Raw genomic sequence first — 72,089 nt, 5'->3', positions numbered from 1 at the left:
ACACGCATACGACCATCATTGGCACCAAGGCAGAAGTGACTCTCATCGCTGAAGACGACACGTCTCCATTCGACCCTCCATTCACTCCTGTCGCGACACCACTGGAGGCGGGCTGCACGATGTTGGGGCGTGAGCGAAAGACGGCCTAACGGTGTGCGGGACCGTAGCCCAGCTTCATGGAGACGGTTGCGAATGGTCCTCGCCGATACCCCAGGAGCAACAGTGTCCCTAATTTGCTGGGAAGTGGCGGTGCGGTCCCCTACGGCACTGCGTAGGATCCTATGGTCTTGGCGTGCATCCGTGCGTCGCTGCGGTCCGGTCCCAGGTCGACGGGCACGTGCACCTTCCGACGACCACTGGCGACAACATCGATTTACTGTGGAGACCTCACGCCCCATGTGTTGAGCAATTCAGCGGTACGTCCACCCGCCCTCCCGCATGCCCACTATACGCCCTCGCTCAAAGTCCGTCAACTGCACATACGGTTCACGTCCACGCTGTCGCGGCATGCTACCAGTATTAAAGACTGCGATGGAGCTCCGTATGCCACGGCAAACTGGCTGACACTGACGGCGGCGGTGCACAAATGCTGCGCAACTAGCGCCATTCGACGGCCAACACCGCGGTTCCTGGTGTGTCCGCTGTGCCGTGCGTGTGATCATTGCTTGTACAGCCCTCTCGCAGTGTCCGGAGCAAGTATGGTGGGTCTGGCACACCGGTGTCAATGTGTTCTCTTTTCCATTTCAGGGAGTGTAGTCATGCCTGTCCGCAGCTCGTGGTCGTGCGGTAGCGTTCTCGCTTCCCACGCCCGGGTTGCCGGTTTCGATTCCCGGCGGGGTCTGGGATTTTCTCTGCCTCGTGATGACAGGGTGTTGTGTGATGTCCTTAAGTTAGTTAGGTTTAAGTAGTTCTAAGTTCTAGGGGACTGATGACCATAGACGTTACGTCCCATAGTGCTCTGAGCCGTTTGAACCAACCTAGTCATGCCCTACATATCTTTTCAGTATGAATCAAATCGGTGGGCGGGAGTTTGTATGGTACCTTGTAGCATGCAAAAGAACAAAAACAGTTGTCTGGTGCTGTGAGAAACCGAATCTGCTACAATCTCTATTGCATCTTCAAAGGGATGCCCTCGGATGAGATATGCGTATATCTGTATTGTGCACTCATGATTTTTTTTGTTTGGTCCTGCTTTAAAACGCACATCTGAGATTATGTAACATCTGTCTAACATGTTAAAAATACTTAAGAAACGACAGATGTCTTCCTAAAACAAGTTGTTGTAACAAGTTGCTGTGAGACTTACAGAACAATGTAAAGGTTCCTTCGACGTGTAATTACTTGTGTAATTAAAACGGTTACGAAACGGGAATACAAATTTAAAAATAAACTAACAAACTGCAAATTCTCCTCCTTAACAGAAAAGTTGTTAATTGTGGAAATGCGTGTAAGGTTTAAATAGAACTGCAATCAAATGGTTCAAATGGCTCTGCGCACTATGGGACTTAACATATATGGTCATCAGTCCCCTAGAACTTAGAACTACTTAAACCTAACTAATCTAAGGACATCACACAACACCCAGCCATCACGAGGCAGAGAAAATCACTGACCCCACCGGGAATCGAACCCGGGAACCCGGGCGTGGGAAGCGAGAACGCTACCGCACGAGAACTGCAATCTAAGTACCGTGCTGCTAGTACAAGAAAGTAGTATAAGAAACCTCCACTTTCAGTGTTTGATCAGTGAATGTAATAGAGATGAGCACGCTGAAATCCCTTAGGTCTTCCTGAATCTGGCGTGTGACTAGTGTCGCACATCACATTCCGACCTACCTCCGCAGTGCCTCTTGTAGCGAGGGCGTGTGCCGCTCTTTGCGCCGATGCGTCCGTCGAAGGGGACTTCAGGATCGTCATGAGTTGGCCACGTAGAGGCATTGGCATTTGCTGTCTCCTGTGTCTCAGAATTGTAGTACACAAGTATGATGTCACATAATACGCTTATTCGTTGTAGTCAGCTAGTATCAACAGACACACCGAAGACACAATTCTCGTACACTGCGAGGACAAAGAAAACATTTTTCGACTGAACATTTGAACCTGTATCTATGGTTCTCCCAGCCAGCAATGTCATACGTTTCTTTCTTCACTCCACTCGTTATTCTGTGTGAAAAATATCTTCACCTACCAGTAATTCATCCGTCAGAATACCACAAAGCGGACAGGCAGACTAAATATCGTTCACGAAGAGTGAGTCTAGGTCAGTTGTGCCTCTCTAAACTAGCGAAATGACGGTTTAAAAGGACTGTCGATAACCATTCTTTTCAAACTTATTTTTGTCTTTGTGGCTGTTATGTTGGATTAAGTTTGATGATGGTTGTGGAGAATTTCAAGAACTACATGATCGTCACGGTCTTACAACACAAATCTATTACAGAAACGAAGGGATATTTTTGGGAATGTATGATCTTACCTGTTGATCCACCATACACGAATGCTAAGAATGCCCCTTCCTTGGTCTAGTCGGTTCTTGTAAGTTGAGATAATATTGAGCAAATTGAAGGTATAAGTGGTTTGGAAATCAGCAGATGTGATGTACGTGTACAGACAAACAAATGATTACAATTTCAGAAAAACTGAATGGTTTATTCAAGAGAAAGAGCTTTACAAATTTAGCAAGTCAGCAAGCAGAGTTGATAAATACATACAAACATACATTAATCCTTGTTCCACAGATCATGAATACAACATTTCGTAATGATGTGGAATGTGTCACTTTAACATAAGTTTTCTTTATACAAAATAATCAATTAATTATTTTTTTACAATTACTATTTCATATCTAAGAATTCATCTATTGAGTAGAAGGAGTTTTCATTTAGAAATTCTTTTAATTTGCTTTTAAATGTTGGTTGGCTATCTGTCAGACTATTTGGCAAATCACCAAAGATTTTTGGGGCAGCATAATTCACCCCTTCATGTGCCAAAATGAGATTTCATCCAGAATAGTGAATATCATCCTTTCTTCTAGCGTTGTAGCTTTGCACTTCGCTGTTATTTTTTAATTGGGATGGATTATTAATGAAAAATTTCATAAGCGAATATATGTATTGGGAAGGTACTGTGAATATCCCGAGTTCTTTAAACAAATGTCTGCAAGGTGATCTTGGGTGGGCTCCAGATATTATTCTGACTACACGCTTCTGTCCAATGAACACTTTCTCTCTTAATGACGAATCGCACCAAAATATGATGCCATATGAAAGCAGTGAATGGAAACAGGCATAGTAGGCTAATTTACTGATATGTTTATCAGCAAAATTTGCAATAACCCTAATAGCGTAAGTAGCTGAACCTAACCGTTTCAGCAGATCATTGATGTGTTTCTTCCAATTCAATTTCTCATCATTGCACATGCCCAGAAATTTTGAGTATTCTACCTTAGCAACAGACTTCCGTTCAATGTCTATATTTATCAATAGTGTTATGCCACTTACTGTACAGAATTGTATAAAACTGTGTTTCTTAAAATTTAGTGAGAGTCATTAACAGGGAACCATTTAATAATTTTTGAAAGACATTATTTGAACTTTCCTCAGCTGATTCTTGCTTTTTGGGTGTGATTACTATACTTGTATCATCAGCAAAAGGAACTAACTTTGCATCTTCATGAATATAGATTAGCAGTTCGTTAATATGTATTAAGAACAATAAGGGATCCAAGACTGAACCCTGTGGGACGCCTTTCTTGATACCTCCCCAGTTAGAGGACTCTGCTGGTTTTTGTAGACTATCTGTATTGTAAATTTCAACCTTTTGCGTTCTTCCAGTTAAGTATGAATTAAACCATTTGTACACTGTCCCACTCATACCACAATACTTAAGCTTATCTAGAAGAATTTTATGATTCACACAATCAAAAGCCTTTGAGAGATCACAAAATATCCCAATGGGCGATGTGCGGTTATTCATTTCATTTAATATGATCCACCTCTTGTCCTTATGCAAAAAGATATTCGGCTTTTCATTGATTGATAGAGTGGTTAGATGTTCTCCTAAGAGATGCCGTGCCAAATTCGGTCCAACTGGCGCGTTAAATTGTCAAAATACCGAGGTGGCTGGAAGTCCTGCACACAGTGTCGAAGTACCGCTTTGCCGTGAGAATATTGCGGATGATAACCAAAGCGGACCGACTGTGAAAGGAAATGACGCCCCAGACCATTTCTCCCAGTTAACCGGCCGTATGTGGATGGCACTCATTTTGCTATCTCAACACTGTCTGTGGCGTCTCGAGACACGCCTCTTCTGGTCATCGGGGCCTGGAATCTCATAGAATGGAGTAGAATTGTCTTCAGTGATGAGTCCCATTTCAAAATGAGCCCCGATGACCATGGAAGAGGTGTCTGAGGATGCCCCGGACAGTGGTGGGACACCAGCGTTACTGTCACCTACTACACAGCCCAACAACAAGGAGTGATGGTCTAGTGTGCTATTCCATACCATAGCAAGATCCCTTTCCTTGTCATCCACTGCACCCTTACAGCACATCAGTAGGGCAATGACGTTCCATGCCCCCTTTTATTGCTTTTCATTGGGAGCCATCCTGGATTTACATTTCAACAAGATAATGCCCTGCTGCTCACAGCGAGAATTCCTGCTACTTGTCTTCTCTGAAGACGAGAAATTTGTTAACATAGAGTATAGATTTAAGTGTCAGGAATTCGTTTCTGAAAGTATTTGTATGGAGCATAGCCATGTATGGAAGTGAAACGTGGACGATGAACAGTTTAGACAAGGAGAGAATAGAAGCTTTCGAAATGTGGTGCTACAGATGAATGCTGAAGATTAGATGGGTAGGTCACATAACTAATGAGGAGGTATTGAATAGAATTGGAGAGAAGAGAAATTTGTGGTACAACTTGGCTAGAAGAAGGGATCGGTTGGTAGGGCATATTCTGAGGCATTCAGGGATCAACAATTTAGTATTGGAGGGAGCCTGGAGGGTAAAAATCGTAGAGGGAGACCAAGAGATGAATAGACTAAACAGATTCAGAACCGCGCGAGGTTAGTCGAGCGGTCTATGACGCTGCAGTCATGGACTGTGCGGCTGGTCCCAGCGGAGGTTCCAGTCTTCCCTCGGGCATGTGTGTGTGTTTGTCCTTAGGATAATTTAGGTTAAGTAGTGTGTAAGCATAGGGACTGATGACCTTAGCAGTTAAGTCCCTTAAGATTTCACACACATTTTGAGCAGATTCCGAAGGATGTAGGTTGCAGTAGGTACTGGGTGATGAAGAACCTTGCATAGGATATAGTAGCATGGAGAGCTGCATTAACCAGTCTCTGGAGTGAAGGCCACAACAACAACAACAACAACAACAAACCCTACTTAGACCAGCATGGTAGCTGGATGTATCTCCAATTAGGAATGTTTGCAGAACGGGATTTTAACGATCTGACGCACAAATTGGTCAGAATTCTGTACAATATCCCTCAGGAAGACATCAAAATACTCCGGTCAATCAACGTCAAGTTAAATAATTGCTTGGACAAGGGCCAGAGGTGGACCAACCTGCTAATGACTTGCTCAATTCGTGAGACTCTTTCTCTTGGATAAATGATTCAATTTTTCTGAAATTGTAATCATTTGTCGTTTCCATCCCATTGGGATAGTTCGTTCGTGGTGCATCGTTTTCGTTTTTCCTTTCTTTTTTCTTAGAATTCATATCCCACGACATCTGTAATGTGAGTATGCATGTATCTTTGGAACTGATTTTCAAAGAAGCTGATACTGCTGAAGACTGTTTAAACTGCGATATGATCAGAATGGGACTGATGATGCTACCAGTTACTTCCTGTTTAACGTCGATCTGCCGCGCGCCAGTTGTGACAGTCAGGCTGTGATAAGGCGATACGCGCAGCGAATGGAGCTAAACGGTCGTGAGAAAGACCTCTGCCGCATCGGCTGAAGTCCGGACCGTATCTCCCACTCGCGGAAAGCACAGTAGGAGAGCGGTGGAGGGGAGCAGCGAACAGAACATCTGGGAGCGCGATATCGCCTGGACGCACAGTGGAGCCAGCCTGATAGCCAGCTCTACATCTCTCCTGGCTCAGTCTGGTTTACCGAGTGCGGCTGCAACCTTTCAGTTTCAGTAAGTGCAACAGTGTTATGTGTACATCTACATCTACAACTACATGATTACTCTGCAATTCACATTTAAGTGCTTGGCAGAGGGATCATCGAACCACAATCATACCATCTCTCTATCATTCCACTCCCGAACAGCTCGCGGGAAAAACGAACACCTAAGTCTTTCTGTTCGAGCTCTGATTTCTCTTATTTTATTTTGATGATCATTCCTACCTATGTAGGTGGGGCTCCACAAAATATTTTCGCATTCGGAAGAGAAAGTTGGTGACTGAAATTTCGTAAATAGATCTCGCCGCAACGAAAACCGACTTAGCTTTAATGACTTCCATCCCAACTCGCGTATCATATCTGCCACACTCTCTCCTCTTTTACGCGATAATACAAAACGAGCTGCCCTTTTTTGCACCCTTTCGATGTCCTCCGTCAATCCCACCTGGTAAGGATCCCACACCGTGCAGCAATATTCTAACAGAGGACGAACGAGTGCAGTGTAAGCTGTCTCTTTGGTGGATTTGCTGCATTTTCTAAGTGTCCTGCCAATGTAACGCAACCTATGGCTCGCCTTCCCCACAATATTATCTATGTGGTCTTTCCAACTGAAGTTGTTCGTAATTTTAACACTCAGTTCCTTAGTTGAATTGGCAGCCTTGAGAATTGTACTATTTATCGAGTAATCGAATTCCAACGGACTTCTTTTGGAACTCATGTGGATCACCTCACACTTTTCGTTAGTTAGAGTCAATTGCCACCTTCCACACCATACAGCAATCTTTTCTAAATCGCTTTGCAACTGACACTGGTCTTCGGATGACCTTACTAGACGGTAAATTACAGCATCATCTTCGAACAGAACTGCTCAGATTGTCACCCAGGTCATTAACATAGATCAGGAACAGCAGAGGTTCCAGACGCTTCCCTGGGGAACACCTGATAACGTTGCTTTCTGATCTGACCATGAACATGAACGACGCATGAGATCAGTTAAACAGTCATTTTTATTTCGCTTTTCTCAGGGTCGTTGGGAATATGTCAGCCAAAGACAATCGGCTATAGAATCACAACATAACTGATAAGAATTGAAACAATAAATAAGAATTGAAACAATAATTTAAAAAATAGATTTGTGCAGTAATGTAAAGAAGCAACACCTTGTAGAGCACGGCTGTAATCAACATCAAAGAACTTATGCAAGAAATAAAAGGAGTGAGAATGAGATTTTCACTCTGCAGCGGAGTGTGCGCTGATATGAAACTTCCTGGCAGATTAAAACTTTGTGCCTGACCGAGACTCGAACTCAGGTTCTTTGCCTTTCGCGGAAAAGTGCTCTATCAACTGAGCTACCGAAGCACGACTCACGCCCCCTCCTCACAGCTTTACTTTTGCCAGGTAGCTCAGTTGGTAGAGCACTTGCCCGCGAAAAGCAAAGGTCCCGAGTTCGAGTCTCGGTCCGGAACACAGTTTAAATCTGCCAGGAACTTTCAATACAAGGAATGTCCACAAGAAGCCTCACAAATCTGACAATCTGCCATCGACACAAATTTTTCGCTCCCATTGGAAATTATTGTAAATTAAATAGAGCACACCATTCAATGAAATGATTAAGCGTAGATCACTTTATGATTTACTGAGTGAATGCTAACGCTACTCTCTTTTTAAAAGAATCCCTAGTATTAACGACAGATAATAGTTTGTTGTCACTAAGCAGTAGTTTTAAGAATCCGATGGTTCTCTTTACTAGCGATGTTAACTGTTGAAAACTGTAAAAACCGCTACGGTCGCAGGTTCAAATCCTACCTCGGCCATGGATGTGTGTGATGTCCTTAGGTTAGTTAGGTTTCAGTAGTTCTAAGTTCTAGGGGACTGATGACCACAGCAGTTAAGTCCCGTAGTGCTGAGAGCCATTTGAACCATGTGAACTGCAAAAGAAAATTAAGCCCGTTTAAAATAATAGTCAGCGCTGCGGAGATATCATCTCAGTCGAGTTGTAATTTATCTCCACCGTGTCAAAACTTCTTTGTCTAGTGGGACCTTCTTCCGCCGTAGGTATATAAATATTCGTTCTATACATTGAAACGCCTTTTTCTTTGCTGTGTTTGAATTTGTGAAGATGGAAATATTATACACTGGCGCGCAAAGCTTAACGATGAAAGGAACTCCCGCACGAAAGTTACTCCAGTGAACCATACATAGTAGGAACTGCTAGGTAACAGAAAGAAGCATGTGATGAGATGAACAGAAGTCATACTTCTGTTCAAAGACAATAACTACTCCGAAGCCTCTGCGATTTATAATGTTGCCCGGACATTACAAAAGACGGTATGTGGTTCTTAACACTGTACGTGATCATCACCAATGGCAATGCAAGCTCTTCAGCGAGCCCCCATGCCCCATATCTTGTATGGCTGGAGTGGGAGCACGCGATGCTGTCAGCAACATTGTCGAGCATGAGCGTTTTGATAGTCCAAATGTTGTGGTGTGAAGAGGAATAATGTTGCTTGGGACTACTGACCGAATCTTTGAAGATGGAACGCTCACTTGTTAACGTTATTGTAACACTGTGCGTCCTTTCACGGCCTACTTGAATATGTGAGCGGGATGACCTGATTGGCTAACTTCAATTTTAAGTAAGAGGAAAATGGCTCAATGTATTGAATTTTTTTCTTAAAATTACATCTCAACACAACTTCTCCTGCAACACCCTTGCAAGCTTTTCACTCTGTTTCTGAGCATCCTCTTTTTCAAGATATTTATTTAGCACTTTAGAGTTTCACATAATAACATCACATAATAGGACTTAACAGAAAACAAATTCATTTTATTAGGTTGGTGCATAAGTTCATAGCGCTTTTGTTTTGCATGTTGATATTCCGGTTGCTATACGCTTATTTATCGATTTTCAGTTTTTGTTTGTAGTTCACTGTTGCTATTTGAGTTTACATACTGTCGTTTTGTCATTAGGAGATAGTGAATGGATATGCGGACGCTATAAAATGGATTGCCAAGTAAAGAAATTGGAAAGTTCCCGACACATTCTTTTATTTATTTATTTATTTAGTACAATAAATGACAGTAGGAGAAGCAGCCAGAAACATTTGCGGCGAGTGTGGGCATAATGCCATTGGAAAGAACACGGCAAGAAAATGATTTTCTCATTTCAGCGAGGATTGTTTTGACATTAGTCACTCGCTAGATTCAGGAAGACCTCCGGGATTCAATAAATATCGTTTAAACGCGTTAATCCACAGTGATACATCAGTGTACTCGTGAAAAAAGCTGGAGACCATATGTACTTCTCTGCTTGCACTTCATCAATTGGCTCGTGACCAACACCCGCCGTTCCTATGCTGTATAGTTACTGATGAAGATAAGCGGTGTCTTTATGTTAACGTAAGGAAGAGAAAGGAATGTTTGTGCCCAAACACAGCAGTAGCTCGCCGTACAAAGCCCTGCGAGCACCTGCAAAACAAAAGGTTATTCGTCTTGTGGAACAGCGGCGGTATGGTGTACTACGAATTGCTTCCCGAATTAAGCATCGCTGCTCACATTTATTGTCAGCAACGGAGATGTCTTGCATACGTGTTAAAAGACAATGACCAGAAATGCTGTATGAAGTGATGCTACGCCATCATAAGGCCTCCCCGCATTCTGTTAGACTGACAAAAAACACTGTGCGGTAGTTCGATTGCGAAGTCATTCTACACGCAGCCTATTGACCTAATCTTGCGCACTCAGATTTTCACCTATTCCGCTCTCTATCGAACAAGCTTCAAGGAACTTCCATTGTCGGCTGAAAATGAGCTTCGAACATGGTTCGACCAGTCCTTCGCTTCAAAAACCCACGTGTGTTGTGCAGTCGTGGAATCGAAAAGTTTCTCTAACGTTGACCGACTTACAAGCTGTGAACCAAAACGTATTACTGCTGACTAAAGTCTCTGTTACGTGTATCTGTTGTGTTTATTACATTTATGAAGAAACTCTACGAGGCAGCCGGGGTGGTCGAGCGGTTCTAGGCGCTACACTCTGGAACCGCAAAACCGCTATAGTCGCAGGTTCGAATTCTGCCTCGGGCATGGATGTGTGACGTCCTTAGGTTAGTTAGGTTTAAGTACTTCTAAGTTCTAGGGGACTGATGAGCTGACGGCCGCAGTGGCCGTGCGGTTCTAGGCGCTACAGTCTGGAACCGCACAACCGCTATAGTCGCAGGTTCGAATTCTGCCTCGGGCATGGATGTGTGACGTTCTTAGGTTAGTTAGGTTTAAGTACTTCTAAGTTCTAGGGGACTGATGAGCTGACGGCCGCAGTGGCCGTGCGGTTCTAGGCGCTACAGTCTGGAACCGAGCGACCGCTACGGTCGCAGGTTCGAATCCTGCTTCGGGCATGGATGTGTGTGATGTCCTTAGGTTAGTTAGGTTTAATTAGTTCTAAGTTATAGGCTACTGATGACCTCAGAAGTTAAGTCGCATAGGCTCAGAGCCACTTGAACCATTGATGACAGCAGTTAAGTCCCATAGTTCTCAGAGCCATTTGAACCATTTTTTGAAACGCGACGAGATTATGCACAAACCCAATATAAATAATTAAACTTGTGACCAACACTGGTGCACGCTGCAGAACGCACACAGCCATCCGCGGTGATCACACGCCCTATTATGAACAATGTACAGTTTTTTTTAATGCCTAGGGGACCAACACAAGTCCCAGTGTTATTATTCTTTGCATAAAAATGTCATTTCTGTGCGTTTCATTCCGTATTTTCCTGATTTATCTTCTGTGCTACATTGTAGAATTTCTTTCAACGTATATTTTATGGTACTTGGCAATGACACGTTGTGCGAAAGTTACACTAGTACTCAGTTTTGCACACCACTGTATTCGTAAAGTGAACACTTAGTTCAAATAATAGCTATACGTGTCACCTACAGCTCGGTCGTCAAACTGATGGTCCTACTGATTGCACAAAAGAGTGGATATTTTGCAGTTTCCAAAATTCGTTTTTGTTCTCAGGCCAATTACAAGGACACAATAAGAGCGTCCTCACCTTATCTTGTCTGCGGATGTGCATCGTAATTGACAAACCTAGTGTCTTACGTGAGTCGTAATTCAGAATCATGAATCATATTTATTCATTATTTTCAGATTATCACAATTTCATACTTCTTGCTAACACAATATGCACTACTTGTTACGTAACTACGACTGATAGAGGCAGCGAATATAATCTTATATTTTATGACTTTTAATCACGCGACAATTACTAATTTATCGTTTTATTCAAAGCGTTTCGTCTAAAGTTCTTTACTTAGCGTTTTTAATTCAGTTTCATATGTAAATAGACAAAAAACATTAAAACCAAACAGTGGACAAACAGAGTGTCAGTTATATGAATCTAACTCTAAACTGCACTTGTTGTGTTTCAGTGGCCTGGAATAGTTTCGAACCTGCATAATTATAATTATCTGCGACATTACAATTAATAGCTGCTTTTTGAATTCGTCTACTTTTAGTGCCTTAGCCTTTTTCGAGCTACTGCACATAGTCCGATGGCACGTTTTCATATTGTTTTCCACTTTTAGTTCTGCGCTTGTGGTGTTTTCTGTCCATATTATGTGTACATCATTTGTGTTACAGTTCACGTACGAAGGAAAGATAAATATATCGGCAATTTATGTGGTTCCCATTTTCGTGGAACTTCATTTTCTCCCCTCAAAGCAGACAGTTTAACTGAATAAACAGTACTATATGTGTCAAAATAGTCACCAACCACGTAGGCAAATGAAAAGTCTCCTAATAGGAAATCATTGACTTAATACATTTAATAAAAGCAACGATGAATAAATGCAAAGTAAAAGGTAGCAAATGAAATATTTAGTTCTTTCTAACACAGCTAACATTGTCTAAGTGCGCGTTTCACTGCACCTGACATAAACACGCCTAAGAAAGCAAGCACACGTTAACGACCATTAGAATGAAGCCCCTCTCTGTAATTGGGGATTACTGAAACAGTACGAAATGTTCACAGCCAAACCTATCAGTATCGTACGAAATACATTAACCCAACCAAACGATCCAATGCTGCACCGTATTCAGGAATGTTGCGAGAAAAGCCACGTTAGTTTCTTTACTGGATCTAGCTTCGACAAACCTGAATCTATATGGAAGGTATGAACTAAATGCCTTAAACCCATGTCGTACGACACTCGGGATGAGTGTTATTGTTATACAATTTTGGCTAATTTTCAATACACTGTGCACATGGAACTCGCGGCTCCACTGCGAGCGATATACATGTAGAATGCTCTATTTTCGAGATGTTGACAAGGGAGACAACATAAGACGAACGTATCGAAAACAAGAAGTCATTAAAAAGGAGAGAGTAACAGCACTTTTCCACTCACGGGGATTTATTACGGAAATGAATAGTATCAATTACATTACTCATCAGTTATGTAGTAGTTGTGCATAATACTAGTGTGGTGTAGGCAACTGACACCATTCCTTCTTTCCCATACCCAGAACGCATTTTTGACAATTCTTTTGGGAGGTGTATCGATCTGAAGGAATTAAATGTTTCTTGAGACACATGAGTCTCAACTTTATCCCCGATAATGATAGAAGCTGCTAACTAGCAGATGTGCTAACCATTATACAACAATGCAGTACAGGTAACACAGCTGAAACGACTTCACCAGTCCAAACCCCTCCAAAACACAAACTTCATTTCATGCCTTCAGCCGATTTTCCTTCTTAAATCGTCAGTATTGCCGATACTCTCCCTAGATATGTGCTAGCCATTGCACCACTATGGCAGCTGCACGGACCACCCTAGTCCAGTAACCTCCCTAACGCTTCAGCCAATTTTCGCCTGCTGACGATCTTAGAAATGATCAGGCCTCGTGTATCGACTCGTGCCCTACCCACCACAAAATTAAGAGCGGAAGACAAGTAAAACACTCGATTTTCACTGTGCTAAAAATCAGCAGAAGGGGAAAACGGGCTGAAGGAGTGAATTGAAGTTTGTGTTAGGGAGAGCACTGGTCTACAGTAGTTTGTGGCGCAAAGGTATGTGTAGTGCTACGGTGGTGTAATAGCTAGTGGTTCGGCCTCGTAAACAAAGGTTTAAGTCCTGGCCTCTGTACAAATTTTAATCCATTTCTTCAGCTTCCGTCGTTATAGGAGATAAAGTTGAGACTCGTATGTTTCACGGAAAATTTAATTCCATCACATCAATAGGTCACCTATGCCCGAGGTACAGGCAGGATTTCCCCATTACGTATATAGCTGGATTGGTATTCTAGTGCCGGAAAGCCTGGCCACGCTGACGAATTAAGAAGGGAAAGTAGGCTGAAGGTGTGACTGAAGTTTATGTTAGGGAGGGCACTGGAGGAGTGTAGTCGGTGCAGTTGTGTTACCTGTACTGCTACAATGGTTCAATGCCTAGCGAAAGTGCCTTGTCAGCAGGAAATCCGAGTTAAAGTTCCGGATGTGGCACAAATTTCAATTCATTACTTCAGTCTCTCTCTTTATCTTTTAGGAAAGCTGGGAGAGTCTCACAGGAGAGAAATTTGCCAGATAGTCGTAAGCTGTGAAAATATAAAAACTGAAATACGTGCAATTCACCTCGATCCCTCTTTCTAAATAGACGATTTAAGTGACGTCTAGAGACACTCAGCATTCTGTGTGTGCACAGACGGGTCGTCGGACGATAGAAATTCTTGTGAATTATTGACGAATTCATGACCCGTTCCTTCCGTTTTCGATGTTTTGTATGATTTCCAACCATTGCTGATCACTTCCGTACCTGGTTAGACGCAATATTTAATAATAGGAAGTAACGTTTTCTTTCATCTCGGATACACACGCAAAATGAAGCACTTTCTTGAGTCCCGCTCGATTCCGCCATAGACCCAGACGTAATCGTCCCATACCTGCGATTGCGATGTGAGAGTCCTCTACTTCAACAATTTTGTTTCGACCATCAATAGAAATACTGTCAGCCGTAACAATAACATAACACACCTCGCTACAAACACCGTAACAGTCAGAAACTGTATTCACTGAAACTTCTCATTTGGACGCAGTCTTTTCCAATGTAAAATTATGTTCCCACCACGTAACAAGTGTGTCCTCCTCGACAGCGTCACAGAAATTACAGAGCCATACTGATCGCCATTTCTCGCACCATGATTTGCAAGCAATCCATTTTGAAAACAGAATTTTAGGCTTTCTCAGTATCCCTCTAACCAGGAAACAACTGTTTCCAGGTAAGAGACTGCGACATGGACACTGTGCTACATTCAATCATGACTTCCAGTACACTCATGCGAAATTTCTCTACTCCCATGCGACGTTCTGTCATCAAAACAGAAAGTAATATCCGTATTTCCCGCCTCGAGAGTCAAGCGTTCGAAATACATCGCTCACAGGCAGGTCGCGACTGCGATGTGCGTTGCTTCTTGGAAATTACCCAGATTTGGAATGTACATAATACGGTCCAGACATCACACCGACAACTTTCAATTGCTACGGAAGGTGAAGGAGTACATGGACGACAAAACTGTAGCAGAGGATAATGCAGTAAAGTTTTAGAGGCGTCCATAAAATGGAGAAAACCGAAAATTTTTACAACGCTGTAACAAAAATACTCGTTCTCATGACAACAAAATAGGAAAGGAAAAGTAAGAATTGGTTCAAATGGCTCTAAGCACTGTGGGACTTAACATCTTAGGTCATCAGTCCCCTAGACTGAGAACTACGTAGGCCTAACTAACCTAAGGACATCACACACACCCATTCCCGAGGCAGGATTCGAACCTGCGACCGTAGCAGCATCGCGGTTCCAGACTGAAGCGCCTAGAACCGCTCGGTCACAGAGGCCGGCGGAAAATTAAATAATAAAATCTTCTAAGACAGATTAAGTTAATATGAAAACAAAGTGGTTTAGAAATATATATGTTTTGTGTCTTTAGTCTTCTAATACCCCATCATACTCACATGTCGTAGCTGACATACAGGTATACAAATTGTGTAAATTGGATAATATGTAGTGTGTTACAGGAAATATTTCTGAAAATGAAGATTTTAGGACCTGATGTACTTCCCTCGCCTCATTTAAGTGACACCATTTCCAAACAGACGTGGCGGAAATATGTTTTCTGCTATCTAAAGCCTGTTGGATGTGTTTACTGCCTGCGCGAAGGCAACGAAAAATAGGCCAAACACTGTTATCTAGTATGTTTCACGCAGCATTTCCCAACGCAAGCAAAACAAGTGTACCTTTAGTGTCTACTTTCAATTAATTTTCTTTAAAAAAAGTAGGAATGAAGCCATGAAGTTTACAGTTTAACATCCCGTCGACGACGATGTTTTTTGAGAAGCCTATATCTGCCGTTCTTCTTGAAAGTTCCGATGTAGTTTTATGTTTGAACGGGTGTAGCTTGTGGTTGCCTTACTGAGGAAGAATGAGACATTTGCCAATTGGAACTATGGTATCAGAACTCTATGAAAAGTTTACAGACTGTATCTTCTTTCCTTTTTGTCGTCAGCTACTAAATAATACTAATAATATGTGTTGAGGATTATGAATGTCTGTGGGTTCGTATGTGAGTTATGGTTGGTTCAAATGGCTCTGAGTACTATGGGACTTAACTTCTAAGGTTATCAGTCTCCTAGAACTTAGAAATACTTAGCCTAACTAACCTAAGGACATCACACACATCCATGCCCGAGGCAGCATTCGAACCTTCAACCGTAGCGGTCGCGCGGTTCCAGACTGTAGTGGCTAGAACCGCTCACCACCTCGGCCAGCTATGTGAGTTATGGAAGTAACATTGCAGCATATAATTTGAGGGTCCATTTTGCCTTACACCAAGCGGCTACAATCCTCTGATCACACGTGAACAAGAGTGTCAAGTGTACCTTAATAATATTTATTCATCGACATCACATTCAGCAGAAAAACCGTATCAAACATGACGCGTTTTCGAGAGATCTATAATCTAATGCCTGTACGAGTAAAACTAAAAAATGCTCAAATACGATAAACCTGCTTTGTAAACACTTAGACAACCATATTCAGTCATTAGTTGACCAAATGACAAAATTTCACCCAGTTTGGTCATCCAGTGGTAATCAATTATGAAGACCATTTCCGATTTAAAATTCTGGGGAGTGATTTGTGGAGAGTAGATGGGGTGTAATGAGGTATGTGATGACAGCGCACATTCTATAGTTCATTCATTTCTAAAACGTTTGTTCAGCGAATTACTTTAATTTGTCCAAGCCGACAGGGCCCTTAATCCCATCGCTCCCCTTTCGTCCAAAATCTGTTTACGCCCTTGTAGTACTGTAATAACTAAAGCCAGAAATTCCATGCACAATTTAATCTTAAAATATGCAAGTATTCTCTCACTATCAAATGAGCTAATATGCAAAATTACAGGAGAAACATGCAGTGTCATAATTCAATCTTTTCTTGTGACGCAATTTACTTTTTTTTGAGATAATGTACAAAACAAGTTTTTCCAAATTCTACACCCACTTGAAGTCGCTCCGCCTGTTAGGGCACTGAGCTAGCAATACTTGAATACGGAAGTGAAGGTGGTTTGTCTCCACCTACCGGCAACCTTTAAAATGGTTTTCTGTGGTTTCCCATTTTCAATTTAGGCAAATACTATGGTTTGTCCCTTGCCATAGGCTGCAGCCAGTTCCTGTCGAATTCCTTTCGTTCCTGACACATTCCAGTACCCTTAAAAATGCAGTACTTCTGCCTAAATTAAAAGAGCCGCATCGAAGGCGAGTCGAGAACCTCTTCCGAGACTCCCAGAAATAAAAGCAAAAGAATAAATAAATAATAGTTCCAATTCTCCTGATTTATGTTCATGCCTTTGTCTGCCGGGACATCATTAAACGCAGAGAATAATGTTTCTTACATTGCAAGAAGTGATAGATGCATAGCAAAATGAGGAAATTTGGGGAAGTGTAAGATTCAATAATTCCAGATCCTCTGAATTTCCTTCACCAAAAATTGTTCTAGTTTCTCTGTCGAACAGAGGCTTCTTTATTCCAAAATCCCTGTAGGTAATAATCAAGGTGTCCCAGAAAATTAGCCCTCGTCCATTCCTGATCGCTCCCTCAGCTCAAATCCAGACTGAAAGAAAAGGAGTGTAAAATAATAATGGAGGGTGAATAGAGACTGGAGTATGACAACTTCTTAGTGGTTTCCCAAACTACAGCGCTGTTAAGTAACGAGACCACACGCCCGATTGGGAAAACTCCGAGATCATTGTCGAATAAAATGGTGTATAGTTCTTAATGGAAATTTTCAGATACAATAAAAGACATGAGTTTTTTTAAGGTCCTCTTTAACAAATCGGAATGTTTAATTTTTTATAAGAGTGTGAGTACTGGACTACAAGAGCAGTGTGTGTGTGTGTGTGTGTGTGTGTGTGTGTGTGTGTGTGTGTGTGTGTGTGTGTGTGTGTTTCCTTAGAAGCTACTTGATTGGCCTATTTATGATCAAGGCAAAGGAGTAGCTGAAAAACTGTTTGGGAGAGCAAAATATGTGTGTTTCGACATAGAATCTCTCTGATTTTTCCTTTTTCCCAGAACGTTATGTGTGTCTTGAAGGGCTGAAGAGAAAGGAAAGGGAAAGGAAGAAAGAAAACGGGGGGGAGGGGAGGGGAGGAAGGAGAAGATCCCTTCGAACACTAGTCATGTGGCTATGACCGAGAATTGCAGCCGTCTCCTCAGTAGGGTGCTTTCTCAGTATTAAGGGACAGCCCATTTCCAGCAAAACAGTGAATCATTCTTTGAAAGAAATCACTAACAACTTCTTTTGCTTTCTGTCTTACGGGTTTTACTATAAACAGTATGCAAAAAGTACGAGTTGTGTTCGGACATATAGGGAGTCAACCCAATATTGAACCTTTAGGGACTCCCTTCACGAATTCTCTCCTTTCAACACTGTGCGACTTATTCAGCACATCTTATTTCATTTTTTTTAAACTATGACTCAACCAGTTGATATTAGTAGAGTCCACCATAATTTAACAGATTGTTATCTTTTGAAATGCCACTTACATTCTGCATTACATGGATTTGTACTTTTGTATAGGTACTTTCAGTGAAGTACACTCACACGGGAAACTGGGATAATACGATGAAAATTGTTGTGTAACATATGACTGTCCACCAGCCATCCTTCATATCAAAATATGCTTTATATGAAAGGTTCCAGGTCTTACACAGAATGACTTGGGAGAGGGAAGCACGATAGTCTGGCTGTAAAATGTGCATTCTGAATTTTCCAGAAACCAATTTAAACGCTTAGGAAGGGGAATTGTTCTGCGACAAAAGGATTCTATCGCGTCAACTACAATAACATTTCTTGGTAACTGCCTTTCTTAGCCTACTGGCAGGCTGGAGTAATTCTCTCTGTTATACTGTGCTCTTGATTAGGTAGTTCACGAATATAACGAACTCTTTTCCCCAGAAAACATAAATATGCCTTTTATGGCTGATTCGTGGGTGCGGAAGTACTTCACTCACGGGAACCGTCTTTGTTGCCATCCAATTTTTTTATCGGTTTCAGGATGATAGTTACTAAGATACTCAAAAGTCCTCTGTAGTAACAGACATGGACAAAACAGCTCTGAATGCCGTGGTTTGTGTGATCTGTTCTCTGTTCAAATAATTCGACACCAACTTTGCTGATACATCCCTGATGTCTAGGATATTGTTAATAATGAAACCAACACGCTCCTCAGAGTATGTCCAATATCTAAGCAATCATTATGGTGGATATGCGCTTCTTCTTAAGAAACATTTAAAGGACAGCGTCGGTTGTTGTAGGATCTGTTGATGTTGTGGGCTCCCCATTAAGGAAATACCCATTCTTGGAACGGCACAGCATTAGAAAGGAAGCGGCTCCCTGGTGCCTGTGACGTCTCAGCGTGACTGGCCTTTGCAGATTTTCTTTCGAGAAATCAAAACTTCATGTCGCCCAGTAACTCCAAAGTCTTGAATCTTTCTTGAGCCTCTCCAATCTCAAGTTCTATCGGAAATCAAAAATAGTTTCAAGAGCAGGAAATATGTTATATTTGCACAGATACGAAAGAAATAAGCTAACCAGAAAAAATATTAGTCACTTGCTTAAAACATCAGAATGATCACTGTGGCATGCTGAAGGTAATTCGTACTACTGACAAAATAATGGTAGTAAAGTGATGTGTACATGTCAGTCGGCTGTAAGGAATCATGACTATAATATGGGTCGACATGCAGACGTAACTGAATGCAGAGGGGAATTATCGCCTTTGAACGTATCCATGAACGTACTGTGAATGAAGTTGTCAACATTTTGTCCGTCAATACGTACGGTCCAATGTGCGTGCAAAGAACTGTATATCACTCGGCGCAATGAAAGTGGACGTCATAAAATTCTAACCAAATGGGCAAAGAGACGAGTACCCCATCTTATCAGTGACAATCAGTTTCAAATATGACACGAACTGACTTTGGACGTGATACTATGAACTTGAACTGGGGTGTTTATTTCAACTTCCCGCTGACCAAGCGTGGCTGTTTCTACTATGTCTTCTTGAAGAATATGCAGAGGCGACTCTCATCTTCGAAGATAACAACAGTTATAATTGACATAGTTGGACATATACGTTTCTGTTTTTATGAGCATTCGCCTCTCGAACATGATCCAGCCCACTAAATCACCCGATCTTAATGCACTGGAAAATAACTGGGATTATCTGGAACTGCGAGTGAAGCGTAGCGCTCGACATCGTCGAAATTTCGTAGTTCTGTAGGTTACAACCACACGTGAGTGGCTGCAGCAGGAAGTTGTCGAACGTGAAAAGACTCGCAGCCGCTCGACCTCGCTGGATTAAGGCCACTATCGAGGTGGTGTTACACAGTATCACAGTATCCTGGGGGACACTAATTTTTCGCCTCTTGTACTTATCTAGCTTTCGTATACTATTAACCTAATTTTTAAAATGGCTCTGAGCACTATGGGACTTATCATCTGTAGTCATCAGTCCCCTAGAACTCAGAACTACTTAAACCTAACTAACTTAAGGACATCATACACATCCATGTCCGAGGCCGGATTCGAACCTGCGACCGTAGCGGTGGCGCCTTTCCAGACTGAAGCGCTTTGAACCGCACGACCACGTCGGCCGGCAAATTAATTTTTCAGTCGACACTGTAATAGCGTTGTTGGATGTTAGACGTAGGACTTAATGGAGTTCTTCTATTTGTTCACAGATTTAAAGCGGCGCAAAATATGGCAGAAGTCGAGTCTCATAGACCACCGCCTCCATCGTGGATCGACAAAAAGTTCGTAGAGAGGGCTCTGAAAAATGAAGACAGTAAAAGTAAGGTGAGAGTGGACGCTGCGACTGTCGATTACGCCATCAAAGACGGCCTAGGCTACATGAGCTGCATCTTCAGAGTAGTAGCCACCATCAAATTGGACGAAAGGACCTCCAGCCATGAACTTCCGCTCATAGTGAAGTGCAGCAACGCAGAGGAAGGCAATCTGACCGAGATGGGAAAGGAATTCCGAGTATTCGAGAAGGAGGCATTCTTACTGTGCGAGTTGGTGCCAGAAGTTCATAAAGCGCTGAGAGTTGTGGAGGGAGAGAAATTGTCCCCGCTGGCGGCCCGTTGCTACCTGTTTGGGAGGCAGCCCGTGGAGTTCCTGGTGTTGGAAGACCTGTCAGCGGATGGCTTCCGCTTGGCCGAAGCTGGCCAACCACTCGACTACCAGCACTGTGTGCTAGCTTTGAGAGCGTACTCTCGCCTACACGCCGCCTCGGCCATGCTGCTCAAGGAGAAGCCAGAATTTCGGGAACGTTGTTTGCTCCCGGCATCGAGCGACCTTCAGCAAGAGTTCTTCGAGAGCATGGCTGACAAGATCTTCAAAGCAGTGGCGAGGGAATTCAGAGCGACTGCTGGCTACGAGCGATACGCCGAAAAGTATGAGAACCTTTCGAAACAAGTCGCGAAGGACAACAAGGCCTACTGGGAATCTAATAATCATATGTTAAATGTTGTAATGCATGGCGACTGTTGGAAAAATAACTTCATGTTTAAATACGTTGGAGGGAATCCTACAGACATTAGGATTCTCGACTTTCAGGTGAGTGAGTATCTGGGACTATATTTGTTTTTTTTATTTAGCGATTTTTATGTTTACTGATAAATTTCCATACCGCATCTATGACATACATCCTTTACTGGGCAGTGGCAATGCGTTTGTAATAGTTTCAATATTTTCATCTTTGGAATGCGGTCTATACTTGGTTCACATTACGACATTTCAAAACTTTCCCTTTACTTATCTTCATAAGCGTTGGTACATCACGTCTGTTGGGACATTGGGTTTGCTTTGTGCACTATTGTATGTACGATAGCGTCTTTCTTCGTTAATCACCTATGATAAGATCTGCTACAGTTGTGATTTTTTTATTTCCTAAAAGAAAAGCACAATCCAGTTTCAGGACCTGTGCCCCATCTTCAGGTGCATATAAAATGTGAGTCCATAAAAGTTATTCGATTTTTATGGACTCGTATTTACATGCAGCTCAAGATACGACACAGGTCCCGAAACCAAGTGGTGGTTTCCTTCCAGGAAATACAAAAATTCTACCGCTCTATCGGATCTTGTCGTTGAAGATGAATATCAATAGCTGTCGATGAATCTTTAAGAGAAACATACCTTTATCAGAATGAGATTTTCATTCTGCAGCGGAGTGTGCGCTGATGTGAAACTTCCTGGCAGATTAAAACTGTGTGCCGGACCGAGACTCCAACTCGGGACCTTTACCTTTCGCGGGCAAGTGCTCTACCAAATTTTATTATTATTATTATTATTACTATTATTTTACCACGAACATAGTAAATGAACAAAAGATCTTTATTGGTACAAAATTAAACACAACAGAAATGCCATCCTTCCGGCGAAAACAACACAAGGCATTACACTCGTTCAAGGCGAGCAATTTTTTTTATGAACAAGGTATAGGAAAAAAAAGAATAATAATACTGCTGTAAGCTAATAGGTGAGAAGCAATACACACTTGAGTGTGGGAAAAACCAGTGTGTTCAGGTATAGTGCATGAAAGAAAGGAGACGCGTGTAAATGCGCCAACTCCACTGTGGGTTACAATATAGAAAGTAGCGCTGGGAGTCTCATATGTCAGCAGGGGGGGGGGGGGGGGGGGGGGGCGAGAGTGCTGTCGGCGTGTGGTACCATCCAACTGAGCGGGGGTGATCGCATGTAGGTAAATGGCGAAGAAGGTGCGGTAGCGTGGTCGGTGTTCGACTTCACTGTGGGCGGTTTGTGAGTACTGCCAGAAATCAAGGCGTGATTTGACGCCATCATTCTACATGTAGGTGATCGTCCATCCCTTGACCCATACAATAGTATGGTTTTTGGTGGCGGGGAAATAAGTATTCTCAGGATGTATAAAAGTGCATGGGTCAATCAAGTCCGGCGGAACGCGGAGGTAACAGGCAACGAACTGTCGGGCAAGTTTCCATACGTCACTGGTGGCAGCACAAGTCAGTTGATGGACATTGTCATCCATGAGGTGGCAAAATGGAGAGTCCGTTAGTCCGATGGCGTGAAGACGATGATTTGTGGCGAATTTTTCATTTGCGACTTGGCACCATGTTGTCCGGACGTTGGAGGGAAGAAAAGGCTGGTGGATATGACGCCACACCGTGAGCCACCGCTTGGACGGATGTCTCGTTTGATATTGTTGTTGGATATCGAACGAAAAATCTTTAGGTCGAGGAGAACGATGGTCGGTAAGTGCGTGTGAGCATAACTGAAGTCGACGATGAAATCAGAAATGTTCGTCAGATAGTGCTTGATGTGTCCGACTGATACTAACTTAACAGGAACTCTCCTCGCAGGAGAGCTTCCGTAAAGTTTGGAAGGTAGGAGGCGAGGTACTGGCAGAAGTAAAGCTGTGAGAACGGGGCGTGAGCCTTGCCTGGGTAGCTCAGTTGGTAGAGCATTTGCCCGCGAAAGGCAAATGACCCGATTTCGGGTCTCGATCAGGCACACAGTTTTAATCTGCCAGGAAGTTTCATACCTTTATCAGATCGCAATCCACCTGGTTACAGCTGTTGCTTATTTTACGTTTAAGGCAACTACTTTTAATCTTGTATATAGAGAGGATTTCCTGTACCGCTCAAGTAAAATGAGCATAACTGTCACAGTTTAGCAGAATTCACGGGCCAGCCGGTGACCTGGTGTACTTCCTGTACGCGAATGCCAGTGAGGAGGTCCACAGGCATCACATGGAAGACCTGCTGCAAGAGTACCACAGCACGCTGGTGGGCCTGCTACGGCGCTTGGGCATGGACCAGCAGGCCGACGCCTACACCCTGCAGGTATTTAGGAATGAAATGGAGGCGGCGGCCACCCTCGGCGTGTTCTACAGTGCCTTGACCTGCCTTGTCATCACTTCGGAGAAGTATGGCGCCGACTTCAAGGAGTTCTTCCAAGGAGATGGCTCCTCAAATTCAGTCTTAGGAAACGCGTACAAAAATCCTACCATTATGTCCTATCTCAAATACGTTGCACCTATATTCGACAAGAAGGGCCTTCTGTGAGTAGATCTAAGGACGAACTCTGTGTTGTGCCTGTTTCCTTGTCTATTGCTGTGATAAATTTATCGTGTTGTAAATAATGTAAATGTTATTTTGGAATCTGCCAATGTTATTTGAACGTTCATCTCACTACAGATGTATCCTTGAGTAATGACATTAAACTGCCAAACTCTCTTTCGGCTTTCTTTTCTCGAAGAACCTGAAAAAGCTACTTGTTCTGCTTCGTAAGTAAAAGCAAACAGTTTCAGAGTTCAGAGATTATTAATAAATCGGCAATACACGAAGTGCTATTAACTGTAATCGAATTGGAAGACGTGACCTATGACACATCTGCGTAAGCAGAAGAAACTAACCATCGACGTCCAAAAACAATTTATTGGAGTGTTCAATTAACGAAAACAAATTCTCCAAGTATAGCACCAACACAAAACAATGATCCGTCTTCGAATCACAACTACATACAAGAAAAATATAGAAAAAAACTGAAATAATTTCCTACTAGACTCCGCCAGAGACATCTTTGATATACCAAGCCTAATCCAGGGATCAGCGAGAAGATCCAGGCAGGGCTGCTGGGGCGGCAGCCATCCACGTCTGTTGATGAACTGCCGATGTGCGTTTTTTTTTCCTTTATTGTTATTTTAAACCTGTTTACAAGCAGGCCTGCAGCAGCATACTACGCCGCTCTTCGGCCGCAGAGAAACATACAACGCAGAAATGATGACAATGTGAGATGAATAGATGGTGGACATATAAACGGAGACAAACACTTTTTAAAATACATGGAGCCGTTCACGGGCGTAGAGTCCAAGATAAAAGTTGTTCAGGCACCGGGACACATACATAGACGAAAGTTGTCACACGTGAACGTAGACGCACAAAACGAGTAACACTGAACCACTTAAGCACAAACGACGGCACACACAGAAACACGAGGCGTTGATCTCCGGCGCGCAAATGTTCACTAACTGTGTACGAGTCCGGGGACTGCCAAGAGAGGAGGAGAGGGGAGGGGTGGGAGAGGAAGAGGGAGAAGGAGAGGGGAGAAATGATGCCATGGGCAGGGGAGACAGAGGGAGAGGAGAAGGGGGGGAGCCCGGGGGAAGAGGGGTGGAGGAAGGGGACGGGGAAAAAGGAAAGAGAAGGGAGGGATGGTGCCAAGAGGAGAGGCCACAGGAAGTGGGGGCGTGGAGGATCAAAGTTGATAGGAGGAGGACATCATCAGGGAGGGGGAGCTGCCGGAAGCCACCTTGGGAGAGGGTAAGGAGGGTGGAGAGATGGAGATCGGGTGGAACGTGGGAATACAGGCGCGGCAGTGGGCGGGGGTGGGAGAGGATGGGCGAGACAAGTGGGTGAAGAGGGTCGAGTTTGCGGGAGGTGTACAGGATCCGTATCCTTTCAAGGAAAAGGAAAGGAATGAGATCGTACAGGATGCACATGTGGGAGGGGAGACGTATGCGATAGGTGAGGCGGAGAGCATGGCGTTCAAGGATTTGAAGGGATTTATAGAAGGTAGGGGGTGGGTGGGTGGAGATCCAGGCCGGATGGGCGTAGCAGAGTATAGGGCGGATGAGGGATTTATAGATATGGAGGATGGTGGAGGGGTCTAGACCCCACTTACGGCCCGAAAGGAGCTTGAGGAGACGGAGTCGGGAGTGTGCCTTGGCTTGGATTGTCCGGAGATGGGGGGTCCAGGAGAGTCGACGGTCGAGGGTGACGCCAAGGTACTTGAGGGTGGGAGTGAGAGCGATACGACGGCCATAGACAGTGAGATAGAAGCCGATGTGCGACCGAGCACCGGCCTTTATAGCGCTTCGGCGGATGAGTACCTTGGAACTATTTTCCACCACGTAGTTTGACGTGTGAAAATAGTTCCGCGATCTGCAGCTACCTCCTCCTTATGTTTATGTGGGCCAGTAGTGGCCCCTGGTGGCCGCTGGTGTCTTTGATGTGTTGTTGTTGTGGCCGTTCATCAATATTGCCTGTCGGTTGTGTAGTGCTTCGGTGTGTCTGCGAAGCGGGCAACCCGCGGCTGCTGACTGTCAGTTTGGTTGTTGACACTCTAGGCGCAATGATGTCTATTGGAGAAGGCCACAGCAACCTATACTTATAGAATAAATAAAGATGTCTCCAGTAAACAACCCGTTAAAAATTATATAATTTCTAAAGGATTTTGCTGCTCGCAGTTCTTCATTAGCATTGTAAGATTTACCTTTTTCATCTTGTTATGCTGTCACAATCTGTCAATAGGGACGGAGTAAATGTTTTCCGTCGATTCAGTCACCTAACGTAACCTGGTGCTGGCGTCATCTGGTGTTACTGTATTTAAGGTTTCATTGTTCTTCTCCACATGTATCATCTTCAGTTCTGAATAAATCAAACAGTTTTAAAAAACGATCTAACGCTTTTCTCCAATCACCTTATTTCTCAGCATTAAAGGCGCAAACCGCCTGACATCTTATCTTTGAGAGTAAAAATTCACACGACAGAGTTAAATAAAATAAAAATATATAAATACACTAATTAATCATTATCTGGCACCAGAAACTTCGCACATTGCCTTTTTCATCTCTCATTTACTGTACAATGAATGTATGTTGCAAGAAACTACTAAACATCATTAACATATTTCATGTAGCCTTAAAAATCCAAAATCTAGCCAATTTTGCAAATGATCGAAACTCTTCTCCACATAAAAACATAACGACACATTCACATGCCTGGGAAGGATTAGTGGAGATGAAAATCCATTCAGAAACGTACAGTCCCTACAAGTGTAATGTACCGAGCTGTAGTTTACAATATTGGAGCAACAGAAGTCTCACAAAACTTTTTAGCACATCATAAATCAGGGAGTTCTTCTTGAAAACTTAGTTCCATCGCATTCTCTATCACCAATTTCTCTTCTTCTTCTGATCGCCAGTTAACGTAACAACGTGTATAGAAAATAGTCACATCCATCCATCGAGAGATTTACCTTAGTGACCTTAGTGTTTGTCTACCCCTATCTTCTGTATGGACCAAGTGTGGAAAGCCGTTGGTAAACGTTTCTTTTGCATCATACATTTCGAAGCTGCTATTTGGGGAAATCTTAGAGCAATATTTCACAATAAGTCTAAGCATGACGTTTAATCTCGCTTACTTTGAAATTATGGCTGCAATGTGGACTTCAATAACTATTCGTATATACAACCAGTTAGAATATTTCAGGACCATGATCGCGGATGATTTCTTCGTTTCAAGAGAAAGAAATCTTAAAAAGCAAGGTATATGTGGCAAGTTGTTTCAAAACGCTAAGTATGGGCCGCAAGAAGCTACTGAAATACCAGGTATCCAGGAGCCTCAAGAAGTGCTAGAATTTCAGCAATTCTCTTTGTTCCTGTGGTGAATCTCGTGCATTGGGGAACATCTCCTGCACTGAATGGAGAAAATCAGAAATGTATTTTCTGCCGTACCCGTCATAGATTACTATCTGCCCTCTTCACATGCGGTTGCTTTTATCTACACACGAATCTTGTAAAATATTCGAGTACTAGCATCTTGAGTGTGAACAAAAAGACTTTTAAAGTGGCAAATCTGACACACTGTTGTTGCATATGCTGGCAGAGAGTCACAGCGAGGAACAACTCAATCTCCTATCACCTTTGACGAACTGTGCGTCATTTATACAGATATTTTATCGATACACGTTATCAGCGTATCTGTTTCTGTATGGCCACTTATAGTTGGTACACCTACGTTGTTGCTCTACACAACGTAACCCTGATTGTTTTGCGTTACATTGTCAGCGCCTTTTAGGCTCCTTCTGATTAATGTGAAAGATCCCATTTTTTCGAATGTCTTGAACTCAGGTTAATGTTGGCCTTTCTGTATCATTATCCAACGAAAAGTTTCTGAAGCACTATGGTTGCGTAGCCGATCCATTTATGTCAGACTTTAGAACACGTTCATCACTGGAACTTACTAGGGTCTGAACTGTTGTTGCAAGTACTTTATATACGCGGCCTGCCAGTCTGTTTTGTAAGTCGGAACAGTGTGTAAGTGCTAAAAGCGGAAGAAGACACGCTAACATCCTTTTCAATCAATACTCAATTACAGTTGAAACAGGAACATTTCTGTACATATCTTTTCTTACAAATGTAGAGTAGACACTTTGTGAATTATTGTTACGGAAAACTGCATGTAATATTCGGAAATTTTTCTTGTGTAAGGCCACGGATTTCGTTGATTCATGAATAAGAAACAAAAATTTCTTTCGAAGATGGCGCCCTGTAACAGCAATTTCATGTTCGGAGACGACTACTTAGTTCGATGCAGTTCAAATGGTTCAAGTGGCTCTGAGCACTATGGTACTTAACTTCTGAGGTCATCAGTCCCCTAGAACTTAGAACCACTTAAACATAACTAATCTAAGGGTATCACACACATCCACGCCCGAGGCAGGATTCGAACCTGCGACCGTAGCGTCGAGCAGTTCCAGACTGTAGCGCCTAGAAACTCTCGGCCACCCCGGCCAGCATTTCGATGCAGTCAGCCTAGTCTAGCAATTGTTATATTAATCGTTAGAAGGCGCTACGTACGAGCCCTCCTGTCATTTATGTTCAGTCAATGAATACTACAACGTAGCTAAAGACGGTATCTAGAGCTCTATCAATAAGTAGTTTATATGTCTCACAGATAAATAATAGCATAGTACATCAAAAGTGAAGGGAGTAAACAACGTTGACAATAGAATGGTTACTATTTCTTCGCTCCAGGATCACATATTGCTGAAACTACACTTGAAGTTAACATACTTACTACATAGATCGAGATTCTCAATAGTTTCACCCTAATTTTTCTAAATTCTGTTTTTAATTTTTTTTAGGTGGTACTGTGAAAGGTAGAGTTGCGGGCAGCCTGATGCACGTAGAAAAAGTTACATGAACACTTAAAGGAGTTCGGAATCAACGTATTTCTCCATCAAAGCGCCATAGATGACTGTCGTGAACGACAGCTGCTGCGGAGGTACAGATGAGTACCGGAGAACAGACGAACCACTGATCACCCAGATCAATCAAGACGCTGCCAACCCCGTCAGCTCAATGGCCGTTCTGTGAACGTTGCTGCGTATGGACCTCCGCAGCAGTTGCCTGGTTCATGCACGCATGCTGAGTGCCGATTAAAACACTTGCAGGCATCTATTTTGTTTTTAATTTATTTGTGAAACCAGTTTCGGTGTTCCATCATACTATCAACAGGTCCGTTCACCAACATAAAATGGAAGGAATCCAATCTTGTGCACAGTCGTAATAGGAGCCAATATTAAATAACTGGTATTTGTAGAGCTGCAGTTCACACGACACAATCACTTAATTCATCAACCGACGTCGTTCAACTAACGGCAATCGTCGGTTGATGAACGAAATGATAGTGTCGTGTAAACCGGAGGTCAACGAATACCGGTTATTTAATATTGACTGCTAGGTTAAGGAGCCTGAAGATGGTGTATTGGAACATCGAAACTTTTGCACGAATAAACTAAATGCGAAAGGGACGTCTGCAGGTGGTTTAATTTTCATTTCGTACTGTAACCATCTACTACAAGGATGGAAATACAAAGACAATCTGACTGTTGTTTATTGACAGCGAAAGCTGGAATTCTGACTCCGGTACCGACGTGGGCGTCCATTGAGTGGCGACAGGTGGCCTTCTCAAATGAATCATGTTTTATGGTACATCGGACAGATGATCGTTGGATCGACAGAAGGATCCAGGTCACAAGACTGACCTTTGTGGTCCGGGGAATGTTTCAGTGCTGTTCCCTGGGTGACATCGTCATTCTGGAAGGCGTAATGGATCAATGCAAGTATTTATCTATCATTGCGGACCATAACGATCCCTATATCCAACCGGTTTCTCTTCGGCATGAGTCCTTTACCAGCAGGACAATGCAAAGTGTCACAGAAAGCGGAATGTATGTGCGTGGTTCGAAGAGCAGTCGGATAAGTTTACCATAGCCTCCTGGCCACCAAACTCCCATTGATTCTTTGTACAAATAGCAAATCTCTCCATCCAGGAGGCAGCCCTCTTCTGCCTGAACGTCGATGTTCGTGATAAACTCACTTTCAGTGCTAAATGTTGTACTTCATTGGCTACCTATCTTTCGAAATTGGATTTCTACATCAACATGTATATTATTCTGCAATTCAGTATTAAGTGCCTGGCAGAGGGTTCATCGAACCACTTTCACGCTATTTATCTACTGTTCCGCTCTACGACAGCGCGCGAGAAAAACGAATGCTTAATTCGTTCTGGGTGAGCTCTGATTTCTCTTATTTTATTCCTCCCTACGTAGGTTAGCGCCAACAAGATATTTTCACACTTTGAGGAGAAACCTAATGACTGAAATTTTATGGGAAGATCCTGCCACAACTAAAATGTTTTAATGATTGCCACCTCACTTCACGTATGATATCCGTGGCTCTCTCTCTCCTATTTTGTGACATTAAAAAACTAGTTCCACTTCTTTGAACTCTTTCGATATTCTCTATCGATCCTATCTGATGCGGCTTTCATAACGCACAACAGTATTCCGGAAGAGTACGTACAAGCATAGTATAGGCACTCTCTTTAGTAGATCCGTTGTATTTTCTCAGTGCTCTGGCAGTTCAAAGTGGTTCAAATGTCTCTGAGCACTATGCGACTTAACTGCTGAGGTCATCAGTCGCCTAGAACTTAGAACTAATTAAACCTAACTAACCCAAGGACATCACACACATCGAAGCCCGAGGCAGGATTCGAATCTGCGACCGTAGCTGTCACGCGGTTCCAGACTGAAGCGCCTAGAACCGCACGGCGACACCGGCCGGCTAAACTGTAGTCTTTGGTTTGCTTTACCCACAGTATTATTTATGTGATCGTTCCAACTTGAGTCATCTGTAATTGTAATAACTAAATATTTAGTTGTAGTGTGATTTGTCGTGTAACCGAAATTTAGCGGATTGCTTTTGGTACTCAAGTAGATGCCTTCATACTTTCCCTTATTTAGAGTTAATTGCCAATTTTCGCACCATACAGATACCTCGTCTACCTCGTTTTTAGGTTTGTTTTGACCAACTGATGACTTAATAAGATGATAAATGACAGCATCATCTACAAACAATCTAAGAGTGCTGCTGACATTTTTTCCTAAATCGTTTATGTAGATGAGGAAAGCTGAGGGATTATAACAACGTCATAAACTACTTCTATTATACTCGATGACTTTCCGTCAATTACTACGAACTGTGATCTTACGGTAGGAAACCACGAATTTAGTCGCACAACTGAGATGCTAGTCCATATGCATGTATTTCCAATGTAAATCACTTTTGTGGAACAGTAAGAAAAGTCTTCTGGGAATCTGAAAATAAGAAACCAATTTTTCTTGATCGTGGTTACGACATTACAATATCATTACATCTTATACAGTGCTAGCGTGAAGAGACTGGTGCTGTTGCATATTATAAATCCGGCGCCAGGTCATGTAAGCTGTTTAACATCACACGGTTACAGGGATATTTCGAGTATTATTAGGTGCACTTAGTGATTTCATAACTCCTACAATCTTTGCATAAATAATGGTGGTTTTATTGTTCAAGGATATGACGGCAGAAAAAGTACTTAACATATAGAATGAATTAACCAATGAGGAAGAAGCCGTAAAAAGTGGGAAACTGAGAGAAAGAAACAATGAAATGGTAGAGGGCAGTCAGTAGGATATCTGTCCCAAGCCTGTCATTTTTACCAATGAAAATAAAGCAGAAGGAAGTCAGAGTGAGTAACAGAAGACGATATGGTGACATGTAGCGACCGCTACACTCTAAAACACTGCGACATCATACAGCATTCCTATGACAGAGATGCTAATGAAACATCGAAAACTAGAACTTCGTTGTTTCGAAGAGATGTAGCCATGTATACGCATTTAAACTCTGACATTCAGATGGGGCGGATACAGGCATTTAGAGAGTAGGTAAGAATAACAACCTTTCCCACATTTTATTTCGAGCTCTACACAGACTACGAACAATCGAGAAGGGAGTTAGGAGAACTGTTGAATTAGCTGCTAGAAGTCCATTTCAGATGTAATTAGCTGCGGCGATGTGTATGGTTTATATTTATAGACAACTGATAAAAATCACAGTCTTTCTGAGCAAGATGGAGATTGAGACAGTACATACCAAACAAGGGCGCGAAGTATTTGACAAAAGGTTTTGGGTTGAGTGAAATCAAGACGTAGTGCACACGAAATCTCGAAATGTGCTTGTGAAGCAGAAGAACGTATGCTACTTACTGCCTAACAAACCAAATAACAATGCAAAACGTAATACAATGAAACACCTGCGGCCGTCGTTTAAATGTTATTTTATTATGTGGCAACCACTGTGTACATCATCTTCAGACGTGTAAGCGTCAACTCATTAATCATGAAAATACAAAGACAGATTAAAAACAGAATAATACTCGAGAACAATACCCTATAAGTTCATTTACAGTAACTACTTGACAAAAACAGATATGTCTACTGCCAAATACTAAATAGTGAATTACATACAGTACACCATAACGAATTTCCACTGTATGTAAACAGACCAGGTCTGCACTGCCCGTCGCAGGATTCGAACGTGGGTTCCCTGCTGGGCGTGAGGAAGAGGATATTGGGGATGTGTACGAAGATGGCATCTGATGACAGAATAACAACATTTATTGATTAACTGCAATAGATTTGTTGTTGGGTTTCTGGGTGAAGTTTTCTTCCGCTCTTAATTTTCTTGACGATGGCGAATGTGGAGGCAGTGAGTGTTATGGGCGCTGCATCATTCCAACGCCTCATGACGGTCGATGATGACCAACAGGTTTCCGATCCGTAAATGAGACTTTCAGCCACTGGTGTCTGCTGTTGTGACTTCCCAGTAGGTCGGTGGAATATTCTGGTGTTGCCCTGCTGTTATAACTGACCGGTTACCGCCCTCGACGCTGTTGTGGTGTGAGTTGCTTTTTATCACATCCTCTGCTGGTCGGTGACACAGTGTTCCCCTTCGTGTTGCTTAACTCAGTTCCCTGCCAACCAACTTGCATTACGGTACCCTACCTCTAAGCTGTGAAACAAAATGTAACACACACACGGCTTCTTGCTCCCAAATTCTTTCACATTTTAACTAATTTCATTACTGCAAAACACTTACGCTTAACTAATTTAATCGCTTCTATTATTCGACCCTCTATATTTACAACGGGTAGAAGTAGGAAACCGGAATTTGGTTGCAATAATTACACGTCTTTTGTTTGAAAATGATAAAGAATATGTTATTCAAAATAATCTCCATTGACATTTATACATTTCTCCCACCTCTCCGGCAGTCTGTGAATGCCACGCCGAAAGCACAGTTCTTCTTTTGAAGCGAACCAGTCAGCGAGCCATTTTCACACATTTTCATACGAAATGAAGCGTTGTTCTGTGAGAGAGTGTCCCAGTGATGCAAATGGATGATAATCGGAGGGAGCCAAGTCTGGAGAATAAGCCGCCTGACCTAGTGTTTCCAGACTGAACGCCTCGATTGTTTCCCTCAACCGTTTTGCTGTGTGTGATGGGGCGTTATCATTGAGCAATATTACTGTGTTGCATTTTTCCATATTTCGGTCGTTTTTCACTTAATGCTCGATTTAAATCGGTCATTTGCTGTTGGTAGTGATCAGCGTTAACGGTTTCACCAAGTTTTACCAGCTCATAATAGGGGACACCTTTCTGGTCACACCAAACACAGAAAGTTGCCTTCTTTCCAAAGCGAATTGGTCTTGCAAATGGATGTCGATAGTTCCCCTGGATTAACCCATATTTTACGATGCTTATGACTCTAAAATTACATCCATTTTCCAAGACTTGCCCCTGTTCGATGTATAAACGACTTTCTTTTGTATCTGGAGAGCAGTATTTCACAAGCGATCTTTCGATTTGCCTGCTTTCATTCGATTCACGCGGAACCCATTTTCCCACTTTATGGACTTTTCCCGTAGTTTTCACCGAAGAGAAACGGCTTTCTGCGTCACATTCAATTGCGCAGTATGTTCCTGTTGAGCTTGAGTACCATCTTCATCCAATAAGGAGTGCAGTTCGTTGTCTCAGAACTTTTTCGGTGGTTTCGTGCCCATCGATTCTTCAGTCAAAATCATCACTTTTGAATTTTTTGAACCACTCGAAACACTGTGTTTTCCTAAGAGAATTTTCGCCGAAAGCTTCGACAAGCATTCAATATGATTCTACAGCAGTTTTCTTCAAATGATAACAGAAAACCAATGATGTCCGCAAATAGTAGTTCTTAGGCAATAAACTCAACATGTTTAAGGATTTGAAACACTTGGGTTACTGTGTGTTGACATCCGTCATCAGCCGTTACAGGAAAAAGATGGTGCTGCAAACTCTGTCTCACGGGCCCTACACTGACGGCTAACACCATATATAGGGAATTCCGGTTTCATCCTTCTACACCTGGTATACATTGTGCAAATGTACTATTTATTAATAAAACTATTAATGAAATATTCAGTGGTTACATACTGGTCAGTTAGGTGATAAAATAAACTGCAAATTCGTGAAGTAACCTACCAATCTACAAAAATAGCAGTAGAAAATAGTAGATATATGGAAGAAACTACAGAAACTTCAGAACAAATAAGCCAGAAAAATATGCATCTGCTGTGCAAGCAGTCCTTGCAAAAGCACAGTATCAACAATATCTAATCGTCAATACAGGTAAAGCTATCAAAATGACTGTATAAATATATGTATACGTGTCCTCGACTGTATAAAATGCAGTGGTGAGAACTGTATATGGGCATTGCAACCTTATAGTCAAGGGAAGGCAGTATTCGGTTACGATTGTGGACGGGGCCGTAATCAGTTGCCTTTCACAGTTACACACATTTATTTTTGAAACAGTAATTCAAGACTCAACAATAAATAACAAAATACCACACGTTATTAATGAAGGAATAAACAACTGTGTAAATAATAGTGTTTTCAGCACGTTACAGTTTAGCAAATCACCATAAAATACAGATACAAATAATGTTAAAAAAAAAAAAACAAGCCACTGTGATTACGGCTGAAGGCCTTACACGCCAAGGATGATAATAAATTGAGAATGTTTAAGAACTCGCTGCAATTACAACTTACAGGTACCGAAATATTAAAAAGTCAGTGGCCACAAAAACAGCAAAAGGTATCAGACGCTAGGAATGGCAGTAATTAAGGTTTTAGGCTGACTGCTAAAATACCAATATCGAATTTTTTTTCATATCAAATGACGACAATCAGGGCACTAGGCCTTACACCCCAGGAACGGAAATAAATTTAAAAAATTTTAAACCTGCTGTAAAACAGCCAATGCAATAGAAAAAGTTAATTAAAAAAACAAGCAACTGAAACAGATGGTGCTCCAGGAATCGACCTCCGAGAACGGCCGGCAACAAACACATTCGCGAGCGATGAGCTTGGCAGCCAACAGTTGAATTCGCTTCACAAGATGGTAACTCAGACTAGTGGCAGTCTAATGAATGACCAATGATAATCTTGCTGAAGCTACCTGACGTCCGATAAACCAAATGTAACGATGGAACAATACGCTAAAGCCGGAACCGGCGGTCTTCACTACGTCCCCAGAATACTGTGTTTAGAGCAACCGGGACGAGAAAGGAACCACTACCAGATTTCCGTCCGATTCCACAAACCCGAAAATCTGAACAAGCAAGTCACAGTACAGAACACCAGACAAACTAACAATAACTAAAACCCCACTCGATTTGCGTGCGAGGCAAAACCGAAATGTAGCCAACCAGAATCAGCAACCACACGTCATTGCAGAAACAATCGTAAAGTGAGCCAGAACTAAGTAACAACGGCGGTTGGCAGAATGAAACAAATCTCTTCATTGCTTCATTAATTCACAGTTGAGTAACCACACCGTCTAATCACTAAGCCAAGGTGCTTTTAACACAGTAGGGTCTTCAAGTACTAAGCGGTACGCAGATCCACCAAACTGCACATGACGGTGCTATGATAATCCGTCACAACATCACATACGTACTATGGGGCCCACATATGTGACTGACCCCTCTTTACTTGGATTGAAATTCACTCATCTTGAAGCTTGCTGGATCCGGTTTACGACGAGGTCGTGCACCCTCGCGACCACAGCCCTTCCATCCGGCAGTCCATGCGTGCCACCAGCGGTCCTGGCGTCTTCTCGCACTGCGCGGACGCGGCTCCTCATGAGTTCCCAACAGAACTGGCCCACTCACACGACACGGAAGAACAACCATCTCGCCCCAAAGATGGGGCAACAGCTACTACATATCGATAACTGCCCTGCAGCCACTAGCAGAGGAGCAACGCTTGTGAAACAGAGTGGCTCCAGTTAACACGAGAAGAAGGCAAACAACAGCAAGCAAGCCAATTAAACCATACGTCTGGCCTGCAACACAGGGCGGAAACCTACAAACAGAACCAACGCGAGCCGCAACACGGCTCAGGCATATTAACTTCATATACATAGAACTAATGACCAAGAACGTGTCATAAGACCAAATGTCAGCCTCCGTTGAGCAGCGGTAGCGTTACCACCTACCACGCAAGTGGGTCCGGGTTCGATTCCCGGCAGGGGCTGGGTGTTGTGTGTCCTTTATCATCATTTTCATCATCATTGAAACCCATGTCGCCGAAGTGGTGTCAACTAAAAAGACTTGCAATGTTGTGGCCGATTCCCACAGGGAATATTCCGGCCAATAAATACCATGCCATAAGACCAAATATAGAAAACCACCTAACAATTCATAGAATATACCGAACCCAATATAATGTTCAAGATAAATAATATATACACATTCAGGTGCAAGCAGCCGTTATAAAAATACAGCATCAATAAAATATAAGTGAAAATGTAGATAAAGCTAATATATTTGTCACGTCAGAGATAAAAAGTGCTGAGATACAATTTTAGAAGAGTATACTTATGTCATATGCATAAGACGAGTGTTCAAAACACGTCAAATTCGAAGGAATCAAATGTGGGAAACCACCAATGTCACAAAATACACAGAATATATTAAAAGGGCTCGCAATATACTATTCAGGGTGAACAACATTCATGTGTCAATGCATTCATACATCATGTACTGCGATAAAACAAATAGCAGTCAAGAGCCACTGTCTAACCCGTGTAAATGTCATAAACTGGTAAAATACATCCACATGACATGCAGTATCCCTACATCAGATGGTACGTTATCAGTAACATCAAAAGTGAAACGCGTATCCAGCGTTCTATTGACGAATTAGATACAGCTGAGAATCATTTTAGACCTAATAATGTGTACGAAATCAACAACCTTAAACTACAAAAATACAAGAAATATATATGACGTATCCAAATAACCTGTATCGAAAACGGTCAATTGCCAGTTGCCCTTGATCCATATTCTGTTTTTAATCTGTCTTTGTATTTGTGTAGTTGGGAAGTTGATGATGCTAAAATTTCTGTTTATGCTTACAAGCCTGAAGATTTAGTAGTGAGTGACCGAGATTGGTTGCCATACAATAAAATCGCACACAAACGATGGCTGGAGATGTTTCATTTTATTTGTAAGTCCACTGTTGAAGTCCCACGGACCATCGATCACAGGGATGGACATACAGAAACAATATAAAAATTCTGATTTGTGATGTTGCAGGTTCAAACAGAAACCCAGCACATATTTACTGACACATCATGATCCTCTAACAACAGAACTCGAAGAGAAAAGTCTTACATGCTTAGGTACTCTGAAAGGAGACATGAGAGGAAGCCATTAATTTTAGGCTAGCAGAAATCTGCAAGCTGACTCCTCAGAGGTCACATTCAAAGGAGAAATCACTAAGCATCTTACACTCCAATGAAAATTAAATGAGTGACGCCCCTCACTATTAGGATTCTAAGAAAACATCATTATAACATATATCGCCCTAAAATAAAATATGACATCGCACTTTGGATAACACAACTAAAAGCCCTCAGATAGTGAGAACTTAACAGATTTACTGTACGTCTAAATGAGGAATTGACACAGCGGATCAGTTATGCAATGCATACAGTGTTACTCGTCACCACGCAAGCTGGTGACCAGGGCTTGTGCTGCCTGCACTGTCTAACAAAGCATTTCTCAAAGAAAGTTAAAGCAAGTGGTTCTGAGCACTATGGGACTTAACATCTGAGGTCATCAGTCCCCTAGAACTTAGAACTACTTAAACCTAACTAACCTAAGGACATCACACACATCCATGCCCGAGGCAGGATTCGAACCTACGACCGTAGAGGTCGCGCGGTTCCAAACTGAAAGGCCTAGAACCGCTCGGGCACTGCGCCCGGCGAAGTTAAAGCAAAGGTAGGTATTATTGAGACGCCCACTAAACACGCTGGGCAGAACAGGTGATTAGGATTGTGGAAAGGGACAAATAAGGTGTCAGTTAGTTTCACTCAAAATTGTATATTATTGTAATTTAATAACACCTTTAAAACCAAAGCGGCACACAGCCGAACCTTTACAACTACGAGAAGGCCCGCAATAAAATTTTCAAGACTTTAAAATAAATTACCATAACCTTTCAAAGGCAGAAGGCCTCAGTGCTTTTGCTTAAAGGTTAATTCTAAGAATAAGGTTTTAAGCGGCTGAAGGCTAATAGCTGATTTTCCAAAATTCAAAAATACCATACATAAGGGCAAAAGGCCACAATGTTTAAGCTTGAAAGGTAATTTTAAGAATAAGGTTCCAAGCGCCTGAAGGCCCACCATTAATTTTCCAACTTAAAAAAATATATATAACCATAATCCTAAGATTGTAAGTGGCTTAAAGCGCACTAAAAGAAAAGACAACACGACAATAACCTTTCAGCAAATATTCACTTGCCTGACTTCAAACTTACTTATACTCGGCTGAAGGCCTTTGATTTACATAAGACACATGTGAACAAATATTTTCTTAAATCATTGGCTATGATAGATATAAACAGATACTCAAACACCCATGAGAAAGACAGTAAAGACAACGGCACTCAGAAGCCTTCAGGGGGTCGGTCTGCCCTCGTTCACTTAGATAAGACAGGTAGTGAGCCGAACTACACTTGATCCGTCAGTAACCCAACCAAGAGACCGTCAGATACCGATCGACCAAACGACTTGCTAGCCACCAATCGGTACATAAAAACTGAAAGACCAAGCAATTACGGACATGATTATCCACAATTAAATATGTATTAAGCCGTACATACTACACACAATGCTGGACAGCGACAACAGGTGAGGAAAGGACGCTGCCTGAAATTACTGGCAAGAGCAGGTAACCGAGACACTAACGGCCACAAGGCAAAAAATTCCGCTGGTACACTTGAATTTGAAATAAGGTAATATAGTTAGCGTCACCAAAAAGGAACACTGCCTGAATTTACGTCAGTGTCCAGGGCAGGTAAGCAGAACACTAACGGCCACAAGTCAGAAAATTCCGCTGGTGCATTTGAATTGTAGAGAAACAATAAATTCCACCGCATGGCGGCTCCATTTCACCACTACAAACACTCGGTATTGCTCCCCGACAGCGAACCACCGAAACGAATGACACAACATGAACGGACGTGGCTCGGGTACTTAAGACACCACTCAACTTTGACGTCCTCCGACACTGCGCAGGGACCGCCAGCGGACTCAGCCGACGGCGCCGCGAGGAGATATCCTCCTTGTCCTCACCAACCGATCGACTATTCTTTTAAAGCCGACAGCATCTAAAACAGTCGTCAGTGGAAATAATGCCAACTACATACACAACCTGACAAACACTTGCATGAAGACCTGAACGATACCCAACAGTAACTAAGCAAGCACGAAGACAAATCGGGAGTACACACACGCACACAAGCTACTCATGAACGATCGGCGAGCCAAAATGCGTCGTCCGGTAGGACGACCGACCGACGATCCACCAAGACCGTGACCCGGCTCAAGAGATGCGTGGCGGTAATGGTCGGGCAAGCCATGTCGACGCAGACCTCACAGCTCCAAACCGACTGCACTAGTGCTGCATTGCAACTCCGCGACTGGCAGGTCCGGACTGCGCTCCAGACACGATCCAACTCACTGGCAGCCCAAACTCGCGATCCGAACAGGTTTACGATGGACAACGACCGGGAAATAATAGCAGTCATGCTAAGATACTGCGAGAGGGGACATATTGATACGTGCTGCTAGCACCGCTCACGGTCGGGCAAAGCAGCTCAGTGACACCAGTAATTTAATTTAACGCAGTGAGGTGGAAGTACACTAAAAGCCACGCCCGGCTCAATTATGATTATGTTCTATGACTCTGATGTTAATTTCTACCACTTTCTTGTTATTTCATGTATACTGTGCTTTTGTGTTTTGTGTTCAAGAAACACGAGACCTCTGACATGGACACATGGAAAATGTCGGTATGCTCTTAAACAGACAGACATTTAGTAGTTAAGAGATATTTTTCCTATATATACTTATAAAGCAATAAGATGGTATTTTTTTAATGGAAACTTGTAATATATCCTCAGACACATGTCGAATTCATTCTCTCAAAAACATTAACTATAGATAACTTATCTGAGTTATAGGTACAGCTTCACTAGATATCGACGGGGGGGGGGGGGGGGGGGGAGTTTCCAGATTGTAGAGGGGTGACTCTTCATATCTTAGAACTCTTAATTTCCCAACACATATTTCTAATACCTCGGTAGACAGATCAGTTGAAGAGGAATGGACATCTCTAAAAAAAAGTTTGAAAGAAAGCCATAGTACCAAGGAAGAAATACTTCAATTGATCAATTTTCAGAAGGATGTACAAAAATTTTCAGTAAATTCAGGGATGAAGAAGTACAAGTCACATACAGATGAAACAAATATGAAGTGCACGGAAGCTAAGGTGAAATGGCTACACGAAAAAAGTGAATAAATCGAAAAAGAAATGATAGTCAGAAGGATTAACTCGGCATTCAGAAAGTCAAAACAACATTCTTAGAACTTAACAGCAAGGAGTGCAATTGGAACTCCGCTGTTAAATGAAGACGGCAGAGCAGCTATTGGGAAAGAGTGCATAGAAGGCCTCTATGAGGGGGAGGAATTGTCTGGCGACGTGATAGAAAAAGAAACAGGAGCTGATTGGAAAAATGTAGGGGATCCTTTATTAGAGGCAGAATTTAAAAAGAGCTTTGTATGACTCATTATCAAATAAGGCAGAAGGGATGGATCACACTCCATCAGAATTTCTAAAATCATTGTGGAAATGGCAATAAAACAACCATTCACGTTGATGTGTAGAATGTATGAGACTGGCAATATACTACCAAACTTTAGGAAAAACGTCATATTACAAGAGCCGAGAAATGCGAGAACCATCGCAAAATGATCTCAACAGGTCAAGCATCAAAGTTACTGACAAGAATGAGATCCAGAAGATTGGAAAAGAAAAATGAGGGTCTGTTAGATAACGAACGGTTTGGCTTTAGCAAAGGTGAAGCCACCAGAGGTACAGCTGTGACACTGCGGTGATAATGAAAGCAAGACTGATTTGTTGATCTGGAAAAAGCGTTCGAAATTCTGAGAAAAATACGGGAAAGAGGGGTGACTAGCAGTATGTACATGAATCAAGAGGTAACAGTCAGAGTGGAAGATTAAGAACGAAGTGCTCGAATTAAAGAGGGTGGAAGACAGGGATGCAATCTTTCGCCCCTACTGTTCAATCTGTACATCGAAGAAGCAGTGATGGAAGTAAAAGAAAGGTTCAGCATTGGAATTAAAATTCAAGGTAAAAGGATATCAACGATACGATTCGCTGATGACATTGCTGTTCTGAGTGAAAGTGAAGTATTACATGATCTGCTAAACGGAATGAACAATCTAATGAGTAGAGAATATGGATTAACTGTAAATCGAAGAAAGACGAACGTATGAGTAGTAGCAGAAATGAGAACCGTGAGAAACGTATCATCAGAATTGGGGAAGTAAATGTTGTTAAAGAATTCAGGCAGCAAAACGACCAATGACGTATGGAGCAAGGAGGAGACAGAAAGCAGACATCGTAGGCAGAGAAGGCGTTTCAGGCCAAGAAAAGTTTATTAGTTTCAAACTTAGGCCTCAAATTTAGAAAAAAATGTCTGAGAATGTACGTTTGGAGCACAGCATTGTATGGTAGTGAAAGGTAAGAAATGAGGTGGTTTTCCGCAGGGTCGGCGATATAAGGAATATATGCAAAACAATGACAAGAAGGAGGGACAGGATGATAGCACGTCTGTTAAGACATCGGGGAATAGCTTTCATGGTACTAGAGGGAGCTGAAAGTAAAAACTATACAGGAAGACAGAGACTGGAATACATGCAGCAAATAATTGAGGTCGCAGATTGTAAGCGATACTCCAAAATGGTACATAGGTAGGTAGGTTGGCACAGGCTAGGAGTTCGTGGCGGACCTCATCAAAGAAGTGGCAAGCAGAAAAAAAAAAGAATCATCTGTACGACCGCTTTTCGAACTAAACGGTTAACAGCTTGTTTTATGTTTCTGTGGTCATAGCCGTTAACTTAATCTACAAGGTGGCTAAAAAAAACTAAATGAATGGTATTATGAAATAAAGAACACAAAACTTAATAAGGGTCCACTAGTCCACCCACAAAGTAATCACTCATGGCTGTAAAACATTTATGGCAACATTCTTCATCATTTTGTCGTTGGCAATCACAGAACGAAATAACAGATGGAGGTCTGGGCCGTGCTGTTTGTATGGGATTGAGCAACTGCCACTGAAGACTGAATAATCACAAATGATCGATTGTTGAATGACGTAGACGAAAAAACTCCAAGGTACATGCAAAGCCTATGGGTTATCATGGTAAGTAAAATCAACTGTTAACAACAGAAATAACAAGAAATTCTCCTAGTATTGCACGCACAGTACAGTAACTTCGTTCAATGAGGCGCTAGTTGCGCAAGAGAACGGAGGTACCGAGCAACAGCGCGAGTTAGTGGAAGCTGCCGACCAAGGCCGAAGGTTCTCGAACGCAGTCGATTTAAGCTGACAACAGCGCCACGCAAGGCCACGCGCTCCCGAGTGTGTAGTGCACTGGTGGGGAGACAGCACACAACCTGGCGAGTTGCCATTGGCTGTTGCCTGCATCGTAACAAGATCATCCAGATTCTTGTGGGGTGAGTACACTCGCGCTTCCGCTACCGGTAGTTTGGCGATGTGAGCAACCATACGTATTTGACACAGGCCTCATACAGCATAGAAACAAGTATAAGAAATTAGTGATTCTGATAAAGAACGTATCTTATGACGTTGGAAGACTTCTGAGCTTCTTGCTGGTAGAATGGTGTAGTAAACTGAAACGTGTAGTTGATACGTGCTCTGCTTATTGCAAAAAATTATATACGAATGTGTGGTGTCTGTTGTTTCAGACATGTCTGAAAGAACTGACACCCCGAGGAATCTGCAGCTGTGATACATCATACATAAATTGAATGTTTCTCCCCTCTCCATCTTCAATTTACATATACTGCAGAAATGTATTTCTACACAAAAAGGAACGTCTAATTTAATTCTGTGCAGTGATCCATAAAATTCGGACTTTTAATCATACATTTCACTTACTATTCGTCTGAATAAGATTTTATTTCCTTATGAATTCCATCTCTGTGACAAAGCAGCTATTCCCATATGTGTTTACCGAGCGAGGTGGCGCAGTGGCTAGCATACTGGACTCGCATTCGGGAGGACGACCGGCCATCCTGATGTAGGTTTTCTGTGATTTTCCTAAATCGCTCCAGGCAAATGCCGGGATAGTTCCTCTGATAGGGCACGACCGATTTCCTTCCCCATTATTCCCTAATCCAATGAGACCGATGACCTCGTTGTCTGGCCTCATGCCCAAAAACAACCCAAACCCCGTATGTATTTCGCATTTTTTTAATTTTCGATTTAGCCTGAGTAGCTGGATTTTCGCAATCGATTTAACTTATGGCCTACGCTGCCTTTGTCTGGTATAAGACGTGATGGACAATTCAGTGTGCTAAATTTGAAGCACTTGTTCGACTATTTCAAAATTTTTATCTGCCATCTTCACATGTAACCTGTTTTTGAGCGAATGTGAATATTACACGTTATTAGTGGACACACAAGAAATACATTAAATTAAATACAGAGGTTAAGGAGCGAACAGACCACTTCCTGAAGATCATATTTAGACATCTTTGTTATTTCTTTTTTTAAAATTTGATTTTATTATATTTTACTGCACATCTAGTGATCCTATAAGAGATCAGGAAATTTCAAAAATGGCAGTAACGTTTTGTTTGTTATGCAAGTGACATTATTGGAGATAGGTCCTGTCCCTTCCAAGTGAACCATCTCAGCAATTGTCCTAAGCGATTTAGGGAAACCAGTAAAACCTAACTCAAGGTTACTAAATGGGGGTTTCAATTGCAGTTGCTTACCACTTCGCCACCTCAGTCGGAGAGAATATAAATACTTAATATCGCTTTACGATGGAAGGTGGAGGTACTAAAAACCGACGTATATTATTGACTTTTTATGCACTAAAGGATGTATACAAAGCGATACGACACCCAGAAATTTAAGGAGGATATACATGAAGGGATTGACAATGTCTCCACAAAACCATACGAGAATAATAAAAGTGTAAGTCAAATACCTGTAACCACTCATGAGGGACCATATAAAATTGGTTTGCTTTTTCTCACACAAAAAGGCGATAGAAACTTCGACAGACGGACTCCTTACGACCGTGACAAATGTGAGGTTTATTATAAAAACAAAATTTACAAATCAGTACGCAATAGTGGAAAGTGAATTCAAATCATTTGGTGGTTAAATATGGAGGATATAAGGTTTTGTCACTCTAGGAAGCATTATGTCACACAATGCCCATTAAGTCCAACCAGGCGATATGAGCTTGCTTTGAGAGAAGAAATCCACTACTGCAAAAAATTAGTTATGTTTATCATGTAGATAAGTAGAATTTCATCTTTTAGCTCTGGTTGTTTTGCCTTTAACCAAATATATTTCGTCTACTCGTAGTAGGCATCACCAGTAGCCTATAACATAAAGCAAATTATTTAGTTGCAGCTATTACGTCTTAATTCATATATTTCTGGACTATTGCTTAATTATTATTAATTTATTTATTATTATTAATTATTAATTTATTATTATCAATTAAAACACACACACACACACACACACACACACACACAGGCGTAATATTCTACGACATGTGTTCTTAATTACAGAAACCGGTTTTCTGCTGTTACATCATCAGCTACAAAGGTAAATATGTGGTGCAGTGAAATTTTGTAGAATCAAACATTATAAACTAGTGCTTCTACAGAATATTTCCATTTTCAGAGAAAAAATGTTGTAAAAAAAAGAGAGGAATTATTTTTGTGCAAATGCAGTGCAAGATTTTTTTGGGTGGGGTCATCAGTCTTCTGACCGGTTTGGTGCGGCTCACCATGAATTTCTCTCCAGTGTCAACCTCTTCATCTCAGAGTACAACTTGCCGCCTAAGTCCTCAATTATTTGCTGGATGAATACCAATCTCTGTCTCCCTTTAGAGTTTTTTCCCTGTAGTACCATGGAAATCATTTCCCCATGTCTTAACAGATTCCCTGTCACTCTGTCCCTTCTCCTTATCAGTGTTTTCCACATATTCCTTTCCTCTCCGATTCTGCGCAGAACCTCCTCATTCCTTACGTTATCAGTCCACCTAATTTTCAACACTCGTCTGCAACACCACATCTCACATGCTTTATTCTCTTCTGTTGCGGTTTTCCCACGGTCCATCCTTCACTACCATACAATGCGGTACTCCAGACTTACGTTATCAGAAATTTCTTTCTCAAATTAAGGCCTATATTTGATACTAGTAGAATTCTATTGCCCAGGAATGCCCTTTTTTGCCACAGCTAGTCTACTTTTGATGTCCTCCTTGCTCCGTCCGTCATTGGTTATTTTACTGCGTAGCTAGCTGAATTCCTTAACTTCATCTACTTCGCTGTTCTCATTTCTGCTACTTCTCATTACTTTCGTCTTTCTTCGATTTACTCTCAATGCATATTCTCTACTCATTAGATTGTTCATTCCGTTTAGAAGATCATGTAATACTTCACTTTCAGTCAGAACAGCAATGTCATCCGCGAATCGTATCGTTGATATCCTTTCACCTTGAATTTTAATTCGAATCCTGAACCTTTCTTTTACATTCATCATTTCTTCTTCGACGTACAAATTGAACAGCAGGGGCAAAAGACTACATTCCTGTCTTACACCCGTTTTAAACCGAGCAGTTCGTTCTTGGCCGTCCACTCTTATTATTCCCTTCTTTGCTCCTGCACATAATGTATATTACCCGTCTCTCCTTATAGCTTACCCCTATTTTTCTCAGAATTTCGAGCATTTTGCACCATTTTACATTGCCGAAGGTTTTTCTCAGGTCGACAAATCCTATGAACGTGTCCTAATTTCAAGATAGATCAACTTACTTCCTTTATGGACTTGATGTAATACTTCACGTTGTAACTTGTAACGTTGACCTTCCATGAACAGGAATAGTCTATGTTTTTAAGTTTCCGACTTCAGTGGTGTTCCTTCAAGTGGGCGAATATTGCCGTGCCAGAACGATCGGTACTGAATTTGCAGCAATTACCAGTAACTTTATAGTACTGGGTGATCAAAAAGTCAGTATAAATTTGAAAACTTAATAAATCACGGAATAATGTAGACAGAGAGGTAAAAATTGACACACATGCTTGGAATGACATGGGGTTTTATTAGAACCAAAAAAAGTTCACAAAATGTCCGACAGATGGCGCTGGACAGCAAAACGTCAGTGACTGCGAATGACAATCGTGTATAAAAGGAGCTGTAATGAGAGAGAGAATCAGATGCGCCAGCAGTCGCAGCATGTTGGCGTTACTTGAAAAGGCGCTTTCAATTAAGCTGTATTATTAGAATGGGAAATGTGCTAGTTCAGCGTTACGATTCTATCGCCATAGGAAGGGGATTCGAACGGGTAAAGGTCTGTTGACAAATGCAACTGTGGCGAGAATGATTTCGAAGTTCGAAGCCACGGGTTGTTTAGACGATACACCCCGTAGTGGCCGGCCGAGCACAAGGCGTAATGTTGCTGAGACAGTTCAGGAAGAAATGGAGACTGTAGCGGGCTCGTCTACGCACGGGGAAGTCAGCGCTCGTGCAGTCGCACGTCGCACCGGCATTCCATACACTACTGTTTGGTTGGCACTTAGGCCGTACAAAATCCATCGGCATTATGAACTGTTAGCTGGCGATATAGTGAAGCGGAGGGCATTTGCGGTGTGGGCGTTTCAAAAGATGGCGGAAGATGACGATTGGTTGAGTAACGTGTTGTGGAGCGACGAAGCTCATTTATGGGTTGGATTTACCACATATACCGTTATCGGGCCTTTTTTCTTCGAGGAAATGCGTGATTCTGTTTTTGTAACTGCTACCGTGAAGGGTAAGAGGTACACCGATACGTTACAGAATCACATCATCCACAGCCTGGCTGATAAACACCTGCGGGAACGTACGATGTTTATGCAGAATGGCGCTCCACCCTATATTGTTAGAGGCGTGAAAGATCTCCTGCATGCGTCGTTTGGTGATGACCGTGTGCTCAGCCGCCACTTTCGTCATGCTTGGCCTCCAATGTCCCCAGACCTCAGTCCGTGCGATTATTGGCTTTGGGGTTACCTGAAGTCGCGTGTATCGTGATCGACCGAGATCTCTAGGAATGCTGAAAGACAACATCCGACGCCAATGCCTCACCATAACGCTGGACATGCTTTACAATGCTGTTCACAACATTATTCCTCGACTACAGCTATTGTTGAGGAATGATGGTGGACATATTGAGCATTTATTGTAAAGATCATCATCTTTGCTTTGTCTTACTTTGTTATGCTAATTATTGCTATTCTAATCAGATGAAGCGCCATCTGTCGGCCATTTTTGAACTTTTGTATTTTTTTGGTTCCAATAAAACCCTATGTCATCCCAAGCACGTGTGTTAATTTGTACCTCTCTATATACATTATTCCGCCATTTATTCAGTTTTCAAATATATACTGACTTTTCGATCACCCGGTTTTTCTACTCTTGCATATATCTTCCTGTCCCGTCACAGCTTTTCATTTCTTTTGGATTGTGGTGTTTGGCTTGACTATACTGATGATGTTGTTTTTTGAGGATGTTACTAATGTTGCTTGTGGGTTGGTTGTGGTATCTTGTGACGTGCTATTTTAATGAACAAAATTCACCTTCTCACTGCGATACAAACAGACATGGCCATCTTATGCCATAATAATAATAAAAGAAAAAGAATAGTGACGCTCCAAGATGAGTATTTCATGCATAGGGCCATAAATAAACACGAAATTATGCTCAACAACAAAAAAGCGCTAACATAAAAACAAAATCAATTCATAGGTTACTACAACAATATAGAAATTTAAAAAAATACTACACTCCTGGAAATTGAAATAAGAACACCGTGAATTCATTGTCCCAGGAAGAGGAAACTTTATTGACACATTCCTGGGGTCAGATACATCACATGATCACAATGACAGAACCACAGGCACATAGACACAGGCAACAGAGCATGCACAATGTCGGCACTAGTACAGTGTATATCCACCTTTCGCAGCAATGCAGGCTGCTATTCTCCCATGGAGACGATCGTAGAGATGCTGGATGTAATCCTGTGGAATGGCTTGCCATGCCATTTCCACCTGGCGCCTCAGTTGGACCAGCGTTCGTGCTGGACGTGCAGACCGCGTGAGACGACGCTTCATCCAGTCCCAAACATGCTCAATGGGGGACAGATCCGGAGATCTTGCTGGCCAGGGTAGTTGACTTACACCTTCTAGAGCACGTTGGGTGGCACGGGATACATGCGGACGTGCATTGTCCTGTTGGAACAGCAAGTTCCCTTGCCTGTCTAGGAATGGTAGAACGATGTGTTCGATGACGGTTTGGATGTACCGTGCACTATTCAGTGTCCCCTCGACGATCACCAGAGGTGTACGGCCAGTGTAGGAGATCGCTCCCCACACCATGATGCCGGGTGTTGGCCCTGTGTGCCTCGGTCGTATGCAGTCCTGATTGTGGCGCTCACCTGCAAGGCGCCAAACACGCATACGACCATCATTGGCACCAAGGCATAAGCGACTCTCATCGCTGAAGACGACACGTCTCCATTCGTCCCTCCATTCCCGCCTGTCGCGACACCACTGGAGGCGGGCTGCACGATGTTGGGGCGTGAGCGGAAGACGGCGTAACGGTGTGCGGGACCGTAGCCCAGCTTCATTGAGACGGTTGCGAATGGTCCTCGCCGGTACCCCAGGAGCAACAGTGTCCCCAATTTGCTGGGAAGTGGCGGTGCGGTCCCCTACGGCACTACGTAGGATCCTACGGTCTTGGCGTGCATCCGTGCGTCGCTGCGGTCCGGTCCCAGGTCGACGGGCACGTGCACCTTCCGAAGTCCACTGGCGACAACATCGATGTACTGTGGAGACTTCACGCCCCACGTGTTGAGCAATTCGGCGGTACGTCCACCCGGCCTCCCGCATGCCCACTATACGCCCTCGCTCAAAGTCCGTCAACTGCACATACGGTTCACGTCCACGCTGTCGCGGCATGCTACCAGTGTTAAAGACTGCGATGGAGCTCCGTATGCCACGGCAAACTGTCTGACACTGACGGCGACGGTGCACAAATGCTGCGCAGCTAGCGCCATTCGACGGCCAACACCGCGGTTCCTGGTGTGTCCGCTGTGCCGTGCGTGTGATCATTGCTTGTACAGCCCTCTCGCAGTGTCCGGAGCAAGTATGGTGGGTCTGACACACCGGTGTCAATGTGTTCTTTTTTCCATTTCCAGGAGTGCAGTTTAGAAAGCTTACAAAATATGTATTAAATAACTGAAAAATAATAAATGAAATGAAAGTTAAACACATATGCACAAGCGCGCACACCAACGCGCACACACACACACACACACACACACACACACACACACACACACACACACACACTGTCCAATAATCAAAGATGAAATCTCCGAGCGGACCGGGGTGGCCGAGCGGTTGCAAGCGCTACAGTGTGGAGCCGCGCGACCGCTACGGTCGCAGGTCGAATCCTGCCTCGGGCATGGATTTATGTGATGTCCTTAGGATAGTTAGGTTTAAGTAGTTCTAAGTTCTAGGGGACTGATGACCTCAGAAGTCAAGTCCCATAGTGCTCAGAGCCATTTGAACCATGTTTGAAATCTCCGAAACCGAATGTTTGTGATACTCCACTATATGATAGTGACTGTGAAGAGTGGAAATTTGAAGACAATGGGAACGGATGCAGTGAAACGTCGTTCATTAGAAAAATATGGGCAGCTGAAGTGAACAATAAAAAATTGTGGTGTAAATTTGAGTAAGAAACTGAAGTCAGAAGAAGAAAGTGATCCATGGGCTATGTACTCACGTGATCCGGAATAAGTTCTTTGCCGAATTCGGGGAGGCGGGAGGGAACGGAGTGATTGGCAAAACTGAAAAGAAAAGAAAAGGATATGAGCTTACACGCCTGAATAAACACAGCACTATGTATTATAAAATATTGAGGCATTTTATGAGGAAGTAATCATGAGAGCAAAGAAAAGTGAAACTCGAAAATACAAGAGAATATCAGCCCTAGCTTCGAAAAAATATTTCTAAGAAACGGTAAATGGTGTTAGATTGTAACATGGTAACTAATTATGTAGTTACACTAGAAATATTTTGCAGGACTGTAAACCCAGAGATCCTTAAAAACAAGACAGTTTTCAACATACTATGAACACTGGCTGGTAAGGAAGGATATCAACCATTGGAATGAGCCTGTATTTCTGTCATCTTATCTCTCCAGCATATTCTCTGTGGCAGCAATATGAGACATACTACATGTATCATGTGGCTGAAGAGGTCTATCGATACAAGAAAACTATACTGACCTGCTCTTTTTAAAAAAAGCATATCTCAGCTAATGGTGCTACGGCAATAATCACAGTAAGTGAAGAGAGGGAAATAGAAAAGTCCTCTCATGTTTCTGACGAAACAATCGAAATGGGGTCTCGAAATAACACATCCACTGAGGACATGACAAATATTAGCAGTACCAGTTTGTTGCATTGCTCACGAACGATACCGTAATAATATTGCAATCTGAATTACGTTCTCCATTTATAAGTTAAGGAACTGGGGTGCAATGAAGGAGCCTCCGCGAAGATTGCGACAGCAAGATACAAACAAGAACCCCAATCGGGCGCACTTCGGGCAACGTTGATATATCAGCGGCTAATCCTGCAACAACCGGAACGGACTTCCGAGAGTTTGAAGTCTAGTTCGGGATACGGAATGTAAGTAAGTTAAGGAACTACGAAAACCATATAACAAAATGAGATACTATGATAAAGAGTCCTGGATCAGGTGGCCTGGCCATATCATGTCACGTGACACAGGGGTTCGGTTACAAAATATACCAAAAAAATGGCCATAAGCTGTTGGTATCACTTAGCAGAAGTGGGTTTTCTCTATCAGTTGGAGGTATGACGGCATTGCTTTGAGATACGGGATGTATAACATCTACGCATATTGTGGACAAAGGCGTCCAGCACAGATTCCAGTAACGCCTACAAGTTCTGGACAAGAGCATTTTCTAGGGAAAAATTGGTTCTTGGTTACGGTATTGGGACGAGAATCTTTCAGTATATATTGTCCAGTGTACATTATTAGGTTCGTGCGTAAGTTCGTAGCGTTTATGTTTTGCATGTTGGTACTCTGGTCGCTGTGGGTTTATTTACAGTATGTAATGTTTTATTTGTAGTTCACTGTTGCTGTCTGAGCTTACATATTGTCATCTGGAGATAGTGGAGTTGTGGACACCATAAAATGGAATGCTAAGTGGAAAAATCGGAACGTTTCCGACATATTCCTCTGTTTGAGTTCAATAAAGGGGTGACGGCCGTTGAGGCAGCCACAAACATTTGCATATGGAATAATGTCATTGGACAGAGCAAGACAAGAAAATGGTTTAAAGGCATTCATCCACAAAGATCCAAGTCAGTTTACCCGAAAACTGGCAAATGTGATGAACTGTGATCATACCACCATCGTGCGACATTTACATGCACTGGGGAAACTCCAAGTAAAAATCACACAAATCGGCAGGTGGCCATATGTGCATCTCCTTTTGCTTGTCACCAGTTGGCTCGTAAAAAAGATCGATGATTCCTACTCTCTATCCAAACTGGTGACGAGAAATAATGTCTTTTTGCTAACATGGGGAAAAGACAGGAATGACTGAGCCCAAACAAAGCAGCAACTCCTCGTACGGACACCTGCACACATTCTCGAAAGGGAATTTTACGCATCTGGAGGAACAGTCTCGGTGTGGAGCAATACGAATTGCTGCGCCGAGGTATAACCACCACTGCTGACATTTACTGCGAAAAACTGAGATGTCTTGCACACACAGTTCAAGACCAACGACCAGGAAGACTGTGAAGTGATGCTTCTCCACGGTAACGCGTGCCTTCGTTCCGCTAGACTGAGAAAAAACGTTGTACAGGAGTTGGGTTGGGAAGTCATTCCGCACTCACCTTATCCATCTGATCTTGCTCCCTCAGATTTTGACTTTGTCTAACAACCTTCAAATTTCTTTCCGGATAACAATGCATTCAGAATATGACTAGACGAGTTTCTTCGCCTCAAAACCACGTGATTTCTACAGTCACGGAATCGAAAAGTTACCCCAACGGCGACAGACAGCTGTAAACAGCGAAGGAGAATATATTATTCATGAATAAAGTCTCTGTTAAGCGTATCTGTTGTGTTTATTAAACTTATGGAGAAACGATACGAACTTGTTCAAATGTGTGTGAAATCTTATTGGACTTAACTGCTAGGGTCATCAGTCCCTAAGCTTACACACTACTTAACCTAAATTATCCTAACGGCAAACACACACACACTCATGCCCGAGGGAGGACTCGAACCTCCGCCGGGACCAGCCGCACTGTCCATGACTCAAGCGCCTGAGACCGCGCGGCTAATCCCGCGCGGTGATACGAACTTATGCATCAGCCCAGTACTTCAAATTCTCTACGTGTACACCCCACCCTTTGTTTCTCAATTCGGCACTCACGAGAAAAGAAATTATTACTATTAACAAATTAATAACAGGTGAAATGAACGGTAACTAAACGAGACACCTTTTAACATGAAACCTTCCGAATGTCTTCGTTGTACCTGTGTTAGTTCCTTTGTGTTAAGAAAAGTAACTTATTAAAACTAGTCCGTTAGAAAACAAGATACTTCGCATTTCATTACGATAGTGGTGCGTATAACCATAGAATATATCCGCTTTTGTGCCTTTCTAATGCCGTTTCGCTACTATAGAGTCATTTCCGTGTCCTACCTAAGCCACAGTGCTCAGCACTTCTAGCTGCTACCCAGAGGTCTCAGGTTCGACTCGCGGTACTGCTAGCGATTATTCCTTGGTAGGACTGGAACCGGGTGCACTCAACATCACGATGCCAACCGAGGAGCTGTTTAAGTGAGGGGGAAGCTGACAACCGCCGGAAGAGATCTATGCTGACCCGACGTTCCTCCATCCCAAATGACGCCATCCAAAGACGATGACACTTGGTGGTACTGAATGATCTGATAGGGCAGTAGGCGGAGCTGTAGTATTGGCTGCAGTTACTCCTGATGTGTGCCAATTTTGTTATATCTATACATTCTAACAGTATCATTGACCAGTAATAATGAACAATAAGTAGCACGTAGTTCAACATTCATGGACTTAGTATAAACATTATTTGAAATGCAGATATACTAGATTTGTATAAGAAACTAATTTATTTCGCTTGAACTTCTCTAACCACTAATGCTGCACGCAGTTGGCACGAACTCATTGTGATGTCTTCATTTCACTACTCATTATTGTTTGAACTGGACTCTAATAGTATTGTAGGAGCATAACTGAAACTTTAATGCGTCTTTTACGTCTCTGCACTCTTCAACTAACCATAGATCTCCAGCTTAAATAACAATGTTGGCGACGTTCAAACGAAATAAGTGGAAAAAAGTAGCACCATTTGGAGGAAATTCCCAGATTGTCGGCAAGTCACAAATGTCTTGAAAAGTAGGAGAGAGATATTTTTGCAACGAAATTGCCCAAAGGGCAATAACATCTGTTTAGATATCTCACACGGTCAAAAAAATAAAACGACTTGCAGTTTTCAGTTAAAGGTCAGTTTCGGGACACTATTGTTGTTTGGTTGTTTTTGTGTATGCTTTTTATTTTGATTTATTTTTTTATGTAGGTGCCCGGTGAGATAGATGACAAGAGACTGACTTTGAAATCCCCATATGTTCACAGATTTTCTTCTGGGGCAAAATGATTGGCACTGAAGCTGAAATTTCATCCTTTCCTTCTTGGATCAACAAAGAGTTCATAGAGACTGTGCTGAATAACGGACACGACGAAACTAAGCTGAGAGTGGAAACCATCGACCTCCAACCTGGCTGCAAAGAGGGCATGAGCCACACAAGCAACATCTTCAGGGTTACAGCCACCGTCAGACGAGGAGAATCCGCCACCTGTGAAAAGAGAAGCATCATACTAAAGTGCCTGCAGGAAAACTGGGAGACTAAAGACGTGCCGAAGGACAACGACCCGACTCAGATGGAGACGATGATGCTGGGTGAGGTGATGCCAGAGGTGCACAGGCTGCTGAGGAGCGTGGAGGGCGAGGCGTTCCGGCCTGTGGCGCCGCTCTGCTACCTCACAGGCAGAAGCCCCGTCCCGTTCCTCGCCATTGAGGACCTCTCGCCGGCCGGCTTCAGGACGGCGGATCCTGCGCGCCCTTTAGACTACCAGCACTGTGCAGCAGTCGTGCGTACCTACGCCCGCCTGCATGCCGCTTCAGCGAGGATCCTCAAAGACCAGCCCCACTACAAAACGGTCTTTGACCCAAAGAACACAGTGACGGAGGGCACGCAGCAGTACTTCCAACAGCTCTCTGACAAAATCTTTAAAGCCGTGGCACGGCAGCTTAGAGTTTACAAAGGATACGAGAGCTACGCTGAAAAGTATGAACGGCTTGCAGAAAAATACACACGTGACGTCTTCAGGTACTGGAGATCAAGCGAAATAAGACTGCCCGTTATGCTGCATGGCGACTGCTGGAAGAACAATTTTATGTTTACATATGAGAATGAAAATATTACAGATGTTAGACTTATAGATTTTCAGGTAAGATCATATTTTTATTTTCGCGTTGACCAACGTGGGCCATGCAACAACTTTCTCTTCTTTATTACTTATTTTCTATTACTCTAGTACTCCACCTTCTCCCATGTTCCCACTACCTTAGCGCTGTCCATATTTTTCCATAATTTCTTATTCTTATGTGCTTTGAATACCACCTGAAATTAATAAATTCTTCTTAAAAAAGTTTGCATTGTTACACCTAATTCGGCAAGGGCCTTGCCGCAGTGGATACACCGGTTCCCGTGAAATCACCGAAGTTAAGCGCTGTCGGGCGTGGTCGGCACTTGGATGGGTGACCATCCAGGCCGCCATGCGCTGTGGCCATTTTTCGAGGTGCACCCAGTCTCGTGATGCCAATGGAGGAGTTACTCGACCGAATAGTAGCGGTTTTGGTCAAGAATACCATCATAACGACCGGGAGAGCGGTGTGCTGACGCCACGCCCATCCTATCCGCATCCTCCACTGAGGATGACACGGCGGTCGGGTGGTCTCGGTAGGCCACTCGTGGCCAGAAGATGGAGTGCATTTTTATATCTAATTCCTTGACTTTATTTCTTCCTCGTTCAAAATGATAATAATAATTAATTTTATTTATCGTATGGCAATACAGAGACATAATAAAGAAACAGACAAATCACTAATATAACAAACATTAATAATTGCAAACAAACATTACTAATATAACAAAGTTTAAGGATTACAAACAAAAATAGAAATTGGCACTTAGCATAGCTTATGCCTTCTATGTTTATGTGACAAGTTCGAGCCACGGGTTCGAGTTTCCTGGTCAGATGGACCTGAGAAGGGCCGTTTGGTCTGTCTGGTGACATAACTCTTACTGAAAGTGTCTTATAGTCAGGAGATCGTCAGATTATCTGACTGCCAGTATGTGCTAGTTCATTTAGCGTTACTCAGGGTGCATGTGTAGCGTTATACTACGGACGCGAACTAGCTTTACACCCCAATAATAATAACGAGCGTATGGCATTGGTGGCCGGGAGACCTCTAGTGGTGCGGTTCGGCCGCCGCTCTACAAGTTCTTTAACGCCACTACGGCGACTTGCGAGTGAATGAGGATGAAAGACACACAACACTGAGACATCTCGAGGCAGAGAAAATTTCTGACCCAGCCGGGAATCGAACGCGGGACCCCGTGCGCGGGAATAGAGAACGCTACCGCAAGACCTCGAGCCGCGTCATTCTCGTTGCTTCATTTTTTATGTGGGTAGGCTGTTGTTGACACTGTTCTCTTCTTTGCCCAGAAATACAGCAATATTTACTTCGTTCGCCTGTTATCATTGATTAGGAAGACCTACTCAAAAAATATTAACCTTCACTTTGCCATTACATCAGATATTTTCTGTATATTGTGTTAGATCTAATCACTACTTTTCGTTGTCGAAACAAGTGTAGGTTTCACTGCATTTATAACATCGAGTGGACAAAAGTCATAAGTCATGTGATGCGTCCTTTACTACATCGCACCTCTTTTTGCCCGGCAATGTGCTGCAGCTCGACGTGGCATGGACTCAACAAGTCGTTGGAAGTCCCCTGCAAAAATATTGAGCCGTGCTGCCTACATAGCCGTCCACAATTGCGAAACAGTTGCTGGTGCCGGATTTCGTGTACGAACTGTCCTCTCGATTACGTCTCATAAACGTTCGAAAATGTTCGATGATATTCATGACGGGCAATCTGGATAGCCAAATTATTCGCTCGAATTCTCCAGAATGATCTTTAAATCAGTAGCGAACAATTATGGTCCATTCACAAAGAGCTTTGTCGTCCGTAAAAACTCCATTGTAGTTGGGAACACGAAGTCCACGAGCGACTGCAAATGGGGTCCAAGTAGTTCAGAGGAACCAGTCTGTTCTATGTAAACACAGCCCACGCCATTATGGTGCAACCACCTTCTTTCACAGTGCCATGTTGACAACTTTGATACATGGCTTCGTGGGGTCTGCGTCATACTCGAACCAAACCATCAGCGCTAACCAATGAAATTGGGACTCATCCGACGAAAGCACGGTTTTCCAGTCGTCTAGGGTTCAATCGATATGGTCACGATCCGAGGATGTGCGCTGCAGGCGATGTCGTGCTGTTAGCAAACGACGTCGCGTTGGTCGTGTGCTGCCATAGCTCGTTAACGGCAGCTTTCACCACACTGTCCTGACAGATACGTTCGTCGTACGTCCCTTACTGATTTATGCTGTTATTTCACACATTCATGCTTGCCTGTTAGCACTGACAACTCTACACAAACGCCGCAGCTCTCAGTTGTTAAGTAACATTGTGGACATATGAATACTGAGTTCACTAACGATTTCTGAGATGAAATGCACCGTGCGTCCAACCCCAACTAGTGTTTTTCGTTCAGAGACTGTTAATCTTACGGCAATAATCACGTAGTAAACTTTTCCACATGAATCGTCTGAGTGCAAATGACAGCCCTGCCAATGCACTGCCTGTTTGTACTTCGTGTACACGGCGCTACCGCCATCTGTAGACGTGCATATCTGTACCCCGTAACTTTCGTCACCTCAGTGCATTCTTCAAATAATCCTTCTTTCTTGTTTTGTAAATAAAACCATCTTTTCATCCTGCAACTTAATTTATTTTTTCCAGACGCGTCTGGGAGAAATAAGATGCATAAAAAAAGCGGTTTCATTAGCGAAACAGGTCTTTCTGTGCCTGCTGCGGAGGATGGCCAAGCAAACAAACATGTAATCCTTCTTTCAAGTATATCTATTCTATCCATCTTTGCAGTCCACCGTTAAGCATTTACACTTTTGCAAACATTTTGGTCTCACAGCTGTGGCACGGTGTTTTAGTGCATAATTTTATTTTACATATATTTACTTTTTTCTTCATTCCTTAAACAAGAGCTCAGACAGGCAGCCTGCGATCTCACCTAGTGCAGTGCCAGGTCCTTTTCAGCTAAATCCAGCTGGCAACACGGCACGTAAGAATCCGATTGGGAATATTGGGGAGTTGATTTTCAGTTCGTACATATATCTTACGTCCAAGGAAAGCGTTCGAAACCCCGTGTTCGGAACTGAAGAGCTGCAGCTATTTAAAATTTGTGTCCGGGATAATACGTCTCGGAGAAAGATATGAATGCCTAGTATGTGTCTGCATATTCGTTAGTGTGTGTAACAGAGCGAAGGCTGTGACTCACACAATATCCACAATATCTTTAGTGAAATATCTAGAGTTTTGGTAACTAAATATATTGTTTTTCATTCTCTAGGTGGAGCGGGCACTTAGAGTGATGACTCATTTAGAACCAGGGACGTTTAATCAAATATCATGCAAGGGTGCGGGGCACAGATAGTCCCAGATGGGAATATTTGGAGCTTATTTCTAGTTCTACACCTACATCTACATCTACATTATTACTCTGCAATTCACATTTAAGTGCTTGGCAGAGAGTTCATCGAACCACAATCATACTGTCTCTCTACCATTCCACTCCCTAACAGCGCGCGGAAAATACGATCACTTAAACCTTTCTGTTCGAGCTCTGATTTCTCTTATTTTATTTTGATGATCATTCCTACTGTTGTGGTTGGCAGGAGAGCCAAACGTGTTCCTAAAGGAGGCCGAAATGCACGCGTTTTAGCTCACGCAGGCTGGCGTGAGGTCTGGAACATGACAAGGGAATTAGAATTGAGAAAAATGGACGTAGCTGGTGGAATACTTAACTTTAATCCATTAACGGAGAACGTCGCTCTTTATGGTACATGATTCACAATATCAGTAGTACGGATACTGGCGCCTTGCTAGGTCGTAGCAAATAACGTAGCTGAAGGCTATGCTAACTATCGTCTCGGCAAATGAGAGCGCACAAGTCAGTGAACCATCGCTAGCAAAGTCGGCTGTACAACTGGGGCGAGTGCTATGAAGTCTCTCTAGACCTGCCGTGTGGCGGCGCTCGGTCTACAATCACTGATAGTGGCGACACGCGGGTCCGACGTATACTACCGGACCGCGGCCGATTTAAAGGCTACCACCTAGCAAGTGTGGTGTCTGGCGGTGACACGACACCTACCTATGTAGGTTGCGCTCAACAAAATTATTTTCACATTCGGAAGAGAAAGTTAGTGACTGAAATTTCGTAAATAGATCTCGCCGCGACGAAAACCGTCTTTGCTTTAATGACTTCCATCCTAACTCGCGTATCATATCTGCCACACTCTCTCCCCTGTTACGTGATAATATAAAACGAGCTGCCCTTTTTTGCACCCTTTTGATGTCCTCCGTCAATCTCACCTGGTAAGGATCCCACACCGCGCAGCAATATTCTAACAGAGGACGAACGAGTGTAGTGTAAGCTGTCTCTTTAGTGGACTTGTTGCATCTGCTAAGTGTCCTGCCAATGAAACGCAACCTTTGGCTCGCCTTCCCTACAATATTATCCATGTGGTCTTCCCAACTGAAGTTGCTCGTAATTTTAACACCAAGGTACTTAGTTGAATTGACAGCCTTGAGAATTGTACTATTTATCGAGTAATCGAATTCCAACGGATTTTTTTTGCAACTCATGTGGATCACCTCGCACTTTTCGTTACTTAGCGTCAACTGCCACCTGCCACACCATACAGCAATCTTTTCTAAATCGCTTTGCAACTGATACTGGTCTTTGGATGACCTTACTAGATGGTAAATTACAGCATCATCTACGAACAACCTAAGAGAATTGCTCAGATTGTCACCCAGGTCATTTACATAGATCAGGAAGAGCAGAGGTCCCAGGACGCTTCCCTGGGGAACACCTGATATCACTTCAGTTTTACTCGATGATTTGCCGTCTATTACTACGAACTGCGACCTTCCTGACAGGAAATCACGAATCCAGTCGCACAACTGAGACGATACCCCATAGCTCCGCAGCTTGATTAGAAGTCGCTTGTGAGGAACGGTGTCAAAAGCTTTCCGGAAATCTAGAAATACGGAATCAACTTGAGATCCCCTGTCGATAGCGGCCATTACTTCGTGCGAATATAGAGCTAGCTGCGTTGCACAGGATCGATGTTTTCTGAAACCATGCTGATTACGTATCAATAGATCGTTCCCTTCAAGGTGATTCATAATGTTTTTATACAGTAAATGCTCCAAAACCCTACTGCAAACTGACGTCAATGATATAGGTCTGTAGTTAGATGGATTAATCCTACTACCCTTCTTAAACACTGGTGCGACCTGCGCAATTTTCCAATCTGTAGGTACAGATCTATCGGTGAGCGAGAGGTTGCATATGAGTGCTAAGCAGGGAGCTATTGTATCAGCGTAATCTGAAAGGAACCTAATCGGTATACAATCTGGACCTGAAGACTTGCCCGTATCAAGCGATTTGAGTTGCTTCGCAACGCCTAAGGTATCTACTTCTAAGAAACTCATGCTAGTAGCTGTTCGTGTTTCAAATTCTGGAATATTCCATTCGTCTTCCCTGGTGAAGGAATTTCGGAAAACTGCGTTGAATAACTCCGCTTTAGCGTCACAGTCGTCGATAACAGTACCATCGGCACTGCGCAGCGAAGGTATTGACTGCGTCTTGCCGCTTGTGTACTTTACATACGACCAGAATTTCTTCGGATTTTCTACCAAATTTCGAGACAATGTTTCGTTGTGGAACCTATTAAAGGCATCTCGCATCGAAGTCCGTGCCAGACTTCGCGCGTCTGTAAATTTTAGCCAATCTTCGGGATTTCGCGTTCTTCTGAACTTTGCATGCTTTTTCCGTTGCCTCTGCAACAACGTTCCGACCTTTTTTGTGTACCACGGGGGATCCGTTCCATCTCTTACCAATTAATGTGGTATGAATCTCTCAATTGCTGTTGCTATTATATCTTTGAATTTGAGCCACATCTCGTCTACATTTGCATAGTCAGTTCGGAAGGAATGGGGATTGTCTCTTAGGAAGGCTTCTAGTGACGCTTTATCCACTTCTTTAAATAAAATTATTTTGCGTTTGTTTCTGGTGGATTTGGAAGAAACGGTATTGAGCCTATCTACAGCGACCTTGTGATCACTAATCCCTGTATCAGTCATGATGCTCTCTATCAGCTCTGGATAGTTTGTGGCTAAGAGGTCAAGTGTGTTTTCGCAACCATGTACAATTCGCGAGGGTTCGTGGATTAACTGCTCGAAATAATTTTCGGATAAAGCATTTAGGACAATCTCGGAAGATGTTTTCTGCCTACCACTGGCTTTGAACAAGTATTTTTGCCAACATATCAAGGGAAGGTTGATGTCGCCACCAACTATAACCGTATGAGTGGGGTATTTATTTGTTACGAGACTCAAACTTTCTCTGAACTGTTCCGCAACTATATCATTGGAGATTGGGGGTCGGTAGAAGGAGCCAATTATTAACTTTGTTGGGCTGTTAAGTATAACCTCCACCCATACCAATTCGCATGGAGTATCTACTTCGACTCCACTACATTATAAACCACTACTGACATACACAAACACTCCACCACCAATTCTGCCTAATCTATCTTTCCTGAACACCGTCTGAGACTTCGTAAAAATTTCTGCAGAGCTTATTTCGGGCTTTAGCCAGCTTTCTGTACCCATAAGGATTTCAGCTTCTGTGCTTTCTATTAGCGCTTTCCCAGCACAACTATAACAGTTTACAACTACAATTCCGACTGTTCCTTGATCCAAACACGGCCTGTATTTGCCATGCACCCTTTGACATTGCAGACCACCCCGCTCTTTTCCAAGGCCTTCTAACCTAAAAAACCGCCCATGTCACGCCACACAGCCTCCGCTACCCGTGTAGCCGCCAACTGAGTGTCGTGAAGTCCTGACCTGTTCAGCGGAACCCGAAACCCCACCACCCTATGGCGCAAGTCAAGGAATCTGCAGCCAATACGGTCGCAAAACCGTCTGAGCCTCTGATTCAGACCCTCCACCCGGCTCTTCAGCAAAGGTCCGCAGTCGGTTCTGTCGACGATGCTGCAGATGGTGAGCTCTGCCTTCATCTCGTAAGCAAGACCGGCAGCCTTTACCAAATCAGATAGCCGCTGGAATCCAGAGAGAATTTCCTCAGATCCAAAGCGGCACACGTCATTAGTGCCGACATGTGCCACCACCTGCAGCTGGCTGCACCCTGTGCTCTTCATCGCATCCGGAAGGATCCTTTCCACATCAGGAACGACTCCTCCCGGAATGCACACGGACTGCACACTGGATTTCTTCCCCTCCTTAGCCGCCACATCCCGACGTTTCAGCATATGCCTTACGACTGTGGGAAATCTCCCAAAAACGCTGGTCACAACTGAGGGATCAAAGCTGTTTTTAATGTAATTAAGGTTCACTGTGACCCTCACACATAATTAATGCCTTGTGTATGTGAAAGTGTATTTGATTATGAATGCACAATGTCAAGTCTTTGATTTGCATCACTATCCAGCGCAGCTGATGCTAAAGACTAGGTGGGACCGTTCCATTAGTAGTTGTGGTATTAACGTATTAATACCTGACACTGTTTTAAAAGGCAGATGTGAGGGTAAACGAGTGACAGAATGCGCAAAATTGACCTAATGAATGCCTAGATAGGTTTTGATGGATGAATCCAAAGTATCATCATCATAAAATTTCGTAGTACTAGGTATATCCGCCCCTAATGGTAGAGGCAGGACACTTTAATTTCTGAATAAGCTGACACATTGATGTTCATGCTGAGCCCCTACATGGATGGACTACCAGTAGTTGCTAACGACAGAATTTTATCTGTTTAGGAGACGTTATCCGAAACATAAGTTTATTGGTTTAGTGAGGATCCTGGAGAATGACACGTGCTCATGTGAGACGATGTTCTTACCATTTGTCAGAGTTTAAAAGGGGCATTTGCGTGTGGTCGGCTGGTCGAAGTATGCCTTATCCACGCAAGTGGCCTGTTTGAATGTGGCAGTGAACAATGACCGACTGAATAGCAACAATAAGAAAACTACAGACGCCAGTAAATTGCCCTATGTGCACAAGGCTCACCATACATCTTTCACAACTACATTTTCATATTTCTGCTTTATGTTCTGCTCCCATTATTAAACTGTCTCTGTGTGGGAGGGGTGGGGTGACAGGGGCCACTGGCATTAGCCCGAGTTCCAGGAGACATATCCCTGAAACCTCAGACGGAGTCGTGTTCTATTTTACTTTTATCTTATTCTATTATTTAGTTCTATTCTATTTGTACTTGTAGTTCCTCTTCTGAGTTGCTTAGTATATGTATTAGAAGTTACGTTGTGATTTTCAGCTGTCGTTGTTGCTGTCAATCTCCATTCATTCTTTTATAATATTTGTTAGTGTATGATACTGGAAAGCTGAGAAGTTTAGATCTATGGTCGTTTCAGCAGCACTGGATTATTTGCGTTAATTTTTTCCTACTCACTCTACATCCACATACGTACTCCGCACGCCACCGTATGGTACATGACAGAGGTACCCTGTACCACTAGTTGCGATTTCCTTCCTTTTTCCTCTCGAAAACAGAGCGAGGGAAAAAAGATTGTCTACAGGTTGTTGCAAAAAGGTACGGCCAAACTTTCAGGAAACATTCCTCACACACAAAGAAAGAAAATATGTTATGTGGACATGTGTACGGAAACGCTTGCTTTCCATGTTAGAGCTCATTTTATTACTTCTCTTCAAATCACATTAATCATGGAATGGAAACACACAGCAACAGAACGTACCAGCGTGACTTCAAAAACTTTGTTACATGAAATGTTCAAAATGTCCTCCGTTAGCGAGGATACATGCATCCACCCTCCGTCTCATTGAATCCCTGATGCGCTGATGCAGCCCTGGAGAATGGCGTATTGCATCACAGCCGTCCACAATACGAGCACGAAGAGTCTCTACATTTGGTACCGGGGTTGCGTAGACAAGAGCTTTCAAATGCCCCCATCAATGAAAGTCAAAAGGGTTGAGGTCAGGAGAGCGTGGAGGCCATGGAATTGGTCCGCCTCTACCAATCCATCGGTCACCGAATCTGTTGTTGAGAAGCCTACGAACACTTCGACTGAAATGTGCAGGAGCTCCATCGTGCATGAACCACATGTTGTGTCGTACTTGTAAAGGCACATGTTCTAGCAGCACAGGTAGAGTATCCCGTATGAAATCATGATAACGTGCTCCATTGAGCGTAGGTGGAAGTACAGGGGGCCCAATCAAGACATCACCAACAATGCCTGCCCAAACGTTCACAGAAAACCTCTGCTGATGACGTGATTGCACAATTGCGTGCGGATTCTCATCAGCCCACACATTTTGATTGTGAATATTTACAATTTGATCACGTTGGAATGAAGCCTCATCCGTAAAGAGAACATTTGCACTTAAATGAGATTGACACATTGTTGGATGAACCATTCGCAGAAGTGTACCCTTGCAGGCCAATCGGCTGCTGATAGTGCCTGCACACACTGCACATGGTACGGAAACAACTGGTTCTCCCGTAGCACTCTCCATACAGTGACGCGGTCACCGTTACCTAGTACAGCAGCAACTTCTCTGACGTTGACATTAGGTTATCGTCAACTGCACGAAGAATTGCCTCGTCCATTGCAGATGTCCTCGTCGTTCCAGGTCTTCCCCAGTCGCGAGTCACAGGCTGGAATATTCCGTACTCCCTAAGACGCCGATCAATTGCTTCGAACGTCTTCCTGTCGGGACACCTTCGTTCTGGAAATCTGTCTCGATGCAAACGTACCACGCCACTGCTACTGCCCCGTGCTAATCCATACATCAAATGGGCATCTGCCAACTCCGCATTTGTAAAGATTGCACTGACTGCAAAACCACGTTCGTGATGAACACTAACCTGTTGATGCTACGTACTGATGTGCTTGATGCTAGTACTGTAGAGCAATGAGTCACATGTCAACACAAGCACCGAAGTCAACATTACCCTCCTTCAATTGGGCCACGTGGCGGTGAATCGAGGAAGTACAGTACATACTGACGAAACTAAAATGAGCTCTAACATGGAAATTAAGTGTTTCCGGACACATGTCCACATAACATCCTTTCTTTATTTGTGTGTGAGGAATGTTTCCTGAAAGTTTGGCCGTACCTTTTTGTAGCACCCTGTATATGCATGCCTCCGTATGTGCCCTAATTTCTCGTATCTTCACGGTACTTTGCTAAATCTGCGTTTGCGGCAGTAGAAGCGTTATACATTCAGTTTCAGTTCCAGTTCTCTACATTTGTCGATGGTGTTCCTCGGAAACAACATCGCCTTCCCTCCAGGGGTTCCCAGTTCCCGAAACATCTTCGTAATACCGGCGTTTTGTTCGAGCCTAGCAGCTCGCTTTTGAATACGGCCTTGTGCGGATCCCAAACACTTGAGCAGTGCTCAAGGACATCACACACACATCCATGCTCGAGGCAGGATTCGAACCTGCGAGCGTGGCGGTCGCGCGGTTCCAGCCTGTAGCGCGTAGAACAGCTCTGCCACTACGGCCGGCAATCTCTTCTATAGCTAAAACATATTTTCCCAAAAGTCGACCATTGGCCCTTTTTGCCACAATGTTCGCATGCTCGTTCCATTTCATATAGCTTTGCTACGTTACGCTACTGAATCAAGCGAGACACTACTCATGCTGTATCCGAACTATATGGGTTTGTTTCACCTACTCATCCTCATTAACTTCCATTCATCACACAAACTAGAAACTGTGTCCTCCTACAGTGATAGAATCAGCAGCACACAACCGCAGATGGTGCCCACCCTGTCCGCCAGATCATTTGTGTATGTAGAGAATAGCAGTGGTCCTACCACACTACCCTGGGGCACTCCTAACGATACTCTTGTCTTTGATGACCACTTGCCGTCGACAACTACATACTAGGTTCTGTTCTTAAGAAATCTTCGAGTCACTACCATATCTGTGAAACAGTTCCATGTACTCGTACTTTCGTTAACAGCCTACCATGGGGTATGGTGTCAAATGGAATTAGGATGTTGCTCTTCATCCGTAGTTTGCAGCATATTATGTGAGAAAAGGGCAAGCTGAGTTTGGCACGAGTGATGCTATGCTGTTTCATGTGTGTGCTTCTCTCTCTCAAGGCAATTTATTATATTGTAACTAAGAATCTGTTCGAGAATTCTGCAGCAAACATATGTTAAGGATATTGGTATGTAATTTTGCTGGTCCGTTCTTTTATGCCCCTTTTTCAGTCACTTGGGACTTCTCTCTAGGCGAGAGATTCGCGATAAATGCATGCTAAGCAAGGGGCCAGTGCCGCTTAGTCTCCTTTGTAAAACCGGAATGGGATTCCGTCCGGACCTGGCGACCTACTTGTTGTCAGCCCTTTCAGTTGTTTCTCCACGAGGGGATGCTTATTACTAAGTCGTCATGTGGGAAAATGTTCGATAGTCAAACGACGGTATTTTTGTACGATTCTCGTGAGTGAACATTTTTCTTAAATATTAAATTCAAGCTTTCGTTTTGCTATCTTCAGCTGCTGCAGCAGACTGTCAACGAGTGACTTATTGGATGCTTTAGACCCCCTTAGGGATTTTACATAGGAACAGAATTTTCTCGGGTTCTCTGCCAGATCTTTTGCTAGGATATGACGGTGGTAGTTGTTGAATACTTTGAGCATAGACCTTTCCACAGACACACGAATCTCTACAAATCTTTGCTTGTAGTAATTTGTGCCTTCTCTTTTGAACCGAGGGTGTAACAGCCTGTGCTTCCTGAGAATTTTCCGAATTTCCTTGTTAATCCATGCTGGCTCTTTTCCGTCGTTAGACACTGGACTCGCATTCGGGAGGACGACGGTTGAATCCCGCGTCCGGCCATCCTGATTTAGGTTTTCCGTGATTTCCCTAAATCGCTCCAGGCAAATGCCGGGATAGTTCCTTTCAAAGGGCACGGCCGGCTTCCTTCCCCGTCCTTCCCTAATCCGATGAGACTGATGACCTCGCTGTCTGGTCTCCTTCCCCAAAAAACAACAACAACAGCAACATCTTTTCTGTCCTTAATCCGCTTACTACGCACGTAGTTCTCCAGACTGCAATATACAGTCTGTTCAAGCTTTGCCAATAATTCCTCTACGTCCATCTTAGTTGGTCTAAGTGACGTCAGTGTGCTCTCTGAGGGAGAAGCTAACAGCTGCCTATCTGCTACTTCATAGCAGAAACATTCTGCTAGCACTCTTGACTGATTTATTAACTGTCGTAACCATAGTCTATGAGGGTATCACGATCCACCACGGTCACTCCACCCGCCTTTATATTGACACTGTCGATAAGATCTGCCTGGTTGTAGCCCCACTGCTTGTGGGCTGTCGAAATAGATGATCAAATCAAGACAGTGCTCAAAACTCAAAACTCCCCCCCCCCAATCTGTAAACCCTGTAATGAATCCATACTCGATAGGCTGAACATAGTACTATGTGATCTGGAATTTAATCGATTCTGACTGTAGGCTTTCTTTGAATAACACGTTGTTTTCACCTAAACTTGTTATATGCTATCATGTAGCTTCACTCTGACACTCAACTTCGACATCAATAATTATTTTTCTCAACTCCAATGAACACTCACCCGCTTATGGCGTCTAATCTGTCTTTCCGAGATACGTTCCACAAGTAGCGATATTACAATGGTGTGCACACAGAGTATGTTGCTTCTTGTTCTTGGAAGAATGCAGAAAGTTCAAACAAGTGGTTCATGTAATGTTAAAACAACAGCAGATTCCTCAAACTGGGGGGCTATCAAGTACGGGGTCCCACGGGGTTCGGCCTTAGGTCCTTTACTGTTGTTGATATACATTAATGACTTACCATTCCATATTGATGAAGGTGCAAAGTTAGTTCTTTTTGCTGATGATACAAGTACAGTAATAACATCCAAAAACCAAGAACTAAGTGATGTAATTGTAAATGATATTTTTCACAAAATTATTAAGTGGTTCTCAGCAAACAGACTCTCTTTAAATTTTGATAAAACACAGTATATACAGTTCCGTACAGTAAATGGCACGACTCCAGTAATAAATATTGACTTTGAACTGAGGTCTGTAGCTAAGGTAGAATTTTGAAAATTTTTAGGTGTGTCCATTGATGAGACGTTGAACTGGAAGCCACACATTGATGGTCTGCTGAAACGTCTGAGTTCAGCTACGTATGCTATTAGGGTTATTGCAAATTTTGGTGATAATAATCTCAGTAAATTAGCTTACTATGCCTACTTTCATTCACTGCTTTCGTATGGTATCATACTCTGGAGTAATTCGTCGTCGAGTAGAAAAGTATTCATTGTTCAAAAACGTGTAATCAGAATAATTGCTGGAGCCCACCCACGGTCATCCTGCAGACATCTATTTAAGGATCTAGGGATCCTCACAGTAACCTCACAGTATATATATTCACTTATGAAATTTGTTGTTAATAATCCAACCCAGTTCAAAAGTAACAGCAGTGCGCATAGCTATAACTCCAGGAGAAAGGATGATCTTCACTATGCAGGGTTAAATCAAACTTGGGCACAGTAAGGGGTAAATTATGCTGCCACAAAAGTCTTTGGTCACCTACCAAACAGCATCAAAAGCCTGACAGATAGTCAACCAACATTTAAAAATAAATTAAAGGAATTTCTAGATGACAACTCCTCCTACTCATTCGCTGAATTTTTAGATATAAATTAAGGGAAGGAAAAAAACTAACTTAAACATTAGTGTCATGCAATATTTTGTGTAATGTAATATCTTGTACAGACATCTTTCATTAATCTGACACGTTCCACATCATTACGAAGTGTCGTCTTCATGATCTATGGAACAAGTATTAATCTAATCTCTAATGTAATCTAATCTTGGATGCAGTCTACCAATTATTCTGTAGGTCTTTCTGATTAAAGTATCTACAAAACATTTGTTTTACTGGCTAGTCAAATTACGAGGGTGAGTCAAACGAAAACCTTAAATTTGTAATAACAAATCGAAATTTCGCGCCGTTATCCACTAAGTTGGTAAGCGTGTTACAAAGAGTGTGCAGAATGGCCTATAGGTGTCAACATAGTGCAGATGCACACATAACGTCGCAGTATCAGTATAAATACAGCCACCCCACTTTCGACTTGCACCAGGGAAGAACAGCGTTCTGTTATTCGGTATTTGCGTAGTGAAGGTGTGAAACTTATTGAAATTCATCGACGAATAAAGGTTCTGTACGGTTATGCATGTCTGTCACAGCAGCAAGTCCGCTCCTGAAATGAGAGAACGACGTGTTGTTGCTTGTGAAGAACTTCTTCGGCGCTTTGAACGACAAGGTGATGGATTCCTTGCAAGAATCGTTACTGGCCACGAAATCTAAGTTCACTTCCACCAACCGGAAACGGTATGGCGCCATTCCCCATCACCAAAACCAAAAAAACTTTCGAATAGAACCATCAGCAGGGAAGGTTATGCTGACCCTTTTTGAATGAAAAAGGTATCATTTTTTAGCATTACATGCCTAGAAGGACTACTGTCACCAGTGCATCATACACAGATCTCCTAAAAAATCATCTGCGGCCTGAAAATCAAATCAAAGCGACGTGGATTACTGTCAGCAGTTGTCCTTTTGCAACATGACAATGCAAGGCTCCACACTGGCTGTACAACAGTTGCCGTTCTGATGAAGAGGTACGCCTCGCGGTGCATGAGTGGTTGCGCGGACAACCAGAAGAATTTTTTTCTAAAGGAATTTATGTACTTTGTAAGCGCTGGATAAGTTGCATTGAGCGTGGGGAAAATTATGTTGAAAAGTAACACAGCTTTGTACCACTTCTGCACAGTAAATAATATTTAAAAGAATATTTAAGGTTTCCATTTGACTCACCCTCATATCTTTGAAAAGCTTTTTATTTTGTACTAGCGTTTCATTGCTGGTAGCATCCAGCTACCGATGCATTAGTTTCCGTATGTTGCTCAAGTTTTCTAAGAGTGTAATGTTGCGTGTTTAGGCAGGAGTTTAGGCAATGGTTACCTCACTCTCATCCGACAAAATCAATGCGATTACATTCTGACGCAAAGCAGTTAAATAACTGACTATTTTGTTGCTCATTTAACTTGATACTCTAATCGCTGAAATAAAATCACCTCATCTCCCGCCTTCCCTATCACCTTCAAGGTGCTTAACTTTTTTTTGTCCGACAGTGTTCCTCTTAATCTGTAGGCAGCATAGACTTATCCAGTGAAAGTTACTGTTTTGCTGTCTCAGCTCAGCAAAGTGCACAGTGGAGCTGCGGACCTGTTGTACTTCCTGTACATGAACGCCAGCGAGGAGGTACACCGCGACCACGTGGACACACTGCTGGCCGACTACCACGGCACGCTGGTGGCGCTCCTGCGTCGCCTTGACATGGCGGCCGAGGCGGACAGCTACCCCCTGGAGGCTCTCGTTGAGGACATGCAGGCGGGTGGCGCCTGCGCTGTCTTCTTCTGCGCTCTCAGCTGCATGTCGGTCACGTCGCACGAGTACGGCGCCGAGTTCGAGAAGTTGTTCCATCGTGCGGACTACTCGGGGTCTTTCCTGGAAGACGCTTTCAGAAATCCCTACTCTGTTTCCTATTTGAAATACCTCACACCAATATTTGACAGAAAGGGTTTCCTATGAGCTAACTTGGCAACAGTGTGCTTTAGTGAGTTTCCGTATCAACCACAGCGGTACGTGGTGCAATCAGCACACAAGTACTTTGAGCAGTGATCTGTGACGTATTTCTGTTACGGTTTTGCTTTCGTTCATTTCTGTGGTGAAAATACTGAGAAATAAAGTCTTGGTTTCCACTAGATTGTTGCTGCAATTAAGAAGTTTATAGAATACAATGAGTATGAGAAATGCAATGTTGATGAAACTGCACCTATATTTTATCACATCTTGCGACTGTTTTTCTGCTCCATTGTCAACCAAATTTAAATTTGTTACAGGAGAGTAGCAGCAGTTTCAAAACACGACCACTGCTTAAACAAGCGATGAAACTGCCAAAAGCAGAATCTTTCAGCATTGTATCTGACAGTCAGGTTGGCCGTGAGACACAAATGAAGGAAGATTAGGATTTAACGTCCCATTATCGGCGAATGCGTTACAGAGTTCAACATCACCTTGGTAAAGTACGAGAAAGGAACTTGCCCATGCCCTTTTAAAAGGAACCACACTGACATTTGCTGGAACAATTTAGGGAACCGCACGATCTACATGGTTGGACAGGCATTTGAACTGACATCCAAGTATGAGACCAATGTCTTATTGAAAACCCCACCTTTTAAACGGAAATATGTAGGAACCAATTACTGATACCAGGAAGTGCCAGGTGTCAGAGTATTTCAGACCATTTTACTATCTGGTGATATGGTGTCCTATTGGGGTCGCTCAAGGACAACTAGCCAGTCATGGTGGTCATGGAAAATCTCGTTTTCCTGTGGAACAAAGTTCGAGAACAATTACAGCAAAGAAGTGTGGATGTGCATCATGCTTAGATGGAAGCCAGATCCAGAGAAAATGGTCATGTGTGGTCGAACACTCTTGCTGTGTCTTGCAACCCACATATCATTCTTCTCCAGCACTCATTACTTGCAAACGACGTTGGTGTATGTGGCTGGTTTGTCAGCAGATTACAAGGGACTACAGCTTCTGCTGAAAATTCGAATTTGTCTGGAACATAGGACACAGTAAAGGTGTCTGGAAAATGCGACGAAGATTTAACCGAAAGAAAATTTTTAATTGGCAACAAAAATTCACGACTCTCCCGATACTAGCAGGGCGACGAGCATTTCCTTCCCCCTTCTATAGATGGCAGAGTAATTCATCTTGAGGGCTTAACAGCTATGGGTAACATGG

The 72,089-nt window shown here is 43.0% G+C and overlaps 2 protein-coding genes across 2 annotated transcripts; both read left to right on the top strand.

The window, feature by feature from the left end:
• The first annotated feature begins 5,940 nt into the window (after positions 1-5,940).
• On the top strand, positions 5,941-23,958 carry LOC126324060 (uncharacterized). Its single transcript, XM_049994924.1, has 3 exons — positions 5,941-6,148; positions 20,425-21,301; positions 23,392-23,958. The coding sequence occupies exons 2-3, from the start codon at positions 20,444-20,446 to the stop codon at positions 23,785-23,787; spliced, it is 1,254 nt and encodes a 417-aa protein (XP_049850881.1). The 5' UTR covers positions 5,941-6,148; positions 20,425-20,443; the 3' UTR covers positions 23,788-23,958.
• Positions 23,959-42,942: 18,984 nt separating this feature from the next.
• Positions 42,943-71,080, top strand: LOC126324034 (uncharacterized). Its single transcript, XM_049994893.1, has 3 exons — positions 42,943-43,050; positions 54,353-55,228; positions 70,473-71,080. The coding sequence occupies exons 2-3, from the start codon at positions 54,371-54,373 to the stop codon at positions 70,866-70,868; spliced, it is 1,254 nt and encodes a 417-aa protein (XP_049850850.1). The 5' UTR covers positions 42,943-43,050; positions 54,353-54,370; the 3' UTR covers positions 70,869-71,080.
• The last annotated feature ends 1,009 nt before the right edge of the window (positions 71,081-72,089 follow it).

Source organism: Schistocerca gregaria, chromosome 2 (assembly GCF_023897955.1).
Source record: "Schistocerca gregaria isolate iqSchGreg1 chromosome 2, iqSchGreg1.2, whole genome shotgun sequence".
Classification (NCBI taxonomy): Eukaryota; Metazoa; Arthropoda; class Insecta; order Orthoptera; family Acrididae; genus Schistocerca; species Schistocerca gregaria.
The sequence above is the reverse complement of the archived record's forward strand: the minus strand, read 5'-3'. Positions and strand labels throughout refer to the sequence as shown.

Bases quoted from the DNA above. Each gene is read 5' to 3' on its own strand.
- LOC126324060 (XM_049994924.1), top strand. From the start codon at position 20,444: ATGGCAGAAGTCGAGTCTCATAGACCACCGCCTCCATCGTGGATCGAC. The intron at 21,302-23,391 runs GTGAGTGAGTAT...TAACTGTCACAG, and splicing joins TTAGGATTCTCGACTTTCAG to TTTAGCAGAATTCACGGGCC.
- LOC126324034 (XM_049994893.1), top strand. From the start codon at position 54,371: ATGATTGGCACTGAAGCTGAAATTTCATCCTTTCCTTCTTGGATCAAC. The intron at 55,229-70,472 runs GTAAGATCATAT...TTGCTGTCTCAG, and splicing joins TTAGACTTATAGATTTTCAG to CTCAGCAAAGTGCACAGTGG.